The following is a 72,089-nucleotide window of genomic DNA, read 5'->3' as shown; positions in this document are numbered from 1 at the left end:
CCAACTCTCGCAAACATATTACTACCTCCGTCCACCAAGAGTGTAGCACTTTTGGTGGACACGGGTTTTAAGAAAACAGTTGGTAGATGTGTATAAAGTAGAAATGAGTGGTTGTAGTTGAATTGAGATAATGGGGTCATGTCCCAAAAAAGAAAGTGTTACACTTTTTGTGGACACCCAATAAGGTAATTGTGATACACTCTTGGTGGATGGAGGTAGGGAGTACTATTTTTCATTGGAACACACATACAAAGGTCAAATTTTACACCCTTAGTGCCAAATGCAGCTCAGACCAATACAACTATTGAGTAAAACCAATCTGTAGAATGATTGTCTATATTTCATAAAAATGTTAGTAATAAATATTTTACCTGAGCATTTCAATGACGCAATAAAAATCTTAAACAACAATCTGGTGCAGAAGCTACTATGAGTATGTTGAACCTATATTTCTGCACTTCTTTTTCTCTATTTTTGGAACCAGGTTTAGAAAAGATGAACCTTTTGTGGGTTATGACCAAAGTGCTATTGAGGTTTTGTCGATAAGACTCGGTGGTTTCATCTGTAAATGAGGTAAAGTTTTGGGGAGTGCTTCCACTTTGGTTTGAGAAAAGTACAAATATCTATGGGAATTGAGGAACCTATAGAATGAAATTGGGATAGGGGAAAAGTTTTCTGTCGCATGGAGGGATTGAAACTGTCACTGTTTATTAGACTTCCAAATGGTGTTATTTAGTTGTCTTACTTGCTTTGTTTGAGATTCCTTGTACACTTGTATTTTTTTAAAAAAAGAGGATCAATAATGGTTTCTCATTTCCCCCATGATGACTCGAACCCTCGACCTATTAGTTGGAGGGGAAACATCTTACCAACTAAGTTGCACTTCCTTCTCTTCTACACTTGTACTTATCTCTCTCTAATTTATGATGTGTTTTCACATTCTTATCCAAATTATAGAAAGAAAATAGTGCTCGTGATATACCTTCCTGGATGAAAATTGTCAAGTTTGAGGTCCTCATCCCACAGAAAAATATACTCATAGCCATCAACAATATCCGGATGTAGAAACCGTTTGGCAAACCACCTATTTCATTAAAGCAAAGGACCAGGCCTCAATGAACTCCATTTGTGTCCATGACTCATAATAAATTATGGACATTTTTTTTTATAACTTGAAGAGGTACTCGATAAGGAAAAGTGCTAAGGAAGTAAGGATGATACCATTTTGTTTGGTTTACGACAGAGACATGAATGACTCTGTCACTCCATCCCAAATCATTCCATTTTTCCACAACCCCATCATAATGAAAAAGCATCACGACGAAATCATTTTCCAGAAACTGCAAGAAATCCAACGACAAGATGCCAATGCCGTATCAATACTAAAAAATAAAAAAGTGAACGTCTGATGGACTTCAATCAGGACATATAAGATCTTAATATACTACCTTTTTAACAATTTGGTTCACCAATCCTTTTTGATCTATCCCAACTGCAATGGCCAGCAAACCTGTTGGATGATGTGACTTGTTCTGGCACAAGAATACAATGCATAGTAAAAAAAAATGTGCAAATAAAAAAATTGGAATATGACAGATAGAACAATCGATCTCCTTAAGAGTCTATTAATCATGACAGCCTGAAAGGACATGTAATATTTTCATCAGAACCAAAAGAAATAATCTAGAAGAGTAATCTCATCATTAAGTATCTACTTCCAACAAAGAGTTAATCATTTTCTCTTACAGAGTTTGTAACTTTTGTTATCAATAAGCCAGTGGAATTTTTCACTATATATTAGGAAAATAAATTAGTAATCGGTTCTACGCACATTCTCAGAAACAGGTCCCCACAATGGATGCATTTCCATGTTTGAAGACGTTGAAATAATTCCTTTTGGCAAAGATTCAGTACCCATGGGTCGCCAATTTTCCTAACAGTCAGGAAACATAAAAGTCAGCTAAGATTCTTCAGAATGGAACTCAAAATGATCACAGAAGAAAAACATAAAAAATATTGTACTCCCTCCGTCCCGGTCCAATAGTCCTGTTTCTTTTGGGCACGGAGATTAAGAAACTTGCTTTTTGAGTGTAAAAGTGTATAAAGGTGTGTGGGACCACATTGTTTGTAGTGTAAAATCATTACCAAAAATAGAAACAGGACTATTGGAGTGGGACGTCCCAAAAAGGAAAACAGGACTATTAGAGTGGGACGGGGGGAGTATCAACTAGTGGCGTGCATATTCTCTTTTGTTATTTGCAATTGTCAGACTGTTTAGATGCCTTCAAGAATACTCCAATTACACAAAGATCTACCTTGCATTCATGAGAGATTGTATCTCGATCTGCTGTCTTCAGCCCGAATACAGGTGAAAACTGCATTGATCATATGCTATAATATTAGCAGAACTTTGAAGCAAGAAACATGCATATTGAAGCCATTGGGAAACTTTGATTACTTAAAAGGAAAGTTACCTAGATACAACTTAAGTATATACCACATTGCTTTAAAAAATGCAATACTAGAACTAGGGATGTTAATCCCGCCCGATTGGCTGGAACCAAATAGCCCGAAAGCCCAATAGGGCTGGCCGAAAACCAAGTGGTTTGAGCCGATTGACATCCCTAACTAGGACTAAGATACAAGGAGAAAAATAAAATAATATAAAATGAACAAAGTCTTGACACTATGGCACAGCACCTACAGTATTGCCAAATTATAATCTGATTGAAACTTGTGCTCTTTCTTCCTAAATTTTCTAACCAATGCCTGTTCTACCAACAAAACTCGAAACACCCAAACTGTAACAGTATCTACAACATCTTCTTTAAGAGCTTAGAAACACAGTTGACACCAACCACTTTAGGCATGTGAAGCAATAAAGATTTTTTCTGCGTGTTGTGTACCTTTAAAAAATCTTTCCTCAGCCATGCACTTCTAACGAAGTAAACACCACAAACCAAAGAGATGCTTATGATAAGGCTGCTTAGCAATCTGCTTTTAGGATCTGATAAGGGAAGTATCTGACAACAACAAAATTTGAAGGTCAGAAACGGCACGCATGGATTAAAAAAAACTGGCAATATTCCAAACTTGTGATTGAACAAAAGAATGCAGGAAAGTAGAGCATTCCTCATGCAGAATGGCATAAACAATCACCTTAAGTTAAAATATTGGATATACATTAAAAACCTATGAACATTCAATAGCATTGAATAGCCATGTAAACAATTGATGATGGCAGATATTGTGGTCAAGATGAATTTCAAATGCCTTATAATGACCAGTCCATTTCTCGTTTAAAATATGCAACTGCCTAAATTAGATCTCCAATTTAAGAGAAACATCTAAATGAAACAGACATAAAAAAGGACAAAATAGAAAAGAAACGCCTGCCATTATCAGCCAATGAGACAACCCACAAAAGAAAGAAACCAACATAGCTTTCAACTAATAAATTCCAGAGATCTCTTAGGCCACAAGTTGACAACAGGTGACTGACTTAGCAATCCCTGTTTCATCTCAAACCTGCTTAACTAAAAATTCCAGAAAACTTTTCAAGGGAAAAGTGAAAAACCATTTCTTCCGCAGCATATATTCAAATGAAAATCATCATGGGTAAAAGGAAATTAAGTCATACAGCATGAAAAGCAGCATACAACTGAATAAGCCCAGCAAAAATTTCTCAAGTATAGCACAACATGGGGAGAGAGAGAGAGAATTACACAGTAAGATTTCATGGCGCATCACAATCCACAATAACTAAAACTCCAAAAACTCGCAGCTATTGCTGCAGCAGACAAAGACGCAGAAAAGGGAAGCCCTTTCCCTCACCCTTTTTCTTGGGACTTTTGAACTAAAGATTTCCAACAGTCCTTCCAGAAAAAGCAACGAATAAAGAGAAACCCAACAGAAACAAGGCAATAAAGGTATCTTTTTTAATTCCTTAATTTTGCGCCGCCCGCAAAACTCCTGAGAACCCCACCATTAACACCGCTGGCTTCAGTCAATGGTTTGAAACTCTGAATATGCGTTTATAGATACAGGAGCATGTATAGTTTGTACAGTAGCGCTGGTTCAAAGGTGGTGCTGCTTTAGTGCTAACGAAAGGGAACGTTTATGTTTTTGGTTGGCGAAATACACGGGCGAACGTATGCACGTGCTAGGACGTGTGTCCAATTCCGCTACTCGTTTACTCTGGTCGCCACGTGCAAATATATGTTGTAGTCTATGTTGCATAGGTACGGAGGTGCGGATGCGGGGGCGATACGATACGAGTACCGAGATACGAGTTTTTAAAAATTATAGGGTGCAATTCGGTAAGAATACATCTAATTATTAAAATTTTATGATATATAATGCTTATAAAATATATACAATTTAAATTTTCTTAAATTAATTATATATAATTTACATTTTATTTTATCCAAAAGTTAAGCATTTTCAATTATATAAGTTAATTGAGCAACAATATAACGATTCAAATATTATTAGTCCAATATATAAGTCATAATTGAAAATAAAATTATCAAAATAATCTTGTGTAGGCCTTTCGTGCACGAGATACGTGAATTTCGCCTATAAAATTTGCGAATCCGGTTTATTTTTATAAATTGTTTTAAAAGATATGCCACGTGGCGAATCGGGTGCAAATCCGACGAGAATTCGAGAAAATCGCACCCTAAAAGAATCCGATTCGCCGTACATGCTAATTTTTGAAGAATCCGTGCATCATAGGTTGTAGTACTCCCTCGGTGTCAATTCGATAGATTGTGTGTGTCACGGTTCAAAAGGCCACTTTTAAAATAAAAAATCATACCTAGCAAACACTTTTACATAACTCATTATTTAACTTTTTTTTTTTTACTTTGGCGAGTGGGGATCATTTGGCGAGGGGGGAACGGTGATGTTTGAACCCTAGACCTCACTATTTGTAGATATGAGTTCGCATCGCTTGGTGTCCCTTTAGGGACAACTCATTATTTACCTTAAATATTATTGTACTCCCCACAAAATTATCTCTTATCTCTGCTTTTAATTAAAAATTAATATATTTATTTTTATCTCATACTTTTTCACAAATTTACCTTAAAAAACTATTTTCTCCCTTTTATTTTATTATAAATTATTCGTTTTGTTAATATCTGTGCCCACTACTCAGATCATACGACCTATTGAATTAGGACGGAGGGAATATTATTTAGCCAGTGCATCCTATTAATAATGAGTCACTTAATAATGAGTTAGTTTTAAAAAGAAATCACTTTCTCTCACAAAAAGTCATGAAGTTCATCAATTTTTGTTACTTTTATCCTTTAATTTGAATCTTCATCTTCAGATCTACTCTGCAGCTCTGCTAGTCAGCTCTACTCTCAGCTCTGCTCTTCAGCTCTGCCCCTCCAGCTCTGCTCTGCCTTCTCGCTCTGCTCTGCCCTTCAGCTCTGCTCTGCCTCTTCACTCTCACTCTGCTCTGCACTCTCTACCATGCTCTGCACTCTCTCCCTACTCTGCTCTCCTTTCTCGCTCCCCTTTCTCAACCTCAGTACCTCACGCCGATCTCCTCCTTGGCAACGGCGAAGCGCCGTCACCTCCCTCTGTTTCCAGCGACCGCAGCAAGCCACGGCCGCTACCCTCAAGTCTCATCCAGATCTGACGGAAATGCGACCCATAGGCCACGCCTTCGCCGAGCCTTAGATCCCCAAATTCAGCCACCGATCTCCCTCCCTTTCTCTACCCCTGATTCTCTCTCACTCCGGCGACAAATGACGAGGTCGTCGTCGACAGCAACAACCCCTCCGACTCGGCACCTCAGACTCAACACAGCCAAAACTCCACAAAATTCTACCTTTCTTCCTTTTCTTTTAACACAGACACCCAAAGTATGCAAGTATAAAAACATAAACAGAGTATGCACATGTGTTTTTGAATATCATTTGTTCGATCATGAGTAAGAATGAAAGGGCAATGGAGTTCATAGATGAAACCTTGGCTTGAAATTGCTGGGCTGCTGTGTGAATCGAGAGCTATGGTTGCTATTGTTCTTGAAGTTCTCTTCGGGTGTTGGAACGAGAGAGAGAAGTGAGTGAATTGAGAGAGAGAGAGAGTAAATTGGGTGATGGCGGTGGAGGTGTATTTGAGGAGAGAGGGAACAGTGAGGCGGCATAGGGTGAGTGGAAAATATCAGGAAAAATATCTCCGGATTAAAATATCAGGACTGTAATATTCGTCAGGCTTCGTCAGGCTTTGCTAAATAAATAGCTCGGATAAAAGCTTGAATGCTTAATTAAATAAATATGCAATGCATATAAATTTAATAACTAAATTTACAAATACTTTTGTAAATCATTTTCATTGGAATTAAAATAAATTCTTTTTTTTCAATCCGGCGTGAATCATCTTAAATCTAAGTTCAAAATTATTCTAAACTTAGCTCGAAGAAAACGGGGTATTACACAGCTGAAATGATTTTATCTATATGTTCAGCATCAGGATGTTTCGACTCTTTTGCCATAAATAACAAAATATGCGCATGTGGCAGCCCCCGCTTTTGAAACTCTATCGTATAAAAAACTAAAGAAAAAAAATCTTCTTAGAAATTGTATTAAATTAATGTAACCCGTGCACAAAGAAAATGCTTTATATACATACCTGCTCTAACGACACCAAATACTCGATCATTGCGAGACAACGAATTAGATTGTCTAACTTGATCTTGTAAACACGAGAAATTATATCAGGCCGATCCTCTGGCTTTAGCCCTTTCCCATCAAGATATCTAACTAACTCTGGCCACTTAGGATTGCAAGTAAATGTGATAAACAAATCCGGATATCTAGCCCAACTACAAATAGCCATAGCATTTTGGTAATTTTGAATCATATACCGTGCACCACCAACAAAAGAAGACGGCAAAATCACTCTTTTTCCATGCATCGCTGGACCTCTCTCACCTCGTATCAAAGCATCTGTCAATCCTTTATACAAATCACATCGCAAATCCTTTTGTTTATAACGAATATAGTTCAATCGACCAGCTTCCACCATTGTATAACTGTCAACCACAAACTGCTGAAATAAATGTCGACAATAGAACAATATAGAAAATTATCCCATTCTTTCATGCAATCGATAAGCCAAAAATTTCTTGACACTGATTTTCTTCCGCCAAAATTTGCTTTCTTCAACACTTTTTGCAAACGGAATGTCACATTTATACCCATCTTCTCCATATGGAAACAACAATGGATATTGTAATGCAAGATATGATGGATGAAGCTCATTAATTCGTTTCAATTCTCCACTCTTCAACTCAAGAACAATATCTCTATTTTCCATTGAATCATCTATGTCTCCAACAATAAGTGCAGCTACTTCAGACGTAGACGGCAAATTATAAGTCCGAGCGTCTTTCCCCTTGTACTAATCAATCTCAATTTCATAGCTTGAGAAATTTGATCACTTATTCGATCCTTAGCCATCCTAAATGACTTCACTAACACATTTTGTTCATCAAGCATTCCTTGCAAATCCCGCACAATTTCAGTATGTAATTCATTCACATTTCCAAGTTCCCTGTAAAAATAGTATATATGCATCATATATAAATATTTAACAACGAGAAAAAAATCTATATATAAATTAAATTATCTCACGGAAAGCAATCTATTTTGGATTTCATTATCTGTGTCATAGATATACAATTGTGCAAACTTCGGAGCACAACCGTCAATAGGCATCAAACTACCAATGAGATGATAATTTTGTCCATGCAATCAAAAAATTGGAGGGCTATTACCCTGATTTACTGAGTGATCAATTTTACCACCTATTGACGTAAATCCAAACATATTATTATAAGATCTAATATTTTGGAGATAATGCTTACTTTTAGCATTATTTCCAAAAATAAGATCATATAATACTTTCGGGGGACACGTAGCTTTTGGAAGTTCAATTTTCTCATGCATGCAACACAACGAATATTTCGGTTTGGTTGATTTAACAGTCTTCGCCAATCTTTCTTCATACCAAAAATATGCAAAACAATGTTCACATTCATCCACAACATTCCCAATATCCCAATATTCTGAAAAGAGCAACACATACAAAATTATAAACTTCAAAGCATAAAAATAAGTAAACAAAAACAGCAAAAAATTATGGATTACACACCTTCTACTCCAATAGCATTGAACTTATTACTACTTGAAGGCCAAGGTTCATTTGAAAAACCAATAACTCTCCTTGATTCAAGATTACCGGTGCTATTAAAATCCATAGTTTCAATAATTTCACTAAATCTTAGGTCATCTGCATCACATAAAACAAAACACAATTAATATCAATAAATTATTCATACAGTCTAAACTATCATTCTTCGTATCATTATAAAAATATATAGCGCCCTTACTTAGAAAAGTATTTACAAATGTCATATTTAATAGTAACTAATATATTGCACACTTAATATGTTGCCACATATACATTTACATATAATGTACTTTTAATCATTCATATGATTATTAAAATATATTGCGCACTTACTTAAAGAAGTATGTAAAAATGGTATGCACTTGTTTAATATGTTGCCTCATATTTAATAGTCCTTAATATATAGCACACTTAATATGTTGCTGATTTATGCTTAATTGTTCTGATTTTAGGGGTTTGCATGTGCATGTTTTAAGTTAAACTAGTGTATTACCCGTCGAAATTCGACGGGTACATATTTTCTTGTAATTTATATATTTTATGTTATTCTTATGATAATTACGTAAAATAATTTTTTATGTAAATTATTTATATAATTAATTAAATTAAATTAAATTAGTAATACATTTTAAATTATATTAATCTCAACAACTTTTAGCAATTAAATTATTAATTTTGTTGAGATCATAAAAATACCCATTAGTTTTCATATGAAATTTTATAAAAAGTTGACGCGTAAGAAGAAAAAAAAAGAGTAGAAATACGTATAAATTTGACATAAGTATGATTGAGGATTGATTTGTTGCATTTATTGTTACAAAATTTATTAATTTTGTTCAATTTTTTTTATTTTGCCTTTTGACCATAATTTTATATGGAGTTTGAAAAATCATAATTGAATTGTGAGTATCATATAATTCCGAACTTCTAAAAGCATAACTAATTATGAAAATAATCTTGCCTGATATTTAAAAGACCATAACTGATTTATCGAACATCGTATCATTTGGAGTTTTAAGACCAACCAAGTTGTGGGCATCATCTCGTCGCAAACTTGACAGATGATCCCTAACTTCTGAGCATCATCTTGTCTGAAACTTGAAAGAGAATCATCTCGTCTAAAACTTGAAAGAGCATAATCTCGTCTGGAGTTTTGAGCATCATCTCATATAGAGTTTGAGAGAGCATCATCAAATATGAAATTATATTCAACCATGACTCCAATTGTCAACTATCTAACAAACATAACTCTAACAATTTAGATATTTTATTTATATATGTAATTTTATTAGTTCAAACTCTAGAGAGAAAGGAAATAGAAGAGTTCTTAAAGCAGTAAAAGAGAGAGCGTGTGCTTTATTTCATCATCGTAGGTATTTATAGGCATTACAGTCGGGGTAAAGTAGTAAATTCGTTTGGTCATCTATTCTGCATGCTCGCCATTAAACTAATTAAGGCTATTATTAGATTATAACTTGTTAGGTCGTTGTCCCCTAATTACAGAGCTGGATTATGTCCTCATCATCCCGCTCTGTCTAGTAGCTCTGGATTTCCTTCCTTGGGGCAGACTTCTACTCTTTGGCTCCGCTCTGCTAAGTAGCTCCGCCTTCTGGCGAATTGTCTCTGGCGTGTGGCTCCGCGCTCTGGCTCCAATAGCTTAGCTTTGACTCTGGATCTGGCGACTTGGCTCTGGCTCTGACTTTAATGACTTAGCTCTGGCATCTCTACTCTGGCAGCTCTGCTCTGGCATCTCTGCTCTGGCAACTTGGCTCTGGCCCTCTGCTCTGGTTAGCTCTGGCTCTGGCAGCTCTGCTCTGGCAACTCTGCTTTGGCAGCTCTGCTCTGGAAGCTTTGCTCTGGCATCTCTGCTCTGGTTAGCTCTAGCTCTGGCTAGCTCTGGCTCTGGCATCTCTGCTCTGGCATCTCTAATCTGGCACCTTGGCTCTGGCCCTCTGCTCTGGTTAGCTCTGGCTCTGGAAGCTCTGCTCGGGCAACTCTGCTCCGAAAGCTCTGCTCCGAAAGCTTTGCTCTGCCAACTCTGCTATGGTTAGCTCTGCTGTGGACTTTTCCCTCTGCCTATTTCTCACAGCTTCTTTGGTCCATGCTGCTCATCTTTGGTATTCCACTTTAGTATTCCAAGCAAAGCCACGTGTCCTGATCTTAGGACCTTGCATATTTCACCCCTCATCAGAGTTGATAAATCATATTGCTTCCATGCAACAATCACAACATGCTTGCTAGCAGATGCCAAAATTCTTTCCAAAATTTGTTCTTTCTAAAATAATAATCATTCTATATTTAAAATAGTGAAACACGTTATTAAATTAGGAAACTAATTTAATACTTACCATAGGTATGTAGGAAGAATCACGACAGATCAGGAAATGGAGGTATCAAAACAGAGAAGTCGTTGTTGGGGTGGGGGTCGACGGCACGGTGGACGAACTCCAGGGCTCAGCGGTGACTCGGCGGCGGACGAACCGCAAGCTCAGCGGCGACTATTTCGCCGGAGTCTAGAAGAAGGAACGGCAACGGGTTATAGGAAAAAGAAATCTTAGGGCTCTTGTATTAATTGCTTTGAATGGAGAATTCTCATGGGTTTAAGAAGTGGAAACAGAATCGAACTAATTAAGGAATGGAAGAGGGAGTCAGAGATGAGGCGGAGCAACGCTGCCCTTAGGACGGCGGCGACGCCTGAATTTAGAGGGAGAGAGAGAGAGGCGGGCAGTTTAAGAGGGGAATTAAGGCTCGATTTGAGTGTGCAATCGACTTTAGAGAGAGAAAATGATTGAGAGAAGAGAGAGACAGTGAAGGGGGAGAGACGCTGACCGGATTCAGGGACGACGGCGATGGGGTGAGGAAGATGGAGGCGTGACTTATGTTTTAAAAGTGAGAATGAGAATATATAGATTGGATTCTCAAATGCCACGTTGGAGATTGAGATTGAAAAGAAAGAATTTGCGGCCTGCCACGTAGGCTAAGGCCTAATCGTATTATAGAATAGATATTATTATTATTATTATTATTATTATTATTATTATTGTAGTAATGGACGAACATAAACAAATAAAGTTTGCTGAAATGAAAAATATATTTTTCTTCCCTATATAAATAAAATGTATGGATTTATTTTATAAAAAATAAAAATAAAATTTTAATTATTTTGATAGACATAAAATAAGATTTTGTTTTAAAGTAATCAGTTTATAGAATTTGTGCCTTATTATGCAAACATGTAAATCAATGACCGGATCCGTTTATAATTTACATATACGTGCATGTCTCAATTCAAACTTAATTCAAAATTAATTTTATTGAAAATTAAGAATATAAATATTATATATATATATATATATATATATATATATTCATACAATATAATATATTGCAGCATATACATATAACATGTACGCTATTGAGAAATATATAATTAATAACAAATATACATCTAATCACTAACATTCAATTAAAATAATTAATTTATCGTATATAAATTATAATTTTTTCCTTATTAGACATGTAAATCTAATTTTTATCTATAAAAAATAAATAATAAAATTTATTAATTTAGATTATATGTAATGTTAATATTATTATATATATATTTATTTATTATTAATTATATTTATTATGATTAATGAATCTTTATATAGAATGTAATAGTTAATTAATTAATAAATGATGAAGATTATATATGGTAAATTTTGAAATGGTGAGATTTTAGATATGCCACATAGGTTAAGGCTTAATCCTATTATATAATAGATGTTCTGGAAATTGGTGCGTTTTATGGTTTGTTTCATGCTTTGCATGAGATTTAGGTTTTATAGATGGAAGAGTGTAATTTTGGAGATTTTGGTAAGAATGGCGTTTTTAGGCGCACTCTGGTGTTCAGAGCAGAAAAGCCCGCGCGTAGAGCAGAGCAGAGAGGCTCGCCAGAGCAGAGCGTAAATGCCAGAGCAGAACTGACTTCATAGTCAGAGCTGAACTTCCCTATCAGAGCTGAAATCTCCATAGCAGAACAAACGTGTCAGAGCAGAGCTAAATCAGCCAGAGTAAACTCGATAGAGCTGACTTACGCGCCAGAGTAAACTTGACAGAGCAAAGTTAAAGATCTCCAGAGTCAATTTTTGGCGCCGTTGCTGGGGAACGTTTTAGTTGTGTCGTTTTTTATTTGCTTTATTTAAATTTCAGTTTTTCTCGTTTTGTTTTTACTTTTTCTCTCACCGGTGCGTTTGATTCGTTCGTTTAGTGTTGTTGTCACGACCGGGCTTAACTAAGGATAGTTAATTCGGGGAATCATGACCAAGGGAGGGAATTAAGAAACGGGAATAAGAAAGGGATTAATTTGTAGAAGCGGATCGAAAGTTTACACTGAACCGAAGGAAAATTCTAATGCATAAAGAAGTCACTCTTTATAAACTTGAAAGGATTTCACAAGACAAAGATGTTGTTTACATACGAGAATCACAATAGAGAAGACCTATTGTGATCTTTACACAAAATAAGTGTTCGTAGCGGAAGACTGACTGGAGAGGCATGTTGAAGACATGCGTCTCGAAATATACATTCAAACAAAACAAAAGACCGCTCGACACCATCTCATCATCGTCTCTGCTCAACCTGCACGTTTATAAATACATACAGGGCCGAGTATAAAATACTCAGCGGACACAAGCCAAAGATACGTACATGCATACTAAAGCTGTAAATTATCATGCCTTTCTCATGGCGTACAGAGATTTTAGTAAAAAGTCTGCACCCACTAGTCATTTACTTGTACTAAAGTTCGTCTGATTAGACTATGTTCTTTTGTACTCTACCATATCTGCAATGATAACTGTGTGCCGAGAAGGTGGCCACCTTCTACGGTCACTGACCGGCCGATATGTTAAACCGGCTCACGGTCCTAGACCGGCCGATACGCTAAACCGGCTTACGGTCCTAGACTGGCCGATACACTAACCGGCTCACGGTCCTAGACCGGCCGATACGCTAACCGGCTCACGGTCCCTTGTGTACACTAATCCTGTCTAACATCTAGATAGAACATGACCCGAATTCAATTAACTGCTGGTGCCAGATAGGTATCATACATAATTCTTAAAATTGATAGGCAATGATAATAGTTCGCAAGATTTTATTCAACTGCAGCATAATCTAAACTTTGATTTTTATATAAGAAAGTCCACCTGATCGTGGTCTGACAATCCAGGTGATGAGGACTGGAATACTCATCAGCGTTGTGCTTAGTAATCCAAGCCTATTTTACCTAATTATTATTATTATTATTATTATTATTATTATTATTATTATTATTATTATTATTATTATTATTATTATTATTATTATTATTATTATTATTATTATTATTATTATTATTATTATTATTATTATTATTATTATTATTATTATTGTTATTATTATTATTATTATTACGGAAACTAACAGCGCAGGTACGATCGAATATCTTAGATAAAAGAGTAAGAAATCCACCTAAGTAGATGGAGTGAAGAATGATTGCACAAAGAAACCTTCCCGCGCAGCCAAGTAGCTTTCCCGTGCAGCCGCGCAGCCAAGGTACTATCCCACGCAGCCAAGGTGCCTTCCTGCGCAGCCAAGAAGCTTGCCCGCGTAGCCACGCAGCCAAGGTGCCTTCCTGCGCAGTCAAGAAGCTTGCCCGCGCAGCTACGCAGCCAAGGTGCCTTCCTGCGCAGCCAAGAAGCTTGCCCGCGCAGCCACGCAACCAGGATGCCTTCCCTCGCAGCTACGTATGATAGTTCAACTTCGGGAATAAGACCGTTGTACTGAGTTTTGGGCCCAATTGACTAGATGAGTGGGCTTTTAGAATTAGGGTTTGCTCACAAAGTATAAATAACACATCTATTGGAAAACTGGAGGATCAATTCATTTTGGAGTAACACACTTGTAATATGTAACTCTCTCAAAGTATAGTGAAACCAAGGAAGAACCTCCCATGGATGTAGGTCTTGATGGCCGAACCACGTAAATCTGTGTGTCGTTTATTGCTTTCTAGTTTCTAGTTTAGGTGTTGGTGATTCCGTGCTTCACCAACTGGCGCCGTCTGTGGGAAATTGAGCTAAGGCGTGAGATTCATCATTTTTCCGGGTTACTGTTCATCGGGAGGTTACTGTTAGATTACTGTTCATTCAAAAAAAAATCATCAGTTTCGGCGTCACTGTTCATCGAAGTCGGGGTCCGATCCAGTCTGTAAACAAAAATTCGTCCCAATTTCCAGATATCGATGGGAGTTCCTAACAGCAACCTTTCTCAGCTCCTAATCTTCACAAAAAAGAGGAATCAACGAAGTCCTCGCCAGAGGAATCAGCGAAGTCCTCGCCAAAGGAGTCAGCGAAGTCCTCGCTAGAGGAATCAGCGAAATCCTCGCCAGAGGAATCAGCGAAGTCCTCGCCAGAGGAGTCAGCGAAATCCTCAAAAAGCGGAGTCAGCGAAATCCTCAAAAAGCGGAATCAGCGAAGTCCTCGCCATAGGAATCAGCGAAGTCCTCGCCAGAGGAATCAGCGAAGTCCTCGCCAGAGGAGTCAACGAAATCCTCGCCAGAGGAATCAGCGAAGTCCTCGCCGGAGGAGTCAGCGAAGTCCTCGCCAGAGGAATCAGCGAAATCCTCAAAAAGCAGAGTCAGCGAAATCCTCAAAAAGCGGAGTCAGAGAAATCCCCAAAAGGCGGGACCAGAGAAATCCACAGAAAGACAAACACAGGGAGTTCGCCAAAGGAAGAGTCAGAGAAATTACGGCAACACCAGTCAACGAATGCAAAGATGTCATAAGGAAGCCATCAACCATATCACAAGTATGGTAATCACCATACACATGGAAAGGTCACCTACTAACAAGTGGTGATTCAGGTACTTCGCAGAACTATAATCCCTTACTACATGATCTTAGCTATTTCATCGAGGCATGAAAACATGATTGGGAACTAGGAAATGTTATACCTTAGCTTTTGGGCATAAGCACGATTTATATTATCTTTGATGGGATGTGAGAATTTGATATTAACTAGCACGAAGCTGCACACCTTCTGCATATGTGCCTAGAGCTAGAATATGAATTGACTAAGTACGCGAAGCTGCACACCTTCTGCAGTACATAAAGGGCCTTGAAACATAATTTGAATAAATTACTTCGGGACCATAGTCATGTCAGCGCTGTCACTAGCATCACAAGTAGGAACACCAATCACAAGCATACACATAACATGTTTATTTTAATCATGCACATGTTACTAAGAGGGAGGGAGTAGGGTACATGTTGCCATCTGTATTTTTCTTGAAAATTTACAGCACAACAATAATGGCTGACAACACTGGAAAATGAGCTTTAGTGGCAATTCAGCCACGCTACGGAGGGGAAAGCCTCAAGTGGAATCTGTGTCTTCTCATCGCAGTCAGGGCAGTTATCTCAGCTACTTCAGGGCAGCCACCTCAGCGCAGCTATCTCAGGGCAGTTATCTCAGCTACTTCAGGGCAGCCACCTCAGCGCAGCTATCTCAGTTATCTCAGCTACCTCAGCGCAGCTACCTCAGAGCAGCTATCTCAGTTATCTCAGTAGTTTTCAGCGCAGAATGTCCGAGCTGTTGTCAGTTCAGAATGTCTATGCTCCGCGCAGGAATATCGTAAGCCGCGAAAGTTAGACAGGGTTCTTTGATTGTCTATGCTCCGCGCAGGAATATCGTAAGCCGCGAAAGTTAAGGGTGTACCATCTTTGTACCATCTTGAGGGCCGCTCTACGGGAGTGTACCATCTTAAGGGCCGCTTTGCGGGGGTGTACCATCTTTGTACCATCTTAAGGGCCGCTCTGCGGGGGTGTACCATCTTTGTACCATCTTGAGGGCCGCTCTGCGGGGGTGTACCATCTTGAGGGCTGCTCTGCGGGGGTGTACCATCTTAAGGGCCGCTCTGCGGGGGTGTACCATCTTTGTACCATCTTGAGGGCCGCTCTGCGGGGGTGTACCATCTTTGTACCATCTTGAGGGCCGCTCTGCGGGGGTGTACCATCTTGAGGGCCGCTCTGCGGGGGTGTACCATCTTTGTACCATCTTGAGGGCCGCTCTGCGGGGGTGTACCATCTTAAGGGCCGCTCTGCGGGGGTGTACCATCTTTGTACCATCTTGAGGGCCGCTCTGCGGGGGTGTACCATCTTAAGGGCCGCTCTGCGGGGGTGTACCATCTTGAGGGCCGCTTTGCGGAGGTGTATCATCTTTGTCAGCGCAGTCAGTGCAGCGCAGTCAGCGCGGGGTTGTCAGCGCAGTCAGTGTAGCGTAGTCAACGCGGGGTTGTCATCTCAGCGCAGTCAACACGGTCTTCTCAGCGCAACTATCTCAGCGCAGATCACTTGAGTCTTCTCAGCACAGGTTATCTAAGCCCTTATCATCTTTAATGATGCTCGACGAATCAAAAGGAAAAATTATCATCTTTTTATCTTAGTTCATTTACAGCGCTGATATACTTTGTCACCATTGTTTTGTAAAGATTGACAATTTTTATCTAATAAGTTGCAGGAAATTATATATGCTTAATTGACACGGGAGAGCAGCACAGCGCTGACTTCACACCACACACCACTAGTTGAACAAAGAGAACGCTGTTCAACTAGACCAGGGGGAGTAGCTGATGAGGACTGGAATACTCATCAGCGTTGTGCTTAGTAATCCAGGCCTATTTTACATTATTATTATTATTATTATTATTATTATTATTATTATTATTATTATTATTATTATTATTATTATTATTATTATTATTATTATTATTACAGAAACTAACAGCGCAGGTACGATCGAATATCTTAGATAAAAGAGTAAGAAATCCACCTAAGTAGATGGAGTGAAGAATGATTGCACAAAGAAACCTTCCCGCGCAGCCAAGTAGCTTTCCCGTGCAGCCGCGCAGCCAAGGTACTATCCCACGCAGCCAAGGTGCCTTCCTGCGCAGCCAAGAAGCTTGCCCGCGCAGCCACGCAGCCAAGGTACCTTCCTGCGCAGTCAAGAAGCTTGCCCGCGCAGCCACGCAGCCAAGGTGCCTTCCTGCGCAGCCAAGAAGCTTGCCCGCGCAGCCACGCAGCCAGGATGCCTTCCCTCGCAGCTACGTATGATAGTTCAACTTCGGGAATAAGACCGTTGTACTGAGTTTTGGGCCCAATTGACTAGATGAGTGGGCTTTTAGAATTAGGGTTTGCTCACAAACTATAAATAACACATCTATTGAAAAACTGGAGGATCAATTCATTTTGGAGTAACACACTTGTAATATGTAACTCTCTCAAAGTATAGTGAAACCAAGGAAGAACCTCCCGTGGATGTAGGTCTTGATGGCCGAACCACGTAAATCTGTGTGTCGTTTATTGCTTTCTAGTTTCTAGTTTAGGTGTTGGTGATTCCGTGCTTCACCACCAGGTGATTCTGAACTATGGATTCACTTTTTCTTGTATATGACCTTCAGTATAAATTAACTAACTAAATAAATAGCGAGAAAAATAATATGGATTTAACTTAAAGAATACTTATGTGGGTCTTAAGGGATATTCCTTTTTAAATATGGACTGAAGACTAATTGCCATTTGGCAACCTTATCAACAAATGCCAAAATAGATTCAAATGTTGTACCCATTCTAATTAATGAACTTAAAATAGATATAAGTCCAATTTCCTCTTCTTTTCAGTACTTGATTTTCCAATAATCTAGTATCTAATTTATGTATAAATATTTGAAATAATGATATAAATTATTAATAGATTAAAATAATTCTATATGTTTAAATACTTTAATTAACCACTTCTAATTATTAGTGAATAATTAATAATCATTTACATATAATTCTTAGATCTAACTTAAAATAATGAGTGGATTTTTAAAATGGCCACTTTCATATTGTAAATTTAAAAATTGTCCACTAAGATAAAAATATTAAAAAATGGCCAGTGTTACCAAAATACCCTTCACATTAAAAATTTAAAAAATGTCCACTTTACATCACCCCTTTAAAAAATCCCGCAATTCACAACCAGTGTGAATTCACAATCAAAATTTTTTGGTTGTGAATTCACACTGGTTGCGAATTGTGAATTCACAACCAATCAAATTCACAACCAGAATTTTTTGTTTGTGAATTCACAACCAATCAAATTCACAATCAAAATTTAATTCACAACCAGATTTTTTTGGTTTTGAATTCACAACTGAACTGAACTGAAACCCTAAACCCTAGTTGTGAATTATTACGATTGTGAATTCACAACTGAACTGAAACACTAAACCCTAAACCTAAACCCTAGTTGTGAATTATTACAATTGTGAATTCACAACTGAACTGAAACAGTAAATTCACAACTAAACTAAACTGAAACCCTATACCTAAACCCTAGTTGTGAATTTATAGATGTGGTCGTGAATTCAAAAATATTAAGTTGCAAATTCATAAATTTGGTTGTGAATTTAAGAACAATAAAAAAAATATAAAAAATTGAACTGGTTGTGAATTCCCAACCAATCGAATTCACAACCAAAATTTAATTCACAATCAGAATATTTGGGTTGTGAATTCATAGATTTAGTTGTGAATTCAAGAACATTAAAATGTGAATTCATAGACATGGTTGTGAATTCAAGAACATTAAGTTGTGAATTCATAAATTTGATTGTGAATTCAAGAACAATAAAAAGAAATATAAAAAATTCACCCAAAAACAATTACATAAATTCCATAAACAATTACAATTACATGAATTTCGATCTCGCCGTATCCGAGTTCTCGAGTCTCTGAATAGTAGCTTCTCGAACCCCCATTCCCTGTTCCCCAAATGTACAACCAAAAACTTGAACAAACAAACATCTAAGAGAATAAATGATGCTGAAAATTTTGATTCAGTGTTGTTCCTTTTCTGCTCTCTACTCTACTACATCAACACAAAATTTCACTCCAATATTGCCAAATCCACTCCAATTTCTGTCAAGCAAAATACAAAATTGACAAAATTTTGCCAAAGCTTCATCCAACTCGTACTCTGCTAGCCGACGCCGCCACAACACGGTGAATTCAGGGAAATACTAGATCGAGCCCTAGCTCTGCTTCATCAAAATCGCCGCCTCTCTCTCTATGTTCCGGCGAGCTTAAAACTCGTCGGGCCGCCGTGAGAGAGAGAGAAGAGGAAGAGAGAGTAGAGAGAGATAGCTACGAGAGTAATTGCGCAGCAGAATTCTAAATCTACGACTCAATTGTGTATTGATATAGATGAATCTAGAAAACAAACATACAAGTCACACACATGGAGAGAGAGAGAGATGGGGGGCATATTCACGAGAGAGAAGTGAGAATGAGAGATATGACAGTGGCTATTTTTTTAAGTTTTATTGTTAGGGGCATTTATGACCTTTTACACAAAAACTGCCCAATTTTTTAATTTTTTATTTCATAGGCCAAAATTTAAATTTACTATATAAAACTGGTCAAATCTATATATTACCTCTAAAATAATTCCGTTTAGTTAGATTAATTAGGGTCCATTCCTATAAATTGTTTTTAGTTAATTAAAGTTCATTAAACTGTGACTAAGTCCATCAGGATTTTCTGATCCAATAATCTCGTCTACCTAAATAAATCCAGGGCCCGATAAATAAACTACTGACATGTTAAGATTACTGGCCCAAGGATTTAACTAAGCCCACTTGTAATTAGCTATATCTGCATTCAATAAACAACTAATAAAATTTGGAACTTGTTGAAAGTAGAGAGAAGAGGAGAAGAAGAGAGAATAGCGTAGAGAGCGTAAAGAGAATAAATCTGCAGGAGCCTCTCATTATGATGACTAAATGCCTCTATTTATAGGAGATATAAAGCTAGGGTTAGAATAAATCTGCAGGAGCCTCTCACCGAGGTCCTGGGCGGAGGAGCGTACACCCTGTCGGATCCAGACGGCAGAGCTCTCCCCCGACCATGGAACATCAATACTTTGAAAAAGTTCTACGTGTAATGTTGCTTAGATGACACGACAAATTGTAGACCGAATACTCTTTTTCCCTACAGGGGTTTTAACGAGGTTCGGGGCTATGATATCAATAAAAACGGATACGTGGTTCTAGGGAATTCCCTGGTGTTGACTCCTTTATTTTAATTTATCGCTCTTAAAATTACATATGCTACTTAACATGTTCATGCAGAGCATTGCAGATGTCACCAGCGGGGGGAGTAGGGTGTATACCCATAGTCCACAATTTACAAATTCAAAATTGCTGCTTAGCAAGTCAAGGGAAAACAAAGGCAAAATTGCTTCTTAGCAAGTCAAGGGAAAAGCAAACATCAAGGGCAGATCAGAGGAATCATTTTAACTGTAAGCCACGAAAGTTGGTTGCACCCCCAGGGTCTTCCATGCTCCGTGCAGGGTATTACTGTTCAATCGTAAGCCGCGAAAGTTGGTTGCACCCCCCGGGTCTTCCATGCTCCGCGCAGAGGGTTACTGTTCAATTGTAAGCCGCGAAAGTTGGTTGCACCCCCCGAGTCTTCCATGCTCCGCGCAGAGGGTTACTGTTCAATCGTAAGCCGCGAAAGTTGGTTGCACCCCTCGGGTCTTCCATGCTCCGCGCAGAGGGTTACTGTTCAATCGTAAGCCGCGAAAGTTGGTTGCACCCCCCGGGTCTTCCATGCTCCGCGCAGAGGGTTACTGTTCAATCATAAGCCGCGAAAGGTGGTTGCACCCCCCGGGTCTTCCATGCTCCGTGCAGAGAGGGGAAGCAGTAGCGAAGGGAAGCAGAGAGAGGAAGCAGCGAAGGGAACCAGTGAAGGAAACAATGAAGGGATGGCCCCGAAGGAGGAGTCAAAGAAATCCTCAAACAGGAGTCAGAGAAACCCTCAAAGCAGGAATCAGAGAAACCCCCAAAGGAGGAGTCAGCGAAATCCCAGAAGGAAAGACCAGAGAAATGCTCAGAGCAATCACGGAGGGACGAACCAAAGACATTCCCGGCAGAGGAATCAGAAGAACCACTCAGAGGGATCATTCAGAAGCATCAAAACAAAAGGCACAGTCAAGGAAGCTACTAAGAGGAATCACAAACACTTCAACAAAAAATGAAAATATTATCCTACTTCACAAAAACATACATCATGGCCCGAGGTCCGGGAATGCAAGCTCAATACCAGCAAATAACAGAACAACATAAAGTGCGAAGGAAAGCAGGACCAGCATGGAAATTTAAGAGCAAGTCAAGTAATGAAGAAATTTTCATTAATATGGCCAAAACGGCAGGATATACAGCGAGATCAAAATATGTACTAAACATTTACAAGCTAAAAGTTACAAAATCTAGATTAAGTCGGAGGGGACAGTAGGGCATTCAGGAGGGAGGAGGAGGGACAGCAGATTCAGAGGCTGGAGCAGCAGAGTCCGGAGCAGGGACAGCAGATGCAGGGGCCTGGCTAGAGGATCCTCCCGCCTCCAACACCGGCAACGTGCCAGTGTCCTTCACCTTGGGGAGACGGGCTTCCACATCCAGTAGCTTCAAAGCTTCTTGCACGTATGATGTTTCATCTTTGTACATGGCAAAAAGCTGATCCACTGCGGCGGGAGAAGAAGCAGGATCCTCGAAGGATGAGGCCCTGAAACCGGAGGGCAGAGGAGACTCAAAATGGGTTGAAGCTGAGGCAGTGGCTAAGATTGAGGAGGTGACAGTGGAGCGGTTTATCTGGCGAAATATATGTTGCCGGTATGGGATCCCCAGGATCATTGTATCAGACAATGGAACTCAGTTCACGGGGCAGCGGATTGCGGATTTCTGTGACCGGATGGACATCACCCAACGATTCGTCTCGGTGGCCCATCTACAAGCAAATGGTCAAGTGGAGTTGGCTAACAGGACAATATGCGAGGGGATCAAGAAGAGACTGAATCAAAGCAGAGGCAAGTGGGTCGAGGAGTTGGATACTGTACTTTGGGCCTACCGCACTAGCCCAAAGACAGCCACTGGCGAAGCACCATTCACTCTGGTGTATGGGTCTAACGCGGTGGTACCAGCGGAGACGAGGCTGGAGTCATATCGGATACAACCTACAACACTGAGCACAATGCCGAACTCCGCAGAGCCAAGCTCGATCTGGTGGAAGCACAAAGGGATGAAGCCCATGTCAGAGCAACAAAGTACAAAAGCATCATCAAGGCAGGATATGACAAGAGGGTCAGAGCGAGGAAATTATCTAAGGGCGACCTGGTCCTTAAGCGAGTTGATGCATTGAAGGCAGTGGGCAAGTTTGAAGTCAATTGGGAGGGCCCGTTCATCATCACAGAAGTCTTGGGTGGCGGAGCATACACATTGTCGGACTCAGACGGCAGAGCTCTCCCCAGACCATGGAATATCAATACTCTCAAAAAGTTCTATGTATATCTGCTACTCAGGAGGAATGATGAAATTGTAGACCGAATACTCTTTTTCCCCACAGGGGTTTTAACGAGGTTCGGGACCATGATATCAATAAAATCGAATACGTGGTTCTAGGGAATTCTCTAGTGTCGACTCATTTACTTTATGCTATTTCTTTACGAATATATACTTCACTTAAACATGTTCATGCAGAGCATTGCACATGCGACCAGAGGGGGGAGTAGGGTGTACCCCCGTAACTCACAACTGCAAAGGGAAAAACAAAATAAAAATAAAATTGCTTCTTAGCAAGTCAAAGGGAAAAATAAACAACCAGGGACAACGCTCGAACAAGGAGAAGAGTAGAGGAATCAGGCTGCCACCAGAGCAGAGGGATCATGCGGCCACCAGAGCAGAGGGATCATGCTGCCACCAGAGCAGAGGAATCAGGCTGCCACCAGAGCAGAGGGATCACGCTGCCACCAGAGCAGATGAATCAGGCTGCCACCAGAGCAGAGGGATCATGCGGCCACCAGAGCAGAGGAATCATGCTGCCACCAGAGCAGAGGGATCATACGGCCAGCAGAGCAGAGGAATCATGCTGCCACCCGCGCAGAGGGTTATATTTAATCGTAAGCCGCGAAAGTTGGTTTCACCCCCCGGGTCCTCCATGCTCCGCGCAGAGGTCACTATTTAATCTTAAGCCGCGAAAGCTGGTTGCACCCCTCGGGTCCTCCATGCTCCGCGCAGAGGTCACTATTTAATCGTAAGCCGCGAAAGTTGGTTGCACCCCCCGGGTCCTCCATGCTCCGCGCAGAGGTCACTATTTAATCGTAAGCCGCGAAAGCTACAAATTGTGAATTAAATTAGATCTTCCTCTGCATTTTTTTTGGCCAATAGCTCATTTGGCTTCTTTAAGTTTCAGGCTTTCTGCTGCACGGGAGTGGAAAGATTTGTGGAGATTTTTGCAGCAGTTGTTTGAGATTTTTGCAGCAGTAGTTCGAGTTCCTCCTCCCCAAAAAAACAAAGGGCATTTTTTATAATATGTAAATTAGATGTGGGCATTAGCGTAATTTCACGATTTGAAATACTATATCTGCTATCAAACAGAATTCTAAGATATTACACATATTTTCTAATCTATCAAACAAACATGTATTCCTTTCTAGCATAATTTGTATCAGCTATCAAACATTCCTATAATACAAATCCATTCATAAATAATATTGAATTATCTAGGCCTCTATATCAAACATTGCCTATAATTTAATATCATTATCTGACGCCTCCATTATTCAAATATTCAAATGATTATTTAGTTAATTAGATTAGATAAATGTGAGCAAGACGGGACACGTCGAATAGGATACCTTCTATATTAGTCTAAGGTATTTTATTTTGAAAATACATATATTTATCAACACGGTTTTGGTTTCTAATGTTTTTTCTTTTTAGAACTATGGATTTTAACTTTGCAAATATTGAAGATTGTTACTTCAAATCAGAATGTGCAAAATCTAAGAGTAAGGATAGTTCGATATCTAAATTATTATGTTTTATAAAGGGAAAATTTCTTTTGATACATCAATTAAATTATATTGTAATTTCATAATTATAAAATTGCAGTGTTCGATAAGTTATGGATTGCCCAAAAAATAGTAAAATTTCAATTTATATCATGCATCTATCTCATAATTAGTTCTGCCAGATAAAACGTCATTCTTATAATTATTCCATGTTATTTTGGAAAAAGGATACACAACAATAAGTGGGAAAGTGACAACTCCTCGAACCTAAAATCGAACATTTATTATGTTTTCACATTGCTCTATATTATTTTCACTTCTTTTTTAGTTCGTTAATATGTTGTTATTTAATATTCCTATCTTAAATTAGTATGAGTTATGACTTAAGAACCTCTCAAGCCCCGGCGGGTATCCGACGGGTAACGGGTGACGGGTATCTGAAGGGTAGTGGGTTGGTGGATACTCGACGGGTGGTGGGTATCCGTGGGTCGCGGGTATGCGTGGCAAATAGTAGTGTACAAGAAGTTGAAATTTTCTCTAAAGTTTGCTATATTTTCGTGGTGATTTATTTGTTGGGTGGTTGATTGCAGGATATCGACGCCGAGAAGCAGCAACGCCTCTACCTCTCAAGTCTCGGTGGGTATCCGATGGGTAGTGGGTGGCGAATATCCGATAGGTAGCGGGGGCCGAATACCCGACAAGTGGCAGGTATCCGCGGATCGCCGGTATGGCTGGCAAATAGTATTGGGTGGCAAATAATTTTTTCGAATATACATTTCGCCAAGTCATGTTAAGGATGAAAGTTCTCCTTAATTTATTTTTCATTTTAGTTTGATATATAACATAGACCTATGTCATATTAACACTTATTTATTAAATAATATTCATCATTTATAAATATATTATTAAAGATAAGTGTACTTTTTATTTATAAACTAGAACATCAAATAATTCCCGTCGAATTTCGACGGGTTACACACTAGTTCATAAAAATAATAGAATAAGAATAGATTACACAAGCTTAGTTTTTATCCACCGAATACACCCAACAAAACATGCATTCACTATCCTCATATAATTCATGAATTCACCAATATTATTCATTAAAAAAAAGTTTATACATACGCAACAAATAAAATTCATTTTCCTATGCAACCATAACAAGAAAGTCATAGCAATAACACGTTTATTTAAATTAATACCTTCAGCTATTGCCCTTACACACGAAGCAAATATGGGATCATTCAGATATTTTGATCGAACTGGAACATCAAATAACAAATTGGTGTTTAACGACACGAAGTACAATTAAATAATGCACCACCCGCCAAGTTACTACAACTGATATTTTACCTTCTTGTACGACATTGCTAGACTAACCAATGTGCAACCTTTTTCCAGTGTTATTGCTTATAACATTTTCCACAATAAAAAAAATCAGTCATGCATCAAACAAGATGCATACACAAAAAGCAATAAGAAATCAAATAACATACCACCAGCCCTTGAGTCGCTTGGCTCCCCACGTTCCATGACTTTTGCACCTTTTCGCCGTGTGTAGACTGCCCCCTCATATTCTCCTACAAACCAACGAATGATATTACACATAAGGCATAGATGACACCCCAAAATACATAATCAAAATTAGTTAAAAAATACAAGTAACATCAAAAAATCCATTCATAACATTTTCAAAGGGCAAGTCAGAATCCGATCGACATTCATAGAGAGTTCAGAAAATTTAAAATCTAAACAATAATTCAATTACAAAATTAATCATAATATACGCCATACAAATACCTAAAGAAATTACCCAAAAAACTATAAATCGACAAATAATAAGATTCGTGATGTAGATCTAGTCATCCCAAAACTAAAAATAAAAAAAAATTAAAATATGTGCTATCGGATCTATTTACCTAAAAAACACAAATAGGGACCACCAACTATTTCGAAGCCGCACAATCGTCACGAAAATTAAATTTTAGAAAATGATATAGGGCATAGCAAAGAACCAAAATGGAATTAAGTTTATGGAACCCACAAACTTTTCAGAAAAAATAAAAATTATATAAACCCACTCGGCCATCTCACCCGGTGTACTATCCTTCGTTCCTACCATTGTCGTCGACTTGTTACCGGTCTTCGAGAATAACAATCGGCTTACAATGGATGCACGAAAACCCTTCGTTTCCTTAGGCGTTCTGGTTGGGTTTGGGTAGAATGAGCAATTAAATTTTGATTCAGAATATATTTAGTGTTTCGAGTATACTCAATGAAGCAAAATTCAAAATTTTAATTATATCCACGAAATGATTCAGTGGAAATTTAGGTGGGAATCATTTACTACTATAATTCAGTCACTCTATTGAATATGCCGAGTTGTAATAATTGCAAATCTTAAATTACCTATTTAAGATTTGCTTGAGAATTGGAAACGAAAATATAAGATTTGGAAAGTCAATTTCATATGGGCAATTATACCCTTACATCACAAACACGTCTGCACAATTTAGTTTATTAGATGCATTATACAACCCAAACATATTTCAATCCAGCCGTCGATCTGGAAAAATCTACGATGATAAATTAGTCTTATATTATAGTTTACGGGAAGTCCGTTGAATAGCACTACCATATATATATATATATATATATATATATATATATATAATTTAGGTTAGAATTATAACACGATATCAATAATACAATAATACAAACTCAAAAATTATATGAATTGTATTCTCTCTCTCTATGTATATATATAGGGAATGGCTAAAATAAGAGCATTTCTTAAGATATAAAATAAGAATCATTTTCAGCCCTTAAATCATCAAGATCTACGGTTGATTCGTAATCCTGTTGGATGGATTTATGGTCCTGAGTTCGAATCTCAAAGGTAGCAAAAAATTATTTTTCACAATTCATACCTTTATACAGCGAATTCATACGTGTTCTACATAAAATTCATACATTAAAATTTGCTCTTATTTCTTAATTTAAGATGTGCTCTCACGGTAGCTCACCCATATATATATATATATATATATATAGGGAAGGGCTACCGTGAAAACACATCTTTTTGTAAAAACTAAAAACGGCTAAAATGTATGAATTCTATGTAGAACACGTATGAATTAGCTGTGTAACTGTATGAATTGCAAAATTCATACGTGTTCTACATAGAATTCATACCTTTCGCAATTCATACAGTTACACAGCCAATTCATAAGTGTTCTACTTAGAATTCAGCCGTTTTTTGTTTTTACAAAAAGATGTGTTTTTATTATAGCCCACCTCTATATATATATATATATATATATATATATATATATATAGTAAGAGTTATTCATAATCCAAGTATTCAGTATTCATTAGTTTAAATATTCATAACTGCATGACTTGTTCAAATATTTATGAGATTGTTCAAAAATAATTCTGACTTATTCATAATAAAAATATTATTTAATTCCAACATATATTCACATACATTAATGAATATAGACACACAACAAAATTGATAAAATAAATACACATATGATACAAGAAATAATAAAAATAATAAAAACTTTTGACAAATTGACTCAAAAAGCTGCGAACATATAATTACTAAATAAAAAATGAAAAAAAAAAACAAAGATATAGAATAATTAATAGATATCCACTATATCACTTCCGAAAATTTAGAGATATGACACTGATTTAATATCACAATTAAGGTTACCGCAAAAACTGAATTTACGTCATTAGCCTTTTAACATTAAAATGCAAATAAAATGCATATTAATCTAAACCATTAGATATGATTAATCGGATGGATCAAAATAATTCTCCATTCTTAAAATATTTGTCATTCTTCACGGATCCATTCTCTCTCTCTCTCTCTATCTTTTATAGGGTTGAGTTAAAATAAAAATCACCCTTAAGATAAGAAATCCTCAAATGATTTAAATTTGAACATATAATCTGGAAAATTTCTAGGAAAGATTTCTGATATCATCGTTTTAGCAGTGAGTTCAAGACGATTTGCATGATCTGTCAACTTAAACTTTGAACCATTTCTTTTAACCATGAAATTCATGATTTGATACAAAAAACCTTCATTCAATTTGTTTCCGTGCATTTTGACCAATTTGTTTGGAATAGTGAGCTGTATCATGCTTCCCTGGAAATCCATTAACATGTTAATAATTGTGAAACAGGGATTCACAGATTGGGAGAGGAGGTATGCAAAAGTTCTGCTCATAAAATTCTAATTGGTAAGCAACTTATTATCAGCACAAGCAATTATATATATATTATGAGCAACTTATAATTAATAGAGAAATTTTATATAATATTTCAAAATGAACAGTTGGTTGCGGTTGGGTTGATGATGGCTTGGCACAAGCCTTTCGTCGAGCATCTGGAGAGCGTTCTCTGTGGTCGGGAGATAAAGGGTCCGGCTGCTGCACTGCGATGGAGGAGGTCTTCATCATTGCTGTGGTTTTCGTTGCTGCTCAGTTTCAAAGGTGATGTGGTCTTCTTGGAGGAGGTTGCGGTGGGGTTGCTGATGGCTTCACTCAAGCCTTTCGTCGAGCCTCTGGCGAGCATTATCGGTGATCGGGAGGTAAAGGGTATTGCTGCTGCGATGCGCGGGAGGAGGTCATCATCATTGTTGTTGTCTACGTGGCTGTTCAGTTTCAAAGGTGCTATGTTCTTCATGGCGGTTTCTCGTTTATTTGGGATGTTGTGATCTGCGGGGTAAAACCGGCGACGGCGTATAACCGGCCGCGTTTCTACCTTGTTTATTGGCGCTTGGATAGTGGTTCTGGGAAGTTCACGGCGACGGCGTATAACCGGCCGTGTAAACTTCCTTTTTTTGCTTGGCGCTTTGTTTGGGTTTTGCTAACGGCGACGACGTCTAACCGGCCGTGTAGCTTTTTTGGTTTGGCTTTTGGCGACGGCGTCTCACCGGCCATTTGCCTCTGTTCATTTTTTCTTGTGGGGGAGAGAGCTGGGATTGTTTGGGGACGATGGTTAGGCCGGAGTTCCGGAAACTTTCCCTTCCGCTCTTTTCCCTTTTTCGTTTGTTTCTGTTCTTAGACGGGTACTCTTTTTCCTTTTTACGGTTTTTCCCTCTGGGTTTTCCGTAAAAAGGTTTTAATGAGGCTCGGCCCTTAGTTTGCTTCTTGTGCCTTCAAGGGTTTTAGGTTTTTTTTCTTTTTCTTTTTTAATAAAATCGCATTTTAATATATATTAAACAAATACACACACACTCTTATCTGATATATGATTCTATATAGTGTGAGCAACTTATAATTAATAGAGAAATTTTATATAATATTTCAAAATGAATAGCTATATATATTAAACAAACACACACACACACTTAATTGATATATGATACTATATATTATGAGCAACTTATAATTAATAGAGCAATTTTATATAATATTTCAAAATGAACAGATATATATATTAAAAAAATACACACACGAACACTCTTATCTGATATAGGAATACTCTATTATATTATAGATACTATTCAAAAGTGAGCACATTTGCACACGCACACTTCAATAACCTGTTCATCATGAACAACATATTGTATTTGAATAATTTCAGATTTTGATCCTCCAGCATATCGACTGTACACCCTCACACACCGCACTTTAATAGCTTGATGTGTTTTACTCCCAACCTATGAATCGATATTTGTGTACAGAGGTGCCATATCAAACTTTTGCCTTATTCCATAAAAAAAAACAAAAAAAAAGTTAGATAATTCATTTTGGCTTTAAATAAAACTCAGAAGAAAAAAAAAAACAGAAGATACTCTGTTTTCATTTAAATGCTGCAATAACTTCATTTAAATACTCCTTTTACCATATCAATTTATTGTTACCATTTATATACATCGTAACATGTAAAAAAAACGACCAATGATCATTTATTCCTGATTGTCACATATTATTATTAGTATAGCTCTTTTCCTACGATTGAAAATGCTTTCTGCATATATTCATTGTACAATTGAACATGTGTTCATGAGTGCACATATTTATAGCATAGCTCTTTTCAGGAAAAAATGTCTTCTGCAACAATTTAGAATAACCATTGAAGAGTATACAACAAAATAGAAAAAAACAAAAAAGAGCTTTTCCATAAATCAAAAGAAAACAAAAAATTTTAGAAAGCAAAAGTCAAACAAAAACTACAATCCGGAATAAACTAAAAAAATGTTTTTGAAGAAAAAAAAGTAAAGCATAACTTTTTGGATACAAAAATTGAAAAGATTTTGAAAGATGATGAGAAGATTATTACAAATTTAAAAATCGCTGAGCTCAAGTGTGGACAATTAGTGGATAAAGAAGGCCTATTTATAGAATTTGAATCACTGTTATCAGCTTAAATTTTGGGCTCCAAAATCAGAATTCAAATTCAAATTTGGGCTCCAAAACTGCACAGCATGGTTCGGCCCAACAGTTAAAACAGACTTGATATCCACTGGATCATAAAAGGCTGTTGTTGGCGTGGCGGGAATAAAAAATAGCTAAAAACTGTGCATTAATAGAAGTATAGATTAAAAAGACAGAAATTGAAAGAACTGAATTAAATAAAACTGGATGAAAAATCTTGAATCTTCAATCCTTGCAGAAATCCAATCCAAGCTCTAAAAACTGGAAAACAATATTAATCTAAAGCTATAAAACTGAAAAACTAAAGTTGGGAACTGAAAGATAAAGTTGGGAACTGAAAAATAAAGTTAGGAACCCTAAATAGGTCAAAAGAATACCTATATATAGGCACAAGAGATAAATACAATGTAGAACTCGAAAATACTATTAAAATTCGAAAATCCCGAAAATTTGACTTTCTTATTTTGACCATATCTCTCTCGTCCGAACTCGGATTTGCGAACCGTTTGCGCTCACAAACTCGTATCGAGACGATCTACAACTTTCATTGGAACCAATAGTCCAAATTCGAACTCCATATTTCTGTAAAATTCACCAAAGTACGAACAAGTAACATATTTCACAAGATAAAGCAATTTAAGCACAAAACAATCATCCAACACTCAAATTCCTATAAAATTAACATCATATGAACACTAAAAACCATGGAAACATGAGTGTTATCAGTAACCTCCTTATCCAGCATGGAGGCGGCCGCTCTTCTGGTGCCTTCCCCGGGTCCTTCCTTAGGACCTGAGGGCTTGACGGATCGGACTCTGAGGCCTCCTCTCCCTCGCGGATTACTGGAATCCCAACCTTAGACAAGTCCATTCCCCGCGGATTACTGGAAGTTAAGTATACCTAGGGATTGAGTTTTATTGGGTAAAACAAATGGTTAAAACTCTGAAAGTTCCCTGGCTGATCCTTCTTCCATGAAGAGAAAACCATAGCTCTGATAGTTCCTGTTTAAAAACTCCGATGGACTTAACGGAATAGACCAGAACAGGGCTTCCCTCTCAATCTCCTAAGGAGGTAGGCTTCTCGGGAAATAAACCCAAGAGACCCCCAGAATCAAATTCAAGTTACCCAAGTCCAGAAGAGATTACAAATATCATCCCCGAAACAGGATGTTTACCTCTCAAGAGCAAAGAAAACAAGATAGAATAGGTATGAGTCAGAATAAGCTCAAGACTTAAGCCATATAAACGGTCAGGACAACAATAAACTCCTCTAAAATCCTCATATTCATAGATTAGAGAAAGGGTATCGATTATCAATCAATCGAACAAAAGTAACGGTAATAGCAAATATAGATCCACACAATGGCAATTATGACAAGAAGATAAAGCACCAAGATATGAAACAACTACACATGAACCAAACTCAGTAAAAAGAAGAAAATCCCACGTCTTAACATCAAGTTCCCACAAACGGCAGCAGTTGGTGAAGGCTGAATTTACCAACACTAAGATAGAGTATTTTTAGTTTTAATCTAACCTGGTTTGGGGTCAAGACTTCCAATTCAGATCCAAATTTCTCCACGATGACTACTTCTATACTTTGAATATCCCACCCTAGATCCTTGTTGCTATCCTCCTTCTTCTTTTGAACGTATTCTTAGAGTATTTCTCTCGTATGTTCCCTCTGTGGTTCTCACAAGTGTCTTTCTTCTTAGAATTCGAGAAAAAACCTTGCTCGTTAAATCAACACTCCTTCTATTTATAGATTGCATGACATAAGGGATAATTATGTAAATTCCATCCCTAGGGTTTAAGGGCTACTTCGTCTTTTTGGGTTGTTCTGCACTTTGCATATGGGGGCAAATCTGTCCTTCCTACTTTTCGGGAGGGAATCTTCCACGTCAGCCAACAACATGTTAGTTGGAGGAGGCGGTCACTGCATAAAGGTGAACACCGACTGCATTCGGTTATGCCGTATTTCTGCAGGTGCTCCTTTCTGCACTCATGTACTAGCCATTTATGTACTGGCTGTTAGTTGGTTCAGGTCTGGCACTAGTCAACCACCTGTACAGATCTGGTACTAGTTGATCACCTGTTCTGTTTAACCAGCTCTGGTCGAGCTTTCTCCCCTCAAGGTATTAATAAACATTAAGAGGATGAGGGCAGCTCTATTCTACTCCTTTGTCCTTATTCACTGGAATGGGGTATTCGGGTTCTTAGGTCTTCCTCAGGGAGGTAGACCTATAGGCCCAAATACCGTCCTCATCAATTGGTATTGATATTGATATTGATATTGATTAACAAAAATATGTGTATTATTAAAAAAATACTCCCTCCATCCTATATATAGGCTTGTTTTTCTTTTTCGGATGTCTCATTTATATAGGTTTATTTTCATAAAAAGCAATATTTTTTTACTCATTTACTATTATATTCTTATTTAATTCTTTAATTTATTTCAATTTTAATACATAATTAAATAATAAATATAAGTATATTAAGATATTTATTTATATATATATATTTTTAATAATTTCTCTTAATTCTTATGAAAATTCTAATCAGCTTAGAGGGACGGAAGGAGTAGTAATAATTAAAGTAATATTCAACGCCGTAACAAAAGAAAACTGTTTAGAGGAGTCTGGGAAAGACAGAGCAGTGAATTAGTACCTAAAATGAATTTCTCCTTTTAACCTTTTATCAGCAATTCAGGGACTGCAGCTCATCTCACTCGACACTCCACACGCGCCCCCTTTCATCTTCCAACAAACTCCTCAACTGTAGTTTTTCCTTTCCCCTTCCTTCTCCGGCCTTGCCGTCCACCACCGTCATGCCCCCTCACCATTCCCTCACACACCCACGCAGAGCTCCGATTTCTGAATAGATTCGAGGAAAGCTCGAAATTCCTAAGAGGTTCCCTCCCAAACTCTAAGATCTGAGACTAGAGAGCGCTAGCAGTAGCACAAGGTTCGATTTTTTTTTTTCTTTTTTCGAGTTGTTCCTCACACCGACTTTACTGATTGCAATTGATGATCAGATTGTATCTAAATGTGCTGAAAAAGGCTAGGTTTTTGGCTGGTTGTACATTGTTGCTTGCTTAGTTAGTTGCTTTTGTAGTCCGAGCTCTGAACTTGGTTGGTGAAAAGATCGACTTCGTTATGCATTGGGGTCGCTTGGTTAGTTGGTTGTATTTAATAGTTTTTAATAATACGTATTTTTGGTAAAATAATGAACTGCACTTATCCACTACGTTCGGTTCATCAATCGTTGGATTTTTAGTTTATTCATTACTACAGGTAAGTAGGAAGGCATTTTATTACATGTGGACACAATTTTTCAATTGCAGTCTCATAAAATTCAAAGCAACAATAAATATTGAAGAAGAATTAACAGAAATACCCCACACTCTGTCAGATACCGGACATACATTGGTACCCGAGCCAAACTATCCAACATTTCAATTTAATGGGTTAGAGCTCGGCTAACATCCTTGTGCATTATTCACATAGTCAAAATTTGATCTCCCTCTATCTTCAGCGCAGTGGTACTACTATTTTATATGGTATTCTTTCCTATGCTTCAGACAATGGATGGAGTAAGATTTTTATGGAGTATGGACAATGTTCTTCTTGCCATTACATGTGGCAAACCGACTATATTTCCTTTGCCCATTATCTCATTAAATGAAGTTTGTTCTTTTGCAACTTTTTGGATTTACTTAGATAAAGATTGGCATCATGACAACTTGACAAGGAGTGCTACATCCTAAAAAATTGGAGAGGATAGTTGCGTATAGGTAGTCATCACTCATGGCATCTGCTGGCCTAGGACATGGAGGAGCTGGAAGTTCAAGATCTGCTAATAATGGCTTCAAAGTCTCATCTAGTTCAGTTGACTGGTTGGGAAGAGAGATGCTTGAAATGAGATTGAGGGACAGAGTGGACCCTGATGATGACAGGGTGAGTTTGTGGCATCTTCTCTCACTTACTGATGTGTTTACCTTGTGTTTATACACTCAGTTGCTTAACCTTGATTACTTGGTTCTGTATCTATTTAGTTTTAAAACTTACGAAAGATGATATCCTTTGTCAAGCAGGACAGTGAACCTGATGTAATTGATGGTGTGGGTGCTGAAACAGGGCATGTAATAAGGACCACCATTGGTGGCCGGAATGGTCAATCCAAGCAGGTTGGTCGAGATTACTTTTAGAAGTATCACATTAGATGCTGAAGATAATCCTTGAAGATAATTATGCTTTAATTGGGTTGACAGGTGGTAAGCTATATTGCAGAACACGTTGTTGGAACTGGTTCATTCGGAGTGGTCTTTCAAGTATGCCTTTTGCAGTAATTCTGAATTTTAAGTTTGCAGTGTTTGTGTCATGATAATCATCTGGTCTATGCTTTTGTGTCCCACCTTAGTTGAAACTGTTTTAACAGGCAAAATGCAGAGAGACTGGAGAAATAGTTGCTATCAAGAAGGTTCTTCAGGACAAACGCTACAAGAATAGAGAGTTGCAGATTATGCAAATGCTGGACCATCCCAATATTGTAGCTCTAAAACATTCGTTCTTTGCAAAAACTGAGAAGGAAGAGCTTTACCTAAATCTTGTTTTGGAATATGTTCCTGAAACTGTTAACCGGATTGCACGACAGTACAGCAGGATGAACCAGAGGATGCCTTTGATATACGTCAAACTTTACACATATCAGGCATGCAGAAACTATTTGTATTTTGCATGTGTGTTTTTTTATTTTATTCTTTTTACTTGGGGATAATGATTTAACTTTTGATATCTTTCCTTGCACCCCCTGCATTTTGATGGTTCTCTGACTCTTTTCTTGCATGCATGAGCTCGACGCTCGACGCTCACTTGTACTACAAATGCTAGGAGATCAAGTCGGTGTCATGAATTTGTTTCTGTTATCTGTTAATTATCTTATTTTGTTCTGTTATCAAGTGCATGGAATGTGCATGGTACTGTCTAAAGGTGTCTGTGCAAGCGCATGACTCAGATGCCTTGATACATTCTCCTATTTAACACCTTTTAACTTATAAATAGGCAATGCAGGGAACATGACAGTGGTAATGTGTTGGTTGTTTCATTTGTTTCCATTCAGTTATTGGCATACGTAGAAGTATCTTTCTTCAAGAAAGCAATAATGAATTGCACCATAAGCCAGTTCATTTGGTTGACACCATGGGTCTATATTGTCAGACCTTGCAAATTTCAAACTTATAATAGCTTCTTGACAGGATCAGTTGGATGAATGAATATTCTACTTTTTGGTGAACTGTGTGCTTCTAAAATCAATATGCTTGCTATGATCTATGATGAAGTTTCTTGTCATACCTATGGAAGCTAAACAAAGTTATAGTCACACTTATATTTTATTGAGGTTTCATACCAATACGGGATTCTTCAGTTTTGTTGTATCCCTTTTGTAGTTAGTAATATTACTCTTATAACCAAAACCATTATTTCTTATTTGTAATTTTCTACACTGGAAGAGGAGGTGGCTGCATATATTGGAAGAATTATAGTTATATCTCTGTATAAATTATGTGTCACTGTGCTCAAATGTGTGGACAAGAAATTGTCAAGAGTTTTATCTTCTAAACTAAAAGATAAAAAGGATAAATTTGCAGATGCCAATATATGATATTATATTTATGCATTGTTATTCTCATTCAACAATATCACCTTTTCTTGTGATCTCTTTGTCACAAGCTCTATCTCTCTTTGCAGATATGTCGAGCCCTTGCTTACATACACAATTGTATTGGCATTTGTCACCGTGATATCAAGCCTCAAAATTTACTTGTAAGTATATTCCTTATGGACGAGGGGTAAATTAATTATAGCCCAGTCACCTTCATTTATGAAAAACAAATAGTTATGAGACTGTTTCTCCAATAAAACAGTTGGTAATTAAACATGCCTTTGCTTTAACTGAGGCTGGGGTGTAATACAATATCCTTTCCAGAACATTCTTCGTACATAACTTTTAATATTTCTTTAGGTGTGTTCTTGCCCACGGTTAGGCAGTTATCTTCACAACTAGAAGATTGAAAGTAACAAGGTGCATGATATTATGATGTAAGCTTGTGTGTGCTGGAAGTCATTCCTAGTGTTTTAGATGATTTTAGGTTAAAGGCAACACAGGTTATCAATAATTTGTTAATGCTAAATAATTCTCTAATGTATAATAGTGGATTTCAGATGGAGCAGTAGTGTTGGCATGAAAACTTAGGTAATTCTTCTACTTTTTTTTGTGTGTGTATACTAGAGCTTCAGTTTGGTCTTAATATTATACTGAGTTAATTTGAACTCCAGAGATTATGGCTCCCATTTTGTGCCTATTAGTAATGTATATCACAATTGACCAACACATTTGTTTAGGAGTCAATGAGAAATCCCAATTTTAGAAATGGATGGTTCAATTTTTTGATATAATATTAAATTACAATTATGGATGTAACATTGATAGGGGATAATTTTGTAATTTCGGCATGACTTTTAAAAATGTCGCAAACAAACACATAACCTTTCAATCTTTTGCAATTTGGCCCAAAATTAACCGATGACCCAAATTTCAAATTTGTCATTTGAGCTCTTGATTTAAAAATAAAATAAAATCCAAAACTAGGCTTTGATGGATTCAAGGAGATGAAAATTTTGGCATATGGGTCAACATCTTATACTTGGATGGCACATTTTTTTCAACATTCAATCTAACTACAATTGGAAACTACTCGGACAAAATTTTTCGCCTTGAGCAAGTATTGGATGTAGATCCATATGCCAAAATATTCATCTCCTCAAGCTTGTCAAAGCTTAGCCTTTGATATCTTGAATCAAGGGCTCAAAAGAGGGAAATTCAAAAGTTTCTGGAAAATTTGAGCGTGGTAGGTGCTTTTTTGCTAAAAGTTGCCAAAATTGCAAATTGTGTCAAACTTTGTAAATACCAATTATCCTTAGTGATAGGGTTGTATTGATAATTTTAATTTCAATAGTTTTGTTTCTTATTCATCACATCACATTGTAATTTATCTAATTGGATAGGTGCTAATTTTTTAAAAAAGTAAAGAATTGTACAATCGCTTTGAATCTTATATCACTATGTATCATTTCTCTTTCTTCAAACTTCTAACAATAAAAAACTAAGGTGGTCCGCTTTTTTTAAAAAAAAAAAGAAAAAGAAAAAAACCCTTAAGGTGGTTTTAGTGGAGCTCCATCTTTATTAGCTACCCACGTTTGTCATAGCACAGTGTCTCCATTATCCCTGCCATCCATGCATGTCATCTTAATGGGATTCTGTATGCACTATAACCATTAAATATGATACCAGAGATAATATATGTGTTCTGTTCATCTGGATAATTTATTTTGGATGTGAAGTGTGAACCAAACAGCCAACTAAATTAACCCTTTACTTTTCTTCCTTTTATTTTCCATCTAATGGAGAATGAAATACTGGGAGATTATAAATATGAGAGGAGAAACAAAAAGTGTAAATAAGCCGTGCATTTATTTATTGATGTACAAGCAAGAATGACTTGTTTACGAGAAAATTAATTATCACTGACCAGGATTTGTGTTTTGGCTAATTAATGCTTAAAATGTAGAAACTTGTGACTGATTAGGTAATGGAATGTGTAGCTGAATATTGCATCTGCTTTCATGTATCAATAGGTCTCTGGGAATCTGGGATTCTCTTATAAGTTAAATGAGTAATTTAAGTTGAGATGTGTTAGTAATATCCACTTGGTCAAGAAAAGAAAAATGATTTACACACCTTTCATATGTTCGGGTGCCTGAAAACTCAATTGATCAATGGTGTTTTTTTCAAGAATCTGAAAATTCTATTTGTTTATTTTCAGGTTAATCCGCATACACATCAACTAAAACTTTGTGATTTTGGAAGTGCCAAGGTTTTGGTAAGCTTTTGTCCAACATCAGTAATCAGCTATAGTGTGTTGTTATTCATTCCTTTGGTTTATTCATCAGGTGAAAGGAGAACCCAATGTTTCCTATATATGTTCAAGATACTACCGTGCTCCTGAACTCATTTTTGGCGCCACTGAATATACAACTGCAATTGATATATGGTCATCTGGTTGTGTTATGGCTGAATTACTTCTTGGGCAGGTTATACAATGTTGGATTGTTCTAAAGTTTTTCCAATATTTTGTGTCTTATCGATACTCATTAAATATCTCTCTGATCATTAATTCTCAGCCTTTGTTTCCTGGAGAGAGTGGAGTCGATCAACTTGTTGAAATAATTAAGGTAATACAAGTCCTGCTAGATGTTAAATGTGAATACTTTGCATCAGGTTCTTGGTATACATATCATATATCCTTAAATCTATTTGACTAGAGATGCACAAACAGATTAGTATCTCCAATTTAGGCATTTTATGCTTCAATTGTTTAGTGTTATCTGAATTGTGGTAGGTTTTGGGAACACCTACAAGAGAGGAGATAAAGTGCATGAACCCAAACTACACCGAGTTCAAGTTTCCACAGATCAAACCCCATCCTTGGCACAAGGTATGCGATTTCTCTTTGTTAAGATGAATCTTTTAAATCTATTTTTTTTCCTGTTGAAAAGCTAAATACAGTTCAGTTCACACAAGCTTGTTCCTCTGATTAAGCCAAAAGATTTATGCTTAAGATTTTATTGCTTGATGTGTATGTATATTGCCATGGAAATCTTTTGTAGACAACCACATAAGTTTCATATAAAGCCCTTCTGAACTTAATTGGTAACTTCTTTCTTCCTACTTCCCAGGTCTCCTTCTGGTGTTTTGAATGGTTTTCAAATTCAAAACCTAAGATTTAATTCAATTGTTTTTTGTGTAGCATATACCATTATAAATGCTCTGCAAAGATTGGTACCTAATAATTAATCTGTTTGTTGCTGCACTCTATTTTCTAAGCATACTGGTTGAAGCTGCATGTGTGCAAACCATCTCAATCTTCGTTCAACTTTCAAGTACAAGTTTAGAGTGATTATGTTGTTTCATATCAGGTTTTCCAGAAGCGTCTGCCTCCGGAGGCGGTGGACCTTGTATGTCGGTTTTTCCAGTACTCACCAAATCTAAGATGCACCGCTGTAAGTTTCACTTTCACCTTCAAACCTGCGGTTCTCAAATTGAAAGTGAGTTCACTACTTTTTTGTGGTACTGCAGTTGGAAGCTTGTATTCATCCTTTCTTTGACGAACTGAGGGATCCCAACACCCGACTTCCAAATGGTCGCCCACTTCCTCCTCTCTTTAATTTTAAAACTCCAGGTAATTATTTGCAAAGCAACACAAGTTATAAATAACTGCATGTTTTTGGTGACCCCTTGCATTTTTCAAAAGATATATACATACAATGCTGCAATGCTGCTATATTGTGAAGAATACTACTAATACATTGAAACCTTGCATTGTAGAATGTTTGAGATTTCGGGTCACTATTTCTTGGTCTAGTCTAGTCGATTGGATAATAATCGTTTTCTTGCCCATTACTGAAATTTGTAACTCCCATGAGCCCATTAGAAGCATCTGCTAAATGCTTTCCTCATTAACAACTTTTCTTCTCATGTACTTGGCTTCAAATCATCATAACACATTTCTTTCTGGTGACAGAGCTTTCGGGTATTCCTCCTGATACTATTCACCGCCTCATTCCAGAGCACGCGAGGAGGCAGAACTTGTTCATGGCTTTCCACTCATAGTCAGTGTATCCTGCTATCCGCTTTGGTACCATATTGCCTTTTACATTTGTGCACTGCATGTACTTGTTGTCTGTTAAGTTTCACGAACTATTTGTAGAGGGGAAGAGTTTTTTGGTTTGATGAAACTTATAGCGCGACAGCAATATGGTCTCGAAACACTTTTCAACCGCCTGCGTAGTAGTCAGACTACATACTAAGAGACTGGAGAATGTCTTTTGTAACACAGTGAAAAGTGAAAAATGCTTATAGATCTATCAGTTTTGTGTTGCTTGTCTATGTAAATGGGTTGTTTGCATTGCTAAAAGCCCTTCTCTTACGACCGTGGTAAGATGTATATTGTAAATTCCTACTTGTTCGTAATTTCTGGGGATTATTTCTGATTGCCAAAAGTTTCCATATGCATTTCTCAACCTTATTTCTGGAGAATAAGAATAAAGTGTTGATAACTCTGATCTTAGCTTAAAAACAGGCAGTTAACAGTAGTTAGTGGTAGAGTTGCATTCTCAATCTTGACGCTTTTATGCTTTCTTCATTTGTAGCTTTATTTTATTTTATTTTTTTGAGTTGGGGATGGGGAGATTAAGATTTGTAATTCGCGTCTCTCATCCTTACAAAGGGAATACCACTAAGCTACAAGGCTTGTGGTTCCTCAAAATGATGAAATTTTGAAGAAGTTTTAATCAACATGTTGAGACATTTGAATGATGGATGAGAACACACATCGGTCAAAGTCAAACGGGGTTGGAAAAGTTTCGAGCAGCTGTAGCAATTGAATGTGCTATCAACACTATGATAAATGTGCATAATATCGAAGAGAAGGTGATCGACATCAAGGTAATCAATGTTATTTGTGAGCCTTGAATGTAGATTGATATAACTGACTCAGCTGTGATTGCAAATACTCCAATTTTACGGATGGAACTTCCTATCGGTAAATCTATGAAAAACATTATTGGACGTCACAACACCTCTATAACCATCGATAACTTTTACCGATAGATTTATGGGGCCAAGTTTTGCTTCAAGACCAGTGATGTATTTCCTACGAAAATGTCAGTTATCGATCAATATGCATCCGTTGACAATTCATTGTCTTTTGCCGACGGAATACCTTCGTCGATGGATTTAGTAGGTCTATGTTTTCCTCGGTATTTATAGGCCGTGTTTGAAATATTATGTCTTAATTTTGTCGCTAACCATAGAATATTTTGAATTTGAGCTTAGCCCACTGGCCACCAGGTCCTCACTTAAGTGAAGTGACCCGGGTTCGATCCCTCTTGGGAGCGAATTGGAGATTGGAGATATAAGGTGGATTTGGTGAATGGGAGAGATAAGGTGGTTCTTGGAGTGGACGGGGAACTAACTACTAACATCTAACATGACTTTGCCCGATCAAAAAAAAAAAAAAAAAAAAAAAAGTAACGACAACACTAGCAACTAGCATCTATTTTCAAAATGAAAGATTGTGTGAAATGTGGCAGAGTAAGAACTAATGCACTTAATATGTTTGTAAGTGGGGTAGAGAACTGAGCAAGTCATAACCCTTAATATATCTCCTACAATACCTCTTTGGAGGTAAAAAAACACATTCTTAGGTACACGCCAAGATAGCATGCTCTGTACCTTTTCATGGTCAGTAGATGCTCTTTTTCTCAGTAACTGCTCCAAATAACTAAATTGAGTCTGCCCAAATTGACATTTACTTCTTTTTCCAACAGTTGGTTCTCCTTCAGAATTCGTAACACCTCCTTCAAATGCACCAGGTGTTCTTCCCATACCTACTAAAACACTAATATGTCATCATAGAAAATCAATTTTATCCTCCTAAGTTGCCTACTAAATAATTGATTCATCAATGATTAGAAAACCAAAAACCCACATTTAATTGGTGAAGTGATTGAGATTAATATAATTTCAATTGCAATAAAAGTTGATCAAATTTATTTAGTTGAATAAAAAATTATTTAATTTTTTTAAAAATAAATACTTGTGATTAAATAAATTATTTCTTCATTTTAATTTGGTCATGAAATAAGATATTTTGCATAATTTTTTTTATTATGCAGCAATTTTTTATGAAAATTTACCAATTTAAATACTAAATAAATTGATATGATATAATTTGAATATCACATCAATTTTCTCAAGCCTTAGACGGGATGATTCTCAGAACTTAGTTATAGTCTTTCAAACTTCAAACAAGATGATTCTCACGAATCAATTTTATTCTTTCAAACTCTAAACGAAATGATGCTTGAAACTCATTTATGATATTTTAAGCTCTAAATAAGATGATGGACAAATGGTGATTTTTTAAACTCTATACAAGATGTTGTTTAGAAGTTAGTTATAATCTCACAAGCTTCAGATTATATAATCTCACAAGTCAGCCCTGATCTTTCAAGCTCATATTTAAACCATCAGATAGTGATGTTCAAACGATTGACGCATTAAGTCAGGCATAGTATTTTAGGATCTAGACGAGATAATGCTCAAAAGTCAGATATCGTCTTTCGAGTTCTTGATGATCATGAGATGAGATGATACTTAGATGAAAAATGAGATTTTAAATTAATTCTTATCCATCAATATATTAAAAATGTACAAAATTTATATAAACGAGTATTCTAACAAAAAGTTAACATTTAATTGACGAATATAATTAAGATTAGTATAATGTAAATTCTATTACATGAAACGAAAATAATTAAAAATTAATTATATTATAAAAAAATAATATAAATAATTTAAATTATAATTTCAAATCCCGTCGAAATTCAACGGGTTATACACTAGTATTCCTGTTAAATTGTTGTTTTATATAATACTCCCTCCATTCCTAAAAATTATGGACCAAAAGAGAGTGTAGGGTCATTTTCAAATAAGGAAAGATAATAATTTTCAAGGACGTTCCAATATAGTAATAAAACCATACTTTTTAGGGACGGAGTGAGTATATAGATTGTCTATTCTTATTTAAACCGTAAACCAACTTATTCTACAATGATTGACAATGTAATCTTTTGTGATCATCGATCCACCACATATCTACATTGTGAAATTCCAAATTGATGATTGGCAACGTGTCACACCCCAATTCTTGAAATGATAACTATGACCGGGGTACAACTCGTCATTTAAAATGAACAAGGAAAAACCTTGTGAAATCCGAATAAAAGGGATAACAATCGGGCTTAGCCCCTTTGGATGAAGAAAGACAAGTATTCAAGTGATACAATCAATCAACAAACATAATAACTTCATGATCACAAGTTTAGTGTCATGCTTCAGATAACCAACATTTATAGGATGAAATAGTTGTGAAATAATAGTCTCGGCTCAACAAAATATATTGTTTAGAGTCACAACATAATAGGTCTTAAGTTAAGGAAAACAAAAGATAGATACTGGCTAATTCTACAGCGGAAGTCAAAATACGGAGTTGAACCCTAGCCTCAGCTCGCCCCGTCAGCACCAGCCGCTAACCTAAAAAACATTTGAAAGTATTTTTGGGCTAAGTACTAATGTACTTAGTGGACTGCAACTTTTGAAACATTTCATAATCTGAAGAGCAGTTTATCCAATCATACTTGACATGACTTAGAAGGATTTAAAGTGAAAGAACTTCTAAGCATGTTAAAACATTTCATTCTATATTTTATATATATATATACTTAATTTTGCGCGCAGTTGTCACACTCATTTCTGTTACTCGCTGTGATCCCGGACCTTTTAGCCACCGACGGATCCGTTTCTCCCATTTACTTGAACAGAGGGCGTAACCCAGACAAGTTTACTTTTGACCTCGGGACACTACCCAGGCAGACCCTTACATTCTATGCTTCGGAACACATCCAGCAAGCATCCTTGTAACGCCTCTTAGTTAGTGCCCGAATGGAGATCAACCCACCGAGTCAGCTAACGGTGTACACAATTCTCAAATAACGTGTTAGGCTATAAGAGAACCTCAATTGATTCGTTGTGGCGAGCATTAAACAGAGCAGAGTGCACATAAACATTTTATTGGATAAACAACTTATATTTCACGAACATTTAAGCTCAATAGCTAAATCATACATTTGGAAAATAAGCCCACATGTTTAGGCAAAGCCTGTCGTTTAACCTTATCTCTGAATCGGAATAGCAGTGCTAATCCTCCTGACGTTCAAAGCCTACAAGAAATCTTAGGTCTCAAATATAAACTCAAGTCACGGTAAAGTGCTTAACATTCTATGATTCACTTAGCCGGGTTTTCAAAATTTAAAGAATAAAATAATTGAAAACATTTCTCTTGAGTTAAGAACACCAACAATATTCTTACTCATCTTTCTTTTGAAATTGGAATTATGAATAAAACCAATTAAAACATGATGCAATGCATGACTCATTTCATACTTAAGCATAAAAAGTGTTTACTAAAATATGCACAAGTTTCTAGTTCATTCTGCTCTGTTACGTTAATCAGCTCTGGTCTCTACCAGCTCTGACTATCCCAGCTCTGGCCTCCCAGCTCTGGCTTCCCAGCTCTGGCATTCAGTTCTGGCCTCCGAGCTCTGGCCTCCCAGCTCTGGCGTTCAGCTCTGGCCTCCGAGCTCTGGCTTCCAGCTCTGACCTCCCAGCTCTGGCTTCCCAGCTCTGGCATTCAACTCTAGCCTCCGAGCTTTGGCTTCCCAGCTCTGGCTTCCAGCTCTGGCTTTTTAGCTCTGGCATTCAGCTCTGCCTTTCAGCTCTGGCATTTTAGCTCTGGCATTCAGCTCTGGCATTTTAGCTCTGGCTTTTCAGCTCTGGCATTTTAGCTCTGGCATTCAGCTCTGGCCTGTTCTGCTCTCCTCTCCTCTCCCTACTCTGCTCTCGACTTCAGTACACCTCACGACTGATTTACCCACACAGCCAAGTCCACACAATTCTACCTTCCTTCCTTTTCTTTTAACACCGACAAGTTCTAAAGCAAGCATGAAAACAAGACTCTACATTTTCCTTATTCATTTAACAGTTATGTTGCTAAAACATATAAACACACAAAGATACATGAACATATGAACAAAGGGCGATGGAGTTCATAGATGAAACCTTGGCTTGAATTTGCTGGATGCTGGGTGAATCGAGAGCTATGGTTGCTGCTGTTCTTGGAGTTCTCTTCGGTGTTGGAAAGAGAGAGATGAAGTGAGTGAAATGAGAGAAATATCTTGGCTATGGTTTGAGTGTTTGCGGAGGAGTTCAAGGGAGGAGAGAGGGAATAGTTAGGCGGCCGAGAGGTGAGTGAAATATCTTGAGGCAAAGATGGGTTGGGCTTGATTGGAATGGATTGGGCCGGTTCTCATTCTTTCTTGAAAGCAATTAAAAGCTTGAGGTCCAAACAAAAATAAATCACAGCTCATGAATTTCTTGAATGCTTAATTAAATAAATATGCAATGCATATAAATTTAATACTAAATTTACAAATGCTTTTGTAAATCATTTTTGTTGGAATTAAAATAAATTCTTTCTTCTTTTTCCGGCGTGAATCATCTTAATCTAAGTTCAAAAGTATTCTAAACTTAGCTCGAGGAAACGGGGTATTACACAACATGATCTTTGTGATCATCGATCCACCACATATCTACAATATGAAATTCCAAATTGATGATTGGCAATGTGATCTTTGTGATCATCGATCCACCACATATATACAATGTGGAATTCCAAATTAAATTTACAGTACAATTTAACAAAAATAAATTAAATCACAAAATATGTTACAACAATGATTTTCATAAAATAATAATAATAAAAAAAAAGTTTTACAATACTAAGGAGCTATAAATCATGTTGTGAAATATAGAAATCTAACATCAATGATACTTTCCTGAATGTCTACATACTCCATCGCCTTTGTATCAAGGGTACTCCATTATGTCGAAAATATTACATTTCATCATTTCCCCATCAAATTCAAAAGTCATTTTATTTGTGTCACAATTGATATGAGCTTTGGTTCGTGTCCTGTATGTCCAAAACATAGAATTCAGTTGGAAAATCAGATCCTCCGTCTTAATCAACACGTCCTCAAGTATGACTTTGGGGAAGAAGACATTAGATCTATCTACGACTACTAGTTGAATCACCACACGAGTTGCCAATCAGTTAGTAACAAGTTTAGCTTTTTACTATTTAGAATCAAACCTTACACTCAATGTGCAGTTCATATTGACCAATTAAACCTCACGATTTCAATATTCACATTCACGTCAGCTTGTCCAACTCAAAACAATGAGCTCCAACTCCATCGGAAAATGACATGAAAACGGAAAAAAATTGTTTGCCCAAAGAAACTTAACAGAAAAAATAAAATGTATCTTGTGGGAAAATAGGTTGCACAAAAAAAAAATTGTCCTCGGAGAAAATTATCCATCCTATAGAGCATGTGAAAAAAGTGAAAAATGGTAAAAATATATAATTTCCATCTTTTTCCATGAAAGAAAATGCACTATAAGTTCTCAAACAATGGACCCAGAGGCCTTCAAGTTTTCGAATACAAACGTGTAGCTTTACTATTTGGAAGAGTGTATATATAACCTAACATGCAACAAACTGATGTTACTATATATTGGAGAAGTCTACTATCTTGGAATGTTACATTGTTGGGGGCAAGTATGTTACTACACTACTAAAGGCATTGCTGCATTTTGGGAATTCTTTCTTAGTGTTTCATGCATTTGCCGCATGTGTTCAATGGTGCTCCAAAAAGTGAAAAATGTAGAGCACAAACTGCTATTAAAATGCATAAGAAACGTTACCAAAATCAACTACTCCAGAAATACTTGGATTCTATCCCCCATTGTATCATTGAAATCGAGTAATTGCTTGCCTCCCTCTTCTAGAGCTGCATCATCTAACAACTCCTTGATGTTTATGCCTCCCAAGGCTGTGAGCCAATAGAACACGTAAATATCAAATTCATTTCATCAAAATCATGTACAATCTAGCCAGTATTTACATTACCTGGAACTACATTTGTTATGCCATCTAGAAAACCAGCCTGAGAAATGAAATACATTTATTGGTTGATTAGAGATAGTGAACATGCTCATTACAGATTACTAGTTTCTAAAAGCACTGAAGATAGATATAGTTATAATAATATAACATTCATTCTAGTGGGGATGGACATCTCATAGGAAGGTGTTGAGCCAATTTTATATTATAACAAGTGCTTTCGAAGAAACACCAGTTATTATAACTAAAATTGTACTAACATTTGGAATGCTGCCAGAAAGATTAAACAAAAGTTTTAGAGAATTACAGCACTAAAAGTCCCAAATTCTCACTTCAAATATAATTACATAACAGCATCACGGACATGATAAGCATTTGTCTATTTGAAGATGTTATATTAAGTGTTACAATGATACTCCTCCATATCCACTTAGGAGGTATGTTTTCATTTCAAACCCCCTTTTCAGTTTTCCTAAAATCTCAAAACATATCTGTTCCATCCATTTCCAATATTTACTAGTCACTTTTTAAGATGCTGCATCATCTATGCAATCATAGATGCCATCGTTGCATCTATCTTCCATTTAAATATTTATCCCTTCGCAATAACCACTGGGCACTGACATATCTCTGTATTCATATTAACCACAAAATTCAAGTGGGTCCCGCTAAATATATATAAATTTACTATCAACCGAAACACATGTTCATTTTCTAAACTTATAACTCCAAAATATCAAATAATTTATCACCATAATCATTGCCCTTCTTCAAAAACTAATAAGTTTCAGTAAATTGGATTAGAAATACTGAAATTTGGAAACTGAAACTGGAAATCAAACCAAACCTCCCTCCCTTTGAACTTGTTATGTTATGTTTCTTTTAACAGTAAAACATGTTGAAACTACCCACAACCTAAATGAAAGTGGTCGAATATTTCATAATGTATTATTACTATCCATCAGAAATAAAATAAGTGGGAAAAGGGAGTTCGATATACGTTTCTATATGTATATCCTAAAATGGATGATAAATTCAAACTTGAAAAGATCAACCCAACTTCTACCATGATAAAACATCATCAACTCTGAGCTAATTTTAGTCAGGAAGCCATAAATATATATATTCTAGTCTGAATAAGATTTTGTAAAGTTTGAATGTGTCCATAGAGTAACTGCATCTTTCATGATTCACTTTTTGAAGAATAGGTTCCAGGGACTTGATGTATGTGAAACAATCTACTATTGATTTTTTCTACTTTTATGGGCATTAGCCTATACAGAAGCAAAATACTTGCATAATCCTATGATATTTTGTTGAAAGAAAACATAGAACTTACAGGTACTCGGACATCAAGTCTTTCAAATCCATCTCGACCAGTTATTTTGACTCTCAGTTTTCGTGACCAAATGCCAGAGAATGAACCCTTTGAACTGAATATCTCAGGGATCACTACTTCCACATTGGGATTTTGTGAACTCTGATTTGTTTTTTCTGGGTCACTTTGGGTCTGTTGTATGCTGTAAGAAGAGTTGCTTGTAGAGGAACCTGGAATGTTATAAAGTTTAGCAATCAAAAGTGTCTCCATGTCACCATGGTTGTATGAATTAGTTAATCAATGGATGAGAAACAAACTGTTAAGTTGGATGTGGTAAATTTTCAGTCGAAAACATTTCATAAGTTTAATGCAGATTATAAAAAATAATGATATCACACTGTGTTGTCAGCTCTTCTGGTAATCTTTTGAAAACTCTCAATAATATCAAAAGTTCGTAGGATAATGAGTTTCCCCAAACAACTCTTTATGTCCGATTAGAAAAAATTTCAAATTTCAAAATTTGGATACTAAGTAAAAGTCAACCAAATCACAAAGATCCACTAGTTATTAAATTTCCAGTAGGAGAGATACTTTTGGCAGACTGATTATCAATACTTACCCTTTTGTGAGTGAGGTTGGTTAGACTTGGTGCTGTATCGCATCTCTTCTTCATAATATGCATTAAAGCCCAAGAGTTCCTTAATTTCTTCAAAGGAAGGCATGCTTCCCGGAGGGGGCATACGACCTCCTTTGATAGCCAACAAAGCATCCTAAATGCCAATTACACACAACATTTACAAAATCAAATAAAGTAGCGAGTGAAACAAAACGAAACTCAACCCAGATTATTACCAATGTAATCATGTCAACAGAGAAAACTGGGAGGTAACATTTCACTAGAATATGCTATTGAAATCTGCCCGATCTTGTGAGAAAACTGTGAAATAACTTCTACTAGAATATGCTGTTAACCAGTTCTTGTTAGGGAGACAATTATTGCAGAATAGTAAGAATACAAGAAAAACAAATATACCAGTAGGTTAAATAAATGAAGTACAAGTTCCCTTAAAGACAACCATATAACTCTAAATCAACTGCGTTCGCACTTCACAGGTAATGGAAGCTATTGATTTTTTCTGTACTCTGTGATTACCCCAGGCGTCCTTTTGTCTTAAAGATTGTATTATCAGTTATGAGCAGAGTACAAAAAGGATTAATAAATAATAATGTGGAACTCCAGAGTCTTTCTCATTTATAGGAAGTCAAATGTTATAAATGAGTACATGCCGCATGATTCTCATCTACTTGTTGCCCAGTTTCCGAGGATTTAGTTCCCTAACTAAATTGGTCATTTTGTTTTTACCCCTAGATTGGTGAATTAATTTGAGAATAATTTTCTGTAAACATGTGTGAATTTATAACCAAAACTTTTATTCATTTTATGTAACTTGATTTAGATGGCATCCCTATTTGTTCTCAAAAGCTATGTCTACACAAACAAGAACACCAAATACACAGCACAGTGCATAACATCTGAAACCTTTAATGAAAATAGGGTTAATGGCATCTATTAACAAGACTTTTACACATTTTCTTGTTTACGAACACACTTTTAAATTGTTGCACCAAAACCTGACCTTTAAAGATTGTACAATTTTTACAACACTGATCTAATTTCCGGTCGGGCCAAACTACCGTGGCATAAATTAATATCAACTATCATACCTTATTTTCTCAAGTTTTTCCCTAGTCAAAAGACAAATCCTACGCCACATCAGCTTGGCCTAGCCATTACTTGGATTGGTGTTATAAAGGTCTGTTTCTGGGGCAACAATTTAAATGTCATGTTTGAAACTGGAAAATGTGTAAAATCCGTGTTAATAGATGCAACCATTGAAAATAATAGAAAATATAACAGACAAACATGATCTAGTGTTCATACAAAGGGCAGATAATTTTCAAATAGGGTGTGACGTTACAAATCATCCTAATTGGCAAATACAGAAGACATTAGAGGTTAACAAACAGCCTCTGGAGTAAGAAAAAGACTGACAAAAGAATGACCTGGCAACAAGATTAATATTTTCCTAAGTTTGTTGATTTGATGGTGGGTTTTTAGCTTGTAATTTCAGTTCTATTATCCAAGCATAAAAAAGAATAAAGATATAACCAACTCATCCAAATAAGATACTATTCCATTCTTCTTCATCAAGCTAAAAATGACATGCATCAAAGATACTCAGATAAAAGTTGTCATTTTAGATCAAGATTTTACAAATAAAAAGAAATGAAAGAAAAAAGTTACCTGCATCGCACGGATGGAAACACCCATCAAAGACAAAGGATATGCCACAAGTTTGTATCCTATATCAGTCAATTCGTTAGGACTGAGTATAGGTGTCTTCCCACCCCCTTCAAGCATATTGGCCTGAGGATGATTTATTACATAAGAAAGTGCATTTTATAGCCGCTCAAAACTCAGTCATTTACTGAAAGAAATGATAAGTCTGAACAATAACCAGATGCCAATATTTGACGTGAACAAGTGGATATTTTTCACCCCAAAATTTCATAATCGATGAAGATGAAGAATTGTCTTTACTGATAATCGATGTCTTCGTCATTGTTGAATTTATGATATGTTTGAATTTAAAGTGAATTACCATTTTTGGGACTTGGGGACACACTTCACAGAAGGCCTCCATCTCTTCTCTTGAAGCAAGAGCATCAATAAACAACACATCAGCTCCAGCATTACCAAGAGCGCGTGCCCTCCAAAGAGACTCCTGTAAAGACACAGCTTGACGAGAATCAGTCCGTGCGACTATGACAATGTCAGAACCACTCTCCTTACGAGCATCGACAGCTGCTTTTATTCTCATTATTGCCTCCTCTCGAGATATAACTTCGCGCCCTTGTGTATGACCACACGCTTTTGGAGAAACCTTGAGAAGATCAGATAATTCACAATAAAGGGTGATCTCAAATAAAGTCATATAAATTTGTAGTTATAGACTATTGATGTGAAACTCTATAAAGCAAACACCTATATAAACTAATGCATTTAGCATCGGTTATAGATGATAATAGTTAGTATCTGCCTAAATGTGAAGATGCTCCAGAAGGGGCAATATTATAGCCAGTCCATCAGACAACCATTATTCAGAAACCACCCAAACGGTCAATTCTCTGTACAAGAATATACAACATGTGTAGATAATAGATAACATGTGCAAAGGGAATTTCTTAAGCAATACAAACCTGATCTTCAAGAATTAACCCAGCAAAGCCAGCTCGAATATACCCTCTAACAGTCCTTTTAACATTCATAGGATTACCGTAACCATTGTCTGCATCACCAATGATGGGGATGGACACGGCCCCAGTTATTTGTTGTCCTTGATCCACCATCTCTCCATAAGAGATAAGCCCAGTGTCTGGTAATCCTAACCGAGAAGCTGATATTCCAAACCCTAAGGATTGTTGAAATTATTACAGAACTTTCTAAAGGTTACAATAATAGAGAATCAAGCTTGTAAAGTTAATGAATCAGATAAACAGGAGACTAATTTGTTATATAATAAGAAGAAGCATTAGTTGTTAAAAGGAAAATATTGCCAATTAAGTTTTTTATACTCCCTTCGTCCCCCAAATAACTTCCTAGTTGGGGACGGCACGGGTTTTAAGGAAAAGTTATTAGATATATTGGAAGTAGTGAAAAAGTGTTATAATTATTATTGGAAGTTGTAAAAAGTGTTATAATTAGTATTGGGAGTGGTGAAAAGTGAAAAGTAAGAATAAATAAAGTATTATTAGTGGTGGGGTAGTTTCCTAAAATGGAAAGAAAAAAGAGGAAGTTATTTGGGGGACGTCCCAAAAAGGAAAAAGAGGAAGTTATTTGGGGGACGGAGGGAGTATATCATTAGTTGTTCTTTCAAGTTGAAAATAATGAGAAAGTTGCAACAATAAACAAACAAAATCTCAGAAATGGAAATCTGCAGTGCATATATTACTTTTTTATTTACTATAATTTTATCAAAACAGTGATTGATGAGACTAGCATCAACTGCAATGCAGGTTTTTAGTCAGATGTACAAGATTAGAAATGCAGTATATTGTGCCAATCAGCCTACAAGGTTCAATTTAAAATTTCTTAACTCAAGACCAATATATTTCCTTGGGTAAAGATCAAGCTTTTACATAGAGAAAACAAGCTCAACACATTTCATTCTATTTAATAAGTAATTTGAATGGCTTCAAAATAGAACATTGACGTGGAATAAATATGTTAGCAATAAAACTGGGAACAAGTTAAACAGCAAAGTATAGAGGATGGGTTGTATCACCGAAATGCATTTTAACTTCCTAAAGTTGCAAATATAAATAAGGTATAGACTCCTCCTGACGCATATAAGGTCTCATCATCACTCAAAAACTCTCTCTCTTCTATGATTATGCAAGAGAGAACAAGGGTTAATGAATAACAATTACTACCATTATGGAAAGAGGAAACGACTAGGGAAGTTGAGTTGGGGTTCCCAAAAATTCCACAAAAAAGAAACTTGCTAGAGAAGTCCACGTACTTTCCTCCATTTTATTCTAAAGGCTTATTTGCCAAGAACTGTGAGATAAGACTTGATACGTTTGACTAAGATGCATTTTACCATGTATGACATCAATATTATATTTTCTTGGATGCATTTAAATATCTGCGAATCTACGACATATATATACAAGCTTAATCTATTGTTTGGTTGGATGCCTTAACATTATCCATTAAATTGGAAGTCCTAAAATGTCATTTCATGTTACAAGCATAAGGGCAGGAAATAAGGTTTCCAATAATAAATTAATATTTGTTATAATTATTTCTTGAATTACTATTATGTATCAACCTACAGAATCAAGCACATGTGGGTAGTGGATGGCCATCACTTTATGGACTTAAATTTTTATGAAGCAAACAAGATATATCAAGAGTAGCAAACAAGCTCTAACCATACCATCATAATTATACAACAGTTCATTACATCCATTGTTCACAAAATCCACATGCTACATCCATTAGAACATGCAAAAAGATATTCTGAATGTCGAGAACACAACCTAACAGTTTAATGTTCGATATGTATCAAGAAAATGTGCAACTATCTGCACCACACAACACAACCAAAATCTCTTTAAAACACACACCAGTGTATTGGATTTTGGAGTGTGTTTAGAATGTTGTGTGGTGCACCCATCATAAATTTCTGAAGCAAGGTAAGCACAAACACAGCCAATCCAGATGGAAGAGGCGGCTTCCTATTCTTGACAGAAGTTAACGGCTAACATCAATATCAGGTTCAAATGAAGCTACTCCAGTTAAAGCAGAAAAAACACAGGCCAAATATAAGGTTTTTGTTTGAATTAAACATGACCGTCAACATCAAGCCCCAAGTTTACATGCCAATTACACTGTCATTGTACTAACAAAGCATGATCTCCATTTGAATTCGTAGAAGACAGATCCAGCAAAGGGTTCTCGACCCACAAATTAACAGTCTATTAATTTCCTTTAATTTTCATTTAAAATAAAAAAAGTCTTAGCTATCACTAATAGTTCTGGTCGCCGAAACAGAGAGAGAAGGTACCAGTAGTGAAGCAGAAATCGAAACCAGCACGCTGGACAAGCTTGGCGCTCAATGCGTCGAAACAAGCTGGGCCGAGGTGAGCTCCCGGAGCACGCAGAAGTCGTCTGAGGGACTCTGCTGCGGTGGTGGCGCCGTCGTCAGCGCCTGGGTGGCGATATGAAAAGGTGATGATTGAGCGACGATTTGAGGAGCTTGTTGTACAAATGTTAGGATGAAAACTTCTAGCCGTGAGATGGAAGGATTCTGGATTGGAGGAAATTGAGAAGCCCATATCTCCCCGCTAGCTGCTACCTCTACTTCTTCACAAAACCTGCTACACTTTGTTTACCCGCAATGTGGGCTAGCAAGCCTAGCATATGGGATCCTTTATCCATCCCTCAATCTAGTGTGTTCCCGTGCAACCCAATCCTACATATATTATACCAAAATAAATCTTATCCTATTTGGCATCGTATAATTACTTTATTTTAATTTTTCTTAATTATCATTCATTCTTAGTTATTTATATATTTTTAATTAATTTTTATATTATAGCAAAATAAATCATATTCTACGTGATATCGTATAATCACTTTATTCTAATTTTCCTCAATTCTCATTCTTCCATCTTTTTTTCACCTGAAAAATTTAACTTAATTATAAAATGATGGCATCCAAAATAGGAATCATTATACCCACTTAATTGAGATTGTTCCAAGTGTGACTAAAACTTAAATAAAGTCTACCAATAAATTAATCCACGACAAGCAATCAATTCAAATGTCAATTCATTTTTTAGAAAATATATCTTTCAACTAAATGTTATAAATAAATAAAATACATGCCTATACCCAATCTATCTATATATATATGGGTCAAATTTAAAATACTCACCTCTATAACTTATCTATCAAAAATACCCACTTTCATAAAACACATATCAAACATATCCAACTCATAATTAATGACCAAACTACCCTTTAACAAATCCTCTAGTAATTCATCATAATACAATTCCATGTTCAAATCGGGAATAGTCGGTGAAGACTTATCAGGCCCAACATGCTTCCGTAACAATTCAAAATAATTCTAGACATAAATCAACATTATACCTTTCGTCGAATGGTCTTCTTCAGGAGTCAGTTCTCGTTGCGTTTTACGGACCGTCTGCCCCCAGGCTCCGTCCAACCACGCACTCGCAAGAGATGGTTGCAACCTTCCTCTTTCACTAAGTTCCGACGTTGAATACTTTATTGATAAATGAAAGAAAATTTTCAACAATACCGGAAAGTTGAGTTAAAACAAAGCGTTTATAGAGGAATTATAAAATATTTAATTTATTTCATAAAATTTCCCTCAGGGAGGAGACAAACTTGTTTAGCTACTCATTAGTAGCTAATACTTGTATACATAAAATAAAAGAAACTAAAACTAGAACTAAAAACTTTTGAAAATAAAATTTAAAATTACAAGGATAAATTCTAGAGATAGAGAGTGTGTGTGTGGAAGTGTTGTGTTTTTCCCCCGATGATCTCTTCCTCTCCAGAGCCTTCTTTATATAGAGGTCTGATACCCTCTATAATGGCTTGGTAGTTGGCCTCGGATTCCTTTCCTCGTGGCCAGCTCATTTGGATGGTGATTGCCACCTTCTTTTGTCGGCAATAATTGCCAACATCAGCAATACCTTCACATGCCTCTGTGGTCCCTCACTCCATTATTCAGCTGATAATGCTGTGGAAGGGGCCTACTGCTTTTATCCTCCACTCACTTCTGCTTTGGTGAGTTGTCCGCCTGTATGATGACCCACTCACCTTTGTCGTTTTCTTTTTGGTGAGTGGGATTCCTGTTGTGAGTCACATGACTCCCTTTTCTCTGTCGGGCATCTTACTTTTTTGGTGCCCGAGATGCTCGTCCACGTGGAGTTTTGTGCTCCTCATGTTCATTAGACCGGAATCTCCTTCGATCAGGTTTCGGGAGAAAACCCTTTCCGAACTCCGGTTCCTTCTGCGTTGGACATTCCGCGCAGATATGCTCGTTCCAATGACCCAAGTGAGCCATATTGCAGAACTTGCGACGAGTTTCCTTGCTCCCCGCGATCTTATTTTGCCAGAGTGTTAGCATTTTTTCTTCAAAGGCCTTCTCGGTAAATTTGGTGGTGGTTCCCGTCATAGTGTTTAACAGGAACGATCCCAGACTTGAATTCTGGAAGAACTTAAATCTGGACTTGACTTTGTCCATCTCCGTGAGACAGACCCACAATCCCCATGCTCGTCTGGTGGAGATTTGATCCTCCTTGTATGTGGCGACGATTGAGGACTGATAATCAGGGGCCTTGATTCGGTTCAAGGCCTGGTTGTTGGGTCTTCGAAGCTTTATGAAATGGAAAGCTTCATGGTTCCCCTTCCCTGCTGGTTCTGGTGCTGCACTGAAGAAGTATAGCTCCAAAACATCCCCTCGTTTGAGGGACTCGTTATTTGCCCAGGCGTCATACACCGTTTCTTGGATCTATTTTGGTAGACCCTTAATTTCGATGAATGCTGGAGATATGGTATAAACTGAAGCCAGAGCTCCAAACTCATATCATTCCTTAACATCCTGTGAATGGGCGCCAGTGGTTAACCACACATGCAGATATTTTCCTCCGACATCAACCTGGCAGTTTCTCGGGTTAATGCCTTTCCTTGTGTTGAGTTTCTCCCATCTGCTCTGGTACAACTGCCAAGAAAGAGACATCTCAACAAAATTAGTATCAACCTTAGATTTGCCCGTCACTGACCTAAGGCTGATCTCTCCCTCTTTTTCCCCAGAGGTGGAGGGTTGACATGTTGGTTCGGGCAGTGAAGCCTTAGCAACATCTTTTTCTTGGATTCGGTTTTGACACCTTAGCTTCAGAACTTGTGCTAGGGGTACTTGAATCCCCTGCTACCGGTAATCCGGCCGGTACGGTAATGCCTGCTTCGATCAGGGGAGCCCTAATCCCGCGCAGGAGCGGCTTGTGGATTTCCTCATGAAGATTTATCATCTTCTTAAGACATTCTTGTATACGGTCATAAACTTTGGCTTCATCAGCCGACTGTATCCTTCCAGCTTGTTTGGCATGGAGTACGCACTCTTGCCATTCTTGTTGTAGCATCTCCATATTTTCTTGGAGTTGCCTCTGGTTCATGATGATGGTGTCAACCTAAGTTGGCTCCATCCCTTGTTAAGAAATCTGCAAAAACATTATCATCAGATTTCAAAATGACAATATCAAAATCATAATATTGGAATTTAGCTTGCCATCTAAGTAATCTAGCCTTTTCAGGTTTAGATTCAATTTTCTTGGTTAAGAAAGCCTTAACGTTAGTGTTATCGACTTTCAAAATGAATTTCTTTGCAAGTAAGAATAGTGGCCATTTTTTGAACGCCTTTCTGACTGCATAGAACTCCTTCTCGTTGATGTGCCATCGCACAGCCTCACTATCGGAAAAGAGACCACTATAGTATCTGCATGGTTCCTCTCCATAAGGAGTGATTTTAGTGAGCACGGCCGCCCACCAAGAATCACTCGCGTCGGTGTATAGGACTAATTCATCCTCGTCTTGCGGTATTGAAAGCTTTGGGAGATTTTTGCAAATCTCTTTTAGCGTTTCCATACCCTCGCGATGCTCCTCCTTCCATATGAATGGAACATCTTTCTTCAGTAGTGGACTGAAGATTTTCCTATGCTCTGCAAGATTTTTGATGAACATCCCTGCAAAGTTTACAACTCCAAGAAAGTTTTGAAGCTGCTTCTTTTCCTTGAGATTTTCTGGAAAGTTCTGGACCTTTTCCACAATATGATCTTATAGAATTATCCCAGATTCATCGATCTCAATTCCCAAAAACTCCATCTTCTGGATTGCCACGACTACCTTCTTTTCAGACATCATTAATCCTTCTTGTTGATAAACATCCGCAAAGATCTCCAGATGCCTAACATGCTCATGAATGTTTTTTGATGTAATAAGAATATCATCAATATAAACAAACATGAATGAAGAATAATCTTTAAAAAGATTATCCATCTTCCTTTGGAATATCTGAGGCGCATTGGCTAGCCCCATTGGCATGACATTCCAGACATAATGTCCTTGTGGAGTTGAGAAGGCTGTGAACTTCTTACTCCCTTCCTCCATGCGAATATGGTAAAACCCTGATTTGCAATCAAACTTTGAGAATACCTTTGCACTTCTGATGCAGTTGATAAGGTGTTCTCTACTTGGGATGAAGTATCCGTCAAACTCAAGAATGTCATTAATCCCTTTGTAATTAATGACCAATCTCAGTTTTCCTCACTTGATCTCCCCATGGTTTATCACCAGAAATCCAGGACTGCTGTAAGGTGAGTTTCCTGGTTCGATCAACTTTAAATCAAGGTGTTCCTTGATTATGCTTCTCATATCCTGCTGATCTTGAGTGTTCATCAGGATAGGTCTGAATCTTACGAACTCATGCTCCTTTCCAGTTTTAACTTTCAGGGTAGCTTTGAGCTGGTTCTTGTCCCACCATGCCAAAGGATCCTCGTGATAACACTTCTGGATTCTCCTTTTGACATCGGTCATGGACACCTATTCTTCTTCCTTAATATCTTTATGGATTCTCCTTGTCCCTGGTTGAAGTACAGACTTGATTACCAATTGGATTGCTCCAATGTGAATCCATTTCATCGTTTTAGTGACTTCTGGCTTCATTTTTGTGAGATCCCTCCGCACATCTTCGGCTAGAATTAATTGGATCCCCACCTGGTTGTTTGTTATCTCTATTGGAAGCGCCAACTCTCGACTCGTGGTGCCGAAGAAGACATGATGCTTCCCTTTGAATGGACTCAAGCTTTGTATAACTTGATTCATTCTTCCGCTTGAAAACCCTTGGAATGTTTGTACATTCATGGTTTTGTCTTTGAATTTTTTCACGAGCTTTTCCACCACCTTTTCTTGGGGAATCAAGAAATGGCTGGTAAATCCTTCCTAATCCTTCTTTTGAAGGTGGATAACCTCGTCCTCCTCCATTCTGGACTTTTGCCTGCTGACACCATTCTGACAGCTTCTTATGGACATAGGACATTCTCCTTGATGTACTATCGAGAGGGAATGCTCCAGGTGACTTGTAATCGTTGATGAACATTTCTCTCCATGGACTTGGAAACTTCAGAAAGAAGAGATCTATAGCGATCTGATCATCAACCAGCCCCATATGTGTATATAAGGCATATAAGCGTAGAAATTCATCGAGAGCTTTTAGCTCCAGTACCACCAACCTCAAGCTATAGAGTGCTTGTTGGTATTTGATACGCTTTTCTTCTCCTGCACCTTCGAAGAATCCCATTCAAAGAAAGTGAACTTTGAGATATTCCGTTGCCTTTTCAAGAATTTCCCATGGAGATTCTTTGGCAAACAACTCGTTCTTTTCGTGAGTTTTGATGTTATCCCAAAACTGTTTTGCCGTTCCAGCAAAACTTGCCTCGAAGATTTTGATAAATTCATTTTTATCATACTCCACTGTGGCAACCACGATCTTCATTGTCGATGCCCATTCATCAATGAGTGATTCCCAATTTTTGAAGCTTGCTTCATCAATATTGAGAACTAACCCATATGGATGGATTGGCTCGAGTATGGCCTTTCCTACAGGAGTTTCCTGTAGTCTGCGCCGTCTTCTGGTTCGTTGGAGGCTGCCTGCTTCGTCACAAACTTCAGCCCTCCTAGAAGATGTAGGTGGATCTTATCGTGGGATTTCGACTTTGGGCTCGAAAGCTCCTTGGTTCATCTTTAGATCAACCATTTTCAAATTAGCAAATGATTCCGCTAATTCTTGTAGATCTTCTAGTCCGATTCTTTCGAGGTTATTCATGATTTTTCCCTCTCAAGAATCGGGCTATTTCTTCTGTCTGCAACTTTTTGGGTGCTGCATCAAGTGGTAGAGGATATGTCTGATCTTTGGACCATGTATTCCGAATTTTCCCGGAACATGGTTTTCGCCTTTCGATCTCCTCCACCTTCTTCTTGATATCTCGTAAGAGGATCAAGATTTCCTCTTGTTTCATCGATATCCGGCTCATCTCCAGTGGTAGATCATATAGCTTGTTGCCATAGTATTCCACCGTCTTTTGGATTTCCCGTATTCGCCTAGGACTCGCTCAATGAGTTCAGGACATTAAAGTCATTAGTATGCCACCGTGCGAATTTCAGTTATGAATGTTACAGTGCAGAACGTATGAGTTACCATTTTATTAATTTAGACAATTATTGCATGATATCTCACACAGAGTATACTCTGTATGCTCATCTCATATTAAACATTTTCAGGTATTTGACGTTTGAGACATGTGGAGAGTCGAATGGGTGTGTTAAGTTATCATAAAAATAGTTAATTTATTTTGCATCTAATCTAAGTATTTAAAGTTTTGCTTAGCTCAAGTTTTAATTAATAGTTACATATTTTCATGACGTCTTTCTGTCATGTTTTGGGACGAAGTATGTTGTAACACCCTAAAATTTGTATTATTTTAAAATCATTTTTTTCAAAGAAATAAATTCTTAAATAAAATATTATAAATAAACTTGAATTTAAAAGAAGATAAGCCAAGACAAAAAGATAATATGATAATATCAAACTTGATAAGTCAATCATAATCTAGTTTAAGACTTAACATTAATATATTAGGTGCAACTACCACATAATATTTTTCAAAAGTGACTTGACGCGCTCATTCGACCCTCTACGCGTCTCCAACCCCAATTACCTGAAAATATTAAATACGGAATGAGCATACTGACACGCACGCGTTGTATGGTACGATCAAAATACTTGTGTATGTCCCAAACGGACAGTACACGCTCTTATGCCCACAACCGAACTGGTTAGTCTAAACGGTAAGTTAGGGTCGATCCCATGGAGAGTGAGGAACTACTTTACTCTTCGGGTGCACAAATTGAGTTGTCACGGTTAGGGATGGCAATGGGCCGGATCTGGACCGGATCCTGCTTGGTCCAGATCCAGATCCGAATTTTTTTACTTAGGTCCAGATCCGGTCCAGATCCATTGGATCCAAAAAAATAAGATCCAGACCCAGATCCATTAGATCCACAGGGTCTCGGGTCCAGATCCAGATCCATTAGATCCACAGGGTCTCGGGTCCAGATCCAGATCCATACTTTTTACTCTTTTAAAACAATTATAAATTTTAAATTAACTAAAAAAAAATCAAATTTTGTCAAGAGTATCAACAATTATTTAAAAATAAATATTAAATCATAACCTATATAAAAATATTAGTATAAAATTTCATAATAAGTAAGAATATGATATTCAAGTACTAAATAATATAGTGTTAATATATAAGAGTACCCACTTTTATATAGTAAAAATAAATTTTACCCACTCAAATAAAAACATAAAAAAATACCCACTTTTTGTGTTAAAGGACTAAATTGCCCCTCTATATAAATGGGCAAACCCTAACCTCCTCCATTTCTCTCCTCTCTTTCTCTCTCTACACGCTCTCTCTTCTCTCTCTGTATACACGCTCGCTCTCTTCCAAGCGGCGCCGCCGCGTGCTCCCACGGCCACCGCCAACTCCGTCGCCCACGACGAGGCCAGCAGCAGCGCCACTGACCCCGGCGGCGGCGCATCCGCCGTCTCTGTTTCTCCGATCTCAGCCGGCGCTGATTTCTCTCTCTTTCTCTCTCTCTTCGCCAAAATTCACCAACTGCACCTCTCTCCTTTCTTTTTCTCGATCTCTCTCCATCTCCCTTCCTTCATCTCTACCGGCGGTGAATCGGAATACGACGGTGGCAGGAGGTGAGGGCGGCGGACGACGTAAGTGCTGGAGGTCGACAACAAGGAGGTGAAGGTGCAGGTGTAGGACACCGCCGGCCAGGAGCAGTTCCGCGCCGTCACCTCTGCCTCGCGCTGCCTTCACCTCGCTCCGCCTCTGTCAATTGCTCTACTTCTAATTCAATTTGTCGATGCTCAAGGATATTGTTTGGACAACCATCGCTGGGAATTCAAGCTTTTTGCTTGAATTGATGGATTGGTGTTTAATAATTGCCTAGTAAAATATTGTTTCGAAATTCAGATGTTCATTGAATTTGAGATTTGATTGTGAGAGCATCTAAATTGATTTGGTCAACAATTTAAATTTGGAGAATGTTTTTTATCTGATTTAGTGAATTTTTAAGATGAGGATTGCGTATTTGAGGATTTTTGTAATTGGAGCATAGATGATCAGTAAAAATTAGAGGAATTTTCAAAAATTGTTAAGAGGTGAGTTTTTGTTGTTAATGTTCTTGAATTCACAACTAGATTTATGAATTCACAACTTAATGTTCTTGAATTCACAACTAGATTTATAAATTTACAACTAGATTTACCGGCTTTGGTTGTGAATTCACAACTTAAAATAATGTTGGTTGTGAATTCAAGTTTTGTTGTTGTGAATTCATAACTAGAAATAGTGTTGGTTGTGAATTCAAGTTTTGTTTGTTGTGAATTCATAACTAGAAATAGTGTTGGTTGTGAATTTACGTTAATTCACAACTAATACTATTTATAGTTGTGAATTCAAACTTTAAAACTTGAATTCACAACCAATATTTATTATTCAGTTGTGAATTCGAGTTTTAAAGCTTGAATTCACAACCAAAATAAATTTTGGTTGTGAATTCACTGGTTGTGAATTCGTGGGTATTTGTAAAAAATTTATATGCAAGGGTAAAATGGTAAATGTGGGTATTTTTTTAAGTTTTTATATTAGTGGGTAAAATTTATTTTTACTATATAAAAGTGGCTATTTTCAAAATCCACTCAATAATATATTAGTAGATACACACTTATTTTAATTGTATATATAAAAAGGGATGAAAAATTAATTATCATATCATTACAATCCATTTTATCTCTATCTTCATCACAATATTCAGTAACAGTTGAACAATGTGTCTTCCATTTTTACATTAAAAAGAAAAAAATAATATTATCAATATAAATAAAAGATATAATAATAATTTAAATTAAGATAAAATAAAATATTATTTTTAATAGAATTATATACATTATTTATGCAAATAGATGTTTAGATTAGTAATAGATTTTTAAGGTAGAGTTTGATAAAAATAAAATAAAAATCGGATCCGTGGGCTGGATCTGGACCGGATCTGGGTCTCAAAACTTTTGCTCCAGATCCACAAATCTTAAGAGTAATCCAGATCCGGTCCAGATCCATTGGATCCATTTTTTACAAGGTCCAGATCCTATAAAAAGGATCTGGATCTGCGGATCTGGACCGGGTCCAGGATCCATTGCCATCCCTAGTCACGGTCTCAACCTGTTTATCCGCACAAGTAAAATAAACGAAAATCAAATATAAAAGGAGGGTAAGATTTGTGTAAGGTCATGATCATTGTTGATATTTGCATTCGGTCATAGGCACACTATGGATCTGTCCATGCTTCGTATAAACTCAAGGCATGGCCCAATGATATTGGGGCATTTCAAGAGATTATACACCACACTTGGGATGGTTGAGTCCCTTGTAGTCACTTGGTCCAAAGGTCACGAGTTACCACGGTCACAAGGCCGTGCTTCACTTCTCCTTAGATGGTAGACATACCTGATCTCTTCAAGTATGCCCCTCACCAACCTTCTCTCCCAAGGTCCCTGGCTCGGTATCTAGTCAGCAGACATACCTCTCGGGCTATTCATTTCCGGTGCAACAACCAACCGGTCATCGATACATCTATGATACGTGAGGCGCTTTCCTTTATTAATAACCATGGCTTTATGACTCCTCACAATTGATGGGTAGTTGCTAGAGAAGCCCAAGACCGAAGAGGCACGTTGTATCCCAAAGTCTTTTCCTCGCCTTTCGGATCTACAACACCTTTTGTTGATGCTGCTCAGCTACTCGGTCATGGGTATACCAGTGGGCACTGCTTGATATGCTCTGTCCTTTGCTTGACGTGGACAACCATTTTCCGAGTGAAGATCACCCGCTTGGCCCTAACTACTCACGATATCGGCTCAGATCATTCCGAAACCACTAGACTCAACCGAATGCGCAACAGCCTCTCGAATGTCTTACATATCAACAATTAATCATCTTCCCTCTCAAATCTCACCAAGGAGATTACTCACCAGTGGCGGATCCAGGGGGAGGGGCTAAGGGGGCTGAAGCCCCCTCTCAATTTTTGAGTTGTTTTTCTATATATATATATATATGTGTGTGTGTGTGTGTGTGTATAAATAAGAAATACAATAAAAATTATAATACATTGTTTATAGTATCCTATTATTCATATTAATTGCTTAACATTGTACATTGATTTGTTACATTTATGTTATTTTGATCTTATTTTTTTTCTTAGTTAATTTTTAATTTTGAATATGAGTCAATTCTCAAGTTAAAAGTAAAATTACGAATTATTAATTATGAAAAATAGTTTATTTATTTAGAAGATGAAACTTTTTTTTTTCAAAAAAATGCATATAAGTATGTCTTTATCTGCTTTCAATCTACTTGATGTTGAATTAATTGAATTGCAAACAATTATCTATTATATTAAGTGATTATTAAAAAAATGCATGAAAATGAAGTGTACGAAATGCTTAAAAAATTTGCTTCGGGGACTCCCGCCCCCGAACCCCCGTGTAAATATTTTCGGACGTCGTAGTTCAACAAATTCACCCCCCCGAATGTTAATTACTAGATCCACCCCTCTGCTACTCACACATAATGAAATACAAAACACACGAAAATGAAATGAAATGAAATAAAATACGAAATAATTAATATAAACATACCTAAAGCAAAATGCATTGGCTTTGTTCTTCACAACGAAATCGAAATACGGAAAGCAAGTAAATTGTTTTGTGTTGGAATGTAAAGTACTGAAAGTAAATTGTTTCTTGGTGGAACTACAAACTAGATTATCAAAAGATAAGTGCCTAAAAGTCTAGATCCTAAAGTCTAAATGTTTTTCCAGCCACACATGCTGGACTTTAAATAACAGTCAAACCCTAGCTCCATTGGCAGACCATATCTGACAGATCATTTTCTTCCATATTTAGTTTGATCCTTGATTGATCTGATTGATAATGGATCTCCAGCTACTGATTGGGTCAACTTCTACCTTCTTCTAGATCCTTCCCTTGCCAGAATTCACCAAAATCTTCTAGGCAATCTCCTCCAAGCGTCTTTCCATATTTCGCTTCAGCTACTGCCTGCCACTGGCCATCGTGGTCGTACTAGTTGCATCCTCCGGTTGGCCTCGCACCAGGTGGTACATTTCGGGGACCCTAACTGCTTAGAGGTGTTCTGAGTTGTATGTCGCTGAGCTATCTTCCTAGTGGTTTGTCATTTCTAGCAGCTTTGATAGTTTGTTCCAGTAATGCTCATTCTGACCATATTTTGTGTATATGCCCTTTTTCGATCTTCCTTCTCCTAAATACTTGCTTTCTCCCTTAGGAGACCTCATAAACACAAAAAAGAGGAAAAATAGGCCAAATGGCCCAAAAGTCAAAGACGTGTCACATACAGAATATACACAATGTGGGAACATGCAATAATTGTCCAAATTAATAAAATGGTAACACATACGTTCTGCACTATAACATTCATAACTAAAATTCGCACAGTGGCATACCAAGGACTTTAATGTCCTTGACCATTGAGCAGGTCCCTGACTAATAGATTGCAACCTAAACTGTAATATGTAATGGCATTGTGGCATACCAAGGACTGTGATGTCCTGGACCCATTAAACGAACCCCTAACGATATATATTTCATGACATATATGGTAAACACATAATATTTAAATGGACAATAATTATCCACGGTATGTATTTAAATAAATCTCTCACCTGAAACTTGAACTCGATAGGTAACTTGAGTAATTCAAATCAAAATTCACATCCTAGTCACGCCGCACCTAGTCAAATAAAATTCAATAATAAAATAAAAGGCCTAAAAATAAACTTGAAATAATTTAAATCTTAGAAATTCATTCTTGTAAGACCATTAAAATCGTTGGTCTTATAAATTATACTCCATCCGTCTCACAAAAATATGATATTTGTAAGTGGCACGAGTTTTAAGAAATGTTAGATAAAAGTGTATTGTAAGTGGAGAAGGGGTCCCACTTTATAAAAAGTAGAGATGAAAAGTAAAGGGGGTGTGGTGGGGTAGTGTCCAAAAATAGAAATATCCATATTTTTGTGAGACACCCAAAAATGGAAAAACGTTCATGTTTTTGTGAGACGGAGGGAGTAATAGATATTTTCTTATAAAAATTGGGCTCAATATTTAAGTGAAATTAGGTTCAAATTAATAATGCAAGCCCAAATTTAATATGAGTCAATATATCAAAGTAGCCTATTTCTTATAATAAATTAAAAATTTACCCACTCAAATAAAAACTTTAAAAATTACCCACTTTTTATGTTAAATGACTAAAGTACCCCTAAGATTAAAATTAAAAAATTACCCACACCAAATTTATATATATATATATATATATATCTATCTCTCTTCGTGAATTCATCTGGTGTCAAAGGAAGTTCTCAATTTCGTTAAATAACTCGGCGCAGAAAAGGTAAATGCACCTTAATATCATAGTTGGCGCCGACGGTGGCGAGGAGGGTGGAGATCGGATGAAAATCGCAGAGGCGGCTGCTTTTGGTTTCAAACTCTTGAATAGCAAATGCGGCTTAATTTGGGTGTTTGGAATCTTGTTTTAGACTTTTGTAATTTGGAAATAGCAGAGGCGGATGAAAATAGCTCCTGCTTCTTTGTTTGGTAATTTAGAATCTTGTTTTAAAGTTTTGTGGATGAGATCTCCACAAGATTGATTTTTTTTTCATCACATACGACATGGCACTTTCAACTTTCATCAAATGTGTAGAGGTTAAGTTAGCAACAATTAGAACAGTGTTAGTTTACTTAAAATTTATGAATTGTTGATTTTAGTTAGGACAATGTTAGTTTACTTAAAATTTATGAATTCACAGCTTATGTTCTTGAATTCACACCCATATCTATGAATTCACAACTAAATTTATGAATTCACAACTTATGTTCTTGAATTCACACCCATATCTATGAATTCACAACTAAATTTGTGAATTCACAACCAGCTCGATGAATTCACAACTGAATCGTTAGTGTTGATTGTAAATTCGAGTTTTAAAGGTCGAATTCACAACAAGTTATTTTGGTTGTGAATTCAAACTTTAAAATTTACATCTTCATCTGTGTTCCCAAGGCAGCAGTGGTAGCCTCAATCATTTCTATCCTCTCATCTGCCTTGGAGATGAAGTTCATCATCAGCTCCTCTATATTTGGCTTCTTCTCTTCATTTATGACTCCATTGGTAACAGAGAAGCCTGGTGGAGGTTGAATCACGTTGTTCGGGTTTCCATACGCCAAATTCGGATGTGGGCGCCCTCCTTGCTGAAACTGTTGTCCACTATTGTATCCGCCATTTCCATAGTTTCTACATTGAGATAATTGGCATCCTCCATCATCATCGGTTCTTCTATAGCTGGTGCACTCTTGGCAGTAGTCAATGCATTTATCTTAGAAGTCAGCTCCGCAATCTGAGTAACAACTAAAGTCAAAGGGTCAGAGCTGGAAACGGCTGCAGCTTTCTTCAGTTGGATTCTTTCAGAAGGCCATTGATAACAAGTGGTGGCCATGCTCTCGATAATCTCCGTTGCTTCAGAACTCCCCTTCTTGAGTAGGGATCCACCTGCAGTTGTGTCCATGAACATTCTGGTGCGCTCCCCTCAAGCGTTATAGAACATATACTTGTGTGCCCTCATCGAATCATGGCTCGGACACTTTCTGAGCTTCTCCTGATATCTCTCCCAAGTTTCTACCAATGTCTCTCCTTCAAACTCATGTTGAAATTGGAGAATATCCATTTTTAACTTCAATGTAAGCCCAGGAGGATGAAACTTTCGCAGGAAAATATCCGCCAAATGCCCCCATTGAAGGAATATTAAACTGAATTAACGTTCCGCTTTGCCCGATGATCGTTTCTTGGATTATTATTAATTTTTCATACAACGATTAATCCTAACATGCTCCTATGAATTTAACAGCTGCACGTTGGAGTTCAGAAATACCTGAAGAATTCAGAAGAATTCGTCAATCTGTCGCTGAACAGGTCAGCCAACTTCAACGCTCCGTTTGACCCCTCAAACGACCTCCAATCGTATTTTGTGAAGAAATACGACTTCTTCGTCTTCGAAAGAGCTTTCCGTGGCCGCCTGTTTCACCTCAATCAGAGTTCTGTAGAGGAAGTTATGGCTGTTCTTCGGAGACTGCCAGAACTTGATTTCCTGCGAAAATCTGACTCCAGCTCAGATCTTCTGAACTGTATCCCGCTCAGCTTTCACCGTTGGATGGACAACGTTCTATGAAAGTCCCAAGAGAGAATGTTCCACACGATTTCCTGCGCCCCACACAGCTCTCAAAACCCTAATTTTTATCAGTGTTTTTTCCTGAGAGCTGACAGCTGTATTTATAATAAAAATAAATACGTAGGAGGAGCAGAAAAGGTGGAGTAGGCGTGTTCTCTCCTTTCCTGGGCTAGGAGACTTTGGGCCAGTCCAGGGACCAGATACAAGGAATAAAGATGGGCCTCAAATAAATTAATTTATCTATGGTCAGCCCAGTCCATAATTAATTTATAAATATCAGTTCATTCCACTAGAGAACCAATATTGACTTACCCCTTTATTGCCGGTGATGAGTCGGGGCTTGTATTTAGACTTATTAAATCCTCGTATTTAAAATCTCCGACATCCATTAATTAATTATAGCTCTGACGGCCTTAATTAATTAATCTCTTTTGTAATCCTTAAGCAGTACCACTCAAACCTTATTATTGCGCCTGAACTTAATCAACCTGCAGGGTTTAGCGCAATAAACATTATTGAGCTCCTTAAGGGGATGTCATTATCCTATACGGATACGAGTACCAATACAGATAATCAGATATCATATATTAACCGCTATCACCCAAGATACAGAGTACTCAAGTTACTATATAACTCTCGTTCATAGTAAGTCAAAGTGATAGACGAATCAATATATATATCTGACATCTTATTAGTATTAAGATCTTATAAGTCACCGAGATCTCTAATTCTTCACTTAAGTCAGATAGAAGAATATATCTCACTGTGGTCCTATCAATACGTATTACGTACCAGTATAGATAAGTAGTCAAGACAAACTACTTCCATCTATACCGCAGCCTAAACCAATAACTTGTCCTAGAGTTATTTCGGCTGTGATTATATTATATCTCTTAAGGTTATTCCAATTATATGGTCTTCTGTGATCTACAACACACCATATAATCTACTTATATAGAGATAAAGAACATACATATGCAATCATGAACACAATCAGATAGGAGATTAGATAGTGAACTTAGGAAACATTGTATACAAGCATAAAACGTTCTTGCTTTCAGTATACAAATCCAACAATCTCCCACTTATACTAAAGCAAACTTTTAGTATACAATGCGTCTATTTACTAATCACCTAACACTTCTCCCACTTATACTTAAAGTTTCCTAAGTGGGTGGCATCAATCGCATTCCCATCTTTCAATGACCATTTGCGATAAGCCTTTTGTGAAAAGATTAGTAGGTTTCTCCAATATGTGAGAATTTATTCTATGAGTACAAAAACCTCGATTTACGAATAATCGTATAACTTGGTACTTACTTTCCATGTGTTTAACCCCTTGTGGTTCTTGGATTCCTTAGAGTTCGCAACTGCACTTGAGGTATCACGAAGGTGATGCTCTCACGCAAACTAGGAATTACCCTTAGATCCTGGAGGTAGTGGTCAAACCAAAAGGTTTTACCTCCCAAGAAAAACACATAGCTCGAGGTAATTATTCTTTGTTCCGGTCAGCCTGGAAATCCGAAATCATATAATCCAAAAAGGAACTAAACTGTCTAACTGGTAAACTATCCTTATTCTCTAGTCAGGGACTTGAAAATATAATTTACCACAGTTCAGTGTCCTTAACTAGGACTATACAGATATCTTACAACCATGCTAACTGCATAGCAAATATAAGATCTCGTACATAGCAATCCATACATGAAGCTATCTACTGCGGAAACGTAGAATACTGCCTTCATTTCCTCAACCTTAATAGGCATCTTAAGACATAATCTTTAGATAAAGGAACGCCATATCTAAAAGGTAGCAATCCTTTCTTGGCGGTATTCATACTACAACGAGTATTCTCAGTATCAATGTAAGACACTCGAGATAAGCCCAACATCCTTTTCTAGTGATCCCTTATTACTTTGATCACAAAGATGTATACTGTACCTCCTTAGTCTTTCATATGAGACTGTTCGGATAACCATTACTTTATGTCTTGACAATAGCTCCATATTGTCGCCAATTAGGAGAATATTATCTACATAAAATGCAAGATAAACCACATCACCGATGACACGAGAGCGATTGACACGAGATGCTTCTCTCCCTCCCTCACGTAACCTTCAGGTTGTTGCACATGGATGTCCTTACCTTTTTCAAGGTAATATATATGATATCCATTTGTCAAACCTCGATGGTTTAAGTGAGCTGCTATGGGAAAATTGTCCGAATGTTCTGAGCATGGCACTGGCGAAAATATCATCATAATCTATACCCTTACATTGGGCACAACCTTTCGCCACCAGTCTAGCTTCGAAAGCTATGACCTTGCTTATTCGGGCCTGTCATTATCTTGTATACTCACTTACAACCTAAAGCTTTACTGCCTCCTGGTAGCAAGATTTTCTAGTATACACCCATATTCTTAACGGATTGCTCCATTGAGGCATGCCAGGAATCTACATTCTCGTCTTCCACTAATTCCATGTAGATATCTGGGTCGATTCTCTTATATTCACTACCAGGGACTGAATCCAAAGATCTTCCCAAGAACATAAATCGATCGGGTTGTCCCACAACCCTCCCACTACAATGGATCTGTGGTGGCACATGTGTGTCAACAGTGCGTGCAGTGTCTTGTGGTACAAAACTCTTGCACACTTGGCTTGGGTGATGGAATCGCCTGTCTAATGTCTTCAATTTCTTGAAGCACACTATCTGACTTGGATTAGTAATTATTCCCATAGTCCACTTCTAAGAATCGTGTGTCATTGCTAATAACCACCTTCTGATTTCTTAGGACTAATTGCAAAGATACATAACTCATCATCGAACATATTTTTTTAAGAGTGACCTATTTCTTCTCTCCACCACACCATCTTATATAGGGATTACACGGTGTAGTAAACTGTGTTGGAATCCCAAACACTGACAATGAATCAGAAAAGATCATTCCTAACACATTATTGGCCCTTTATCCCGTTTGCCATGAATGACCTGGTCTTCATCTTTTCCTCTATACAGGATTCGCAGGTTCGAAATAGTACAACCTGGATTGAATCCAATGCACTTATTTAGACACGAGCCTTTGGATCCTGTTAAGATAGATGTGACCTATTTCTAGGGTATCAATATATGTGTAAGATCCTCATGAGAGATTAGCCTTAACTTTTCTCTTTCTTTTGTTCGATGATGTAAATGCAATATAAAGGTATTTTGTAGACAAGTTATAGTATGAAGAGAGATGTTCAAAATACCAGAATAGACAACTTTGTCATTTCTTATGATAGAAAAACTACTATCAAAAATGACATGTGATCCATCTATTCAAAAATTTTGAAACATGATAAGGAACTCTCAAAAACTAAACTATGTCTTTAGAACTTAAAGACAAGTCTCCAATTGCAACAACTGCGACTCTAGTCACGTTGCCTATGAAGACAATCATCTCATCACTTTTCAGCTTTCTTGTCAGCCTAAAAGCCATGCA

At 37.1% G+C, this 72,089-nt stretch overlaps 3 protein-coding genes across 11 annotated transcripts in view; 1 reads left to right on the top strand and 2 right to left on the bottom strand.

The window, feature by feature from the left end:
- The window catches only part of LOC131013927 (uncharacterized), a 7,668-nt gene extending 3,495 nt beyond the window's left edge, over positions 1-4,173 (bottom strand). For 2 of the 6 annotated variants that reach the window (XM_057941856.1, XM_057941857.1), the window contains exons 1-7: positions 3,726-4,105; positions 2,907-3,023; positions 2,316-2,375; positions 1,832-1,933; positions 1,449-1,532; positions 1,222-1,340; positions 983-1,084 (exon numbers count right to left, since the gene is read on the bottom strand). In XM_057941856.1, coding sequence (XP_057797839.1) covers positions 983-1,084; positions 1,222-1,340; positions 1,449-1,532; positions 1,832-1,933; positions 2,316-2,375; positions 2,907-3,023; positions 3,726-3,740 — 599 coding nt within the window. In that variant the 5' untranslated portion in view covers positions 3,741-4,105. Of the gene's footprint in view, positions 1-982; positions 1,085-1,221; positions 1,341-1,448; positions 1,533-1,831; positions 1,934-2,315; positions 2,376-2,906; positions 3,024-3,725 lie in introns of all 6 variants that reach the window. The other 4 variants (XM_057941859.1, XM_057941858.1, XM_057941855.1 and 1 more) reach the window with 3 other exon arrangements.
- A 28,984-nt stretch (positions 4,174-33,157) lies between these two features.
- On the top strand, positions 33,158-40,644 carry LOC131013926 (shaggy-related protein kinase kappa). 3 transcript variants are annotated; one of them, XM_057941854.1, is made up of 14 exons: positions 33,189-33,490; positions 33,938-34,067; positions 34,246-34,482; positions 34,620-34,712; positions 34,797-34,856; positions 34,964-35,236; positions 36,274-36,348; positions 38,409-38,465; positions 38,536-38,676; positions 38,767-38,817; positions 38,985-39,080; positions 39,562-39,645; positions 39,722-39,824; positions 40,167-40,644. In XM_057941854.1, exons 3-14 carry the CDS (start codon positions 34,333-34,335, stop codon positions 40,253-40,255), a joined length of 1,272 nt encoding a protein of 423 aa, XP_057797837.1. In that variant the 5' UTR covers positions 33,189-33,490; positions 33,938-34,067; positions 34,246-34,332; the 3' UTR covers positions 40,256-40,644. The 3 variants fall into 3 exon arrangements, with proteins under 3 accessions (XP_057797835.1, XP_057797837.1, XP_057797836.1); XM_057941853.1 differs by having other exon boundaries at positions 33,938-34,118; XM_057941852.1 differs by lacking the exon at positions 33,938-34,067 and having other exon boundaries at positions 33,158-33,490.
- Positions 40,645-45,989: 5,345 nt separating this feature from the next.
- LOC131013925 (uncharacterized) lies at positions 45,990-54,572 on the bottom strand. Of its 2 annotated transcripts, XM_057941851.1 has the most exons (9): positions 54,183-54,572; positions 51,811-52,022; positions 51,213-51,494; positions 50,855-50,977; positions 49,169-49,319; positions 48,571-48,779; positions 47,238-47,274; positions 47,033-47,160; positions 45,990-46,238 (listed from the first exon to the last, which is right to left on the bottom strand). In XM_057941851.1, exons 1-8 carry the CDS (start codon positions 54,451-54,453, stop codon positions 47,042-47,044), a joined length of 1,404 nt encoding a protein of 467 aa, XP_057797834.1. In that variant the 5' UTR covers positions 54,454-54,572; the 3' UTR covers positions 45,990-46,238; positions 47,033-47,041. The 2 variants fall into 2 exon arrangements, with proteins under 2 accessions (XP_057797834.1, XP_057797833.1); XM_057941850.1 differs by lacking the exon at positions 45,990-46,238 and having other exon boundaries at positions 46,677-47,160.
- Between the last annotated feature and the right edge of the window lie 17,517 nt (positions 54,573-72,089).

The sequence above is a fragment of the Salvia miltiorrhiza genome, chromosome 3 (assembly GCF_028751815.1).
Source record: "Salvia miltiorrhiza cultivar Shanhuang (shh) chromosome 3, IMPLAD_Smil_shh, whole genome shotgun sequence".
Taxonomy (NCBI): Eukaryota; Viridiplantae; Streptophyta; class Magnoliopsida; order Lamiales; family Lamiaceae; genus Salvia; species Salvia miltiorrhiza.
The sequence above is the reverse complement of the archived record's forward strand: the minus strand, read 5'-3'. Positions and strand labels throughout refer to the sequence as shown.

Coding starts and splice junctions, on each gene's coding strand:
- LOC131013926 (XM_057941852.1), top strand. CDS start 34,333: ATGGCATCTGCTGGCCTAGGACATGGAGGAGCTGGAAGTTCAAGATCT. Junction 34,857..34,963: donor CATTCGGAGTGGTCTTTCAA/GTATGCCTTTTG, acceptor CTGTTTTAACAG/GCAAAATGCAGAGAGACTGG. Junction 36,349..38,408: donor TCAAGCCTCAAAATTTACTT/GTAAGTATATTC, acceptor GTTTATTTTCAG/GTTAATCCGCATACACATCA.
- LOC131013925 (XM_057941851.1), bottom strand. CDS start 54,453: ATGGGCTTCTCAATTTCCTCCAATCCAGAATCCTTCCATCTCACGGCT. Junction 49,320..50,854: donor TTTCCATCCGTGCGATGCAG/GTAACTTTTTTC, acceptor ATTGGCATTTAG/GATGCTTTGTTGGCTATCAA. Junction 47,161..47,237: donor CATAACAAATGTAGTTCCAG/GTAATGTAAATA, acceptor ATTGGCTCACAG/CCTTGGGAGGCATAAACATC.